This window comes from Pteronotus mesoamericanus, unplaced genomic scaffold, assembly GCF_021234165.1.
Source record: "Pteronotus mesoamericanus isolate MK-2021 breed Mesoamerican mustached bat unplaced genomic scaffold, CSHL_Meso_final contig_66, whole genome shotgun sequence".
Taxonomy (NCBI): Eukaryota; Metazoa; Chordata; class Mammalia; order Chiroptera; family Mormoopidae; genus Pteronotus; species Pteronotus mesoamericanus.
Genome location: NW_026555230.1, coordinates 1,755,119 through 1,827,207, shown reverse-complemented (window position 1 = coordinate 1,827,207; position 72,089 = coordinate 1,755,119). Strand labels below are relative to the sequence as shown.

The 72,089-nt window shown below is 39.7% G+C and overlaps 1 protein-coding gene across 4 annotated transcripts; it reads left to right on the top strand.

Moving 5' to 3' along the window:
- The first annotated feature begins 49,207 nt into the window (after window positions 1–49,207).
- VMA21 (vacuolar ATPase assembly factor VMA21) lies at window positions 49,208–57,277 on the top strand. 4 transcript variants are annotated; one of them, XM_054581799.1, is made up of 5 exons: window positions 49,303–49,481; window positions 50,433–50,480; window positions 50,929–50,991; window positions 52,720–52,829; window positions 53,401–57,277. In XM_054581799.1, exons 1-5 carry the CDS (start codon window positions 49,429–49,431, stop codon window positions 53,541–53,543), a joined length of 417 nt encoding a protein of 138 aa, XP_054437774.1. In that variant the 5' UTR covers window positions 49,303–49,428; the 3' UTR covers window positions 53,544–57,277. The 4 variants fall into 4 exon arrangements, with proteins under 4 accessions (XP_054437776.1, XP_054437774.1, XP_054437775.1 ...); XM_054581801.1 differs by lacking the exons at window positions 49,303–49,481; window positions 50,433–50,480 and adding an exon at window positions 49,208–49,241; XM_054581800.1 differs by lacking the exon at window positions 50,433–50,480.
- The last annotated feature ends 14,812 nt before the right edge of the window (window positions 57,278–72,089 follow it).

The window sequence follows — 72,089 nt, the reverse complement described above, 5'->3', positions numbered from 1 at the left end:
CACGGCACCAAGGCTCCTCTCCCACTATCGCTCCACTACTTTCCAGGTGATTACTCCATTATTTAGTTGCAATTCCAGTTTGATTTTGGGAGGAGGTCAGCGTGACTCCCTTTCACTCCTCCGCCATCTTTCCCGACCTGTTTATATATTCTTAATGGATTCTTCTATTGAGTATTATGACTTGTCTTTCTGGGTCTCTTTTTATGGCTTTTGTTTTGAAATCTATTTTGTCTGATATAAGTATTGTTACCCCTTCTTTTTTTCCCTGTCCATTTGTGTGGACTATTTTTTCCATCCATTTACTTTCAGTCTGAGAAGCCCTTTGTTCTGAGATGGGTCTCTTGTAACCATCATATGTGTGGGTCATGTTTTCTTATCCATTCAGCTATCCTATTTCTTTTGTTTGGGGCATTTAATCCATTTACATTTAAAGTTATTATTGATAGTAGTTATTCATTTTTTCATTTTGTATCTGTGTTCCTCTCTTTCTCACTCTTTTTCTTCATCTTCTTAAAGCAGTCCCTTTAGTATATCTTGTAGTGCTGGCTTGGTGGAGGTGTATTCTTTTATTTATTTATTTATTTTTTGTCTGGGAAACTCCTTACTTCACCTTCCATTTTAATTGAGAGCCTCTCTGGGTAGAGAAGTCTTGTCTGCAAACCCTTGCTTTTCCGTAGTTGGAATATTTCTTGCCATTCCTTTCTGGCTTGTAGTGTTTCTATTCAGAAGTCAGCTGCAAGCCATATCAGTGCTCCCTTGTATGTTCTTACCTGTTTCTTCCTTGCTGCCTTTAAGATTCTCTCTTTCTCTTTGATATTTGCCATTTCATTTTTAATATTTATTTGTTAATCCTTTCTCATGTACTTTTATTTTCAATTGCATTACAATTTTTAAATTTTTTCTTTTTTAAAATTTTTCACATACATTTGTCTCCATTTTCCAACCACCACTTCCCCCTGCCTAACCTACCCCCACCTCCCCCTCTGAATCCTACCCTGCTTTCGCTTCATTGACGTGTTCTTCACACCTATTACTTGATCTGACACTTCCCCTTCCCTGCCCCACTACTCCCCTCCCTCCCTCTTCCCATCGCCTTCGGTTTCTTCTTTCTTTCACTGTTGCTGTTCATATTTTCCTTGCCTGCTTACTTTTCTGATTATGTTCCAGTTACGGGTGAAATTATATGGTATTTGTTTTTCACCACCTAGCTTATTTCACTTAGCATAATGCTCTCCAGTACCATCCATGCTGTAGTGAAGGGTAGTAGCTCTTTCTTTGTGCTGCGTAGTATCCCATTGTGTGAATGTACCATAGTTTGATATTTGCCAGTTTAATGATGGTGTATCTTGGAGTGGGCTTCTCTGGGTTCCTCTTGAATGGGACCCTCTGTGCTTCCTGGACTTGTGTGATTTTTTCTTTCTTACAATTAGGGAAGTTTTCCAGCATTATTTTTTCAAACAGGCTCTCTATCCTTCATTCCTCTTCTTCTGGGATCGCTATTTTATGGATATTATTATGTTTCAGGTTGTCTTGCATTTCTCTGAATGCCTCTTCATTCTTTTTGAGTGTTTTTTTTTTTCAATTTCTTGCTCTTTCTGGGAGCTTTTTTCTATCTTGTCCTCCTGCTCACTGATTTGATCCTCTGCTTCATCAAGCCTGCTTTTGATTCCTTCTACTGTGTTCTTCAGTTCAGAAATTGTATTCTTCATTTCCTCTTGCCTCTTATTGATAGTTTCTATGTCTTTTTTCATGCTGATATAGTTTGCAATATTTCTCATAGTTTTCCTGTAGTTTTTTTGTAATTCTCTTTGAGCTCACCGAGCTTCCTTAGAACTGTTGTTTTTTACTCAATATCTGATAGTTTACTTGACTCTATTTCATTTAGTTCTCTTTGTGGGCATTCCTCCCTTCCCTTCGATTGGGGAAACAAAGTTTCTTTGTCTTCCCATTATTTGTGAGACTCCTTTTTTGCCTCTACTTCTTAAATTGATCTCTCTTGGCTTCCTGACTTTGTGGTGTGAACTTCTGTGGTAGGAGACCACTTTTTTTTCCTTTCTTTCTGAATCTGCCTCTGACGATGTCAGCTGTTGCCCCCATCTGACCTTAGGCAGTCTTTAAGAGACTTCCAGGAATCTACTGTCTGTGTCTGTCTCCCCCAGTTGTTAATCTAGTTACTCTGCCCTAAGCAGTCAGTGCTCGGCAGAGTCCATCCTATGGGTGGGGCTATTGGGCCCTTTCATGCTCCTGCCACTCAGGGGAGTAGTCTGTCTGAGCAAAAGGGCTACTTCCATATGGGAGAGGAGTCAGTACCAGTATCCCCCCAACTACTCCCTCATTTCTCTCCCCAATGCCTCCGTCTCCAGACTTTTCTCATGCGTCTCTAGACCACTCCTCATCCCCTTTAGCCAGGGATCTAGTATCTGTGATTGCCGCTGTGTACTCAGTACCTGGACCTGCACAACACCAGGCTGGGGCCGAGCTTCCTGGGAGCATGGCTATTGTATCCTGTCACGCTGCTGCCGCTCAGGGGAGTGGTCTGCCTAAGCCAGATGGAAGCTTCAGAATGGGGGTGAGTCAGCACCAGGACTCCGCTGGCCACTTTCTCAGTCCTCTCCCCAAAGCCTCCCTCCCCAGTCTCTCCTCAGGTGGCTCCAGCCCACTCTCCTCCTGCCTCTGCCAGAGCCCAGGTAAGTGGTTGCCACTACAAATTTTTGCTTTCGCCCTTTAAACGGCTCCTTGCATCTCCATCTGCCTGTCTCTGGAAGAGAGCACCACTAAGCTTTTTGCATCTGTCTGTTTGTGTGCTTTTTGGGCTTTGCTCCTGTAGGCTGGAGATCCCTGCTTATGGTTTAGACTCTGCTCTTCTCATGGAGGTCCAACTGGCCATTTAGATATCCCTCTGGTGCTGCTTCCTGTGGGTATGTAGCACACCTTCTTGAGCCTCTACTGCACTCCTTACCAGTTAGGTTGTACTAAAGCAGATTACTCTGTCCGAGGTTTTAAGGTTCCTCTCTCACTATTTTTCAGTTGTTTTCCAAGTGATTTCTCCACAGTTTAGTTGTAATTCCATATTGGTCCTGGGAGGAGATCAGTGTGACTTCCACTCACACCTCCACCATCTTTAATCTCCTGGAAAATACAATTTTTAAAAAATACCATTTACAGCCATGGCCAGATGGCTCAGTTGATTGGAACATTGTCCCATACACCAAAAGTTTGTGAGTTCAATCACTGGTGAGAGCACAAACCCATATTGCATGTTCAATACTCAGTTGGGGTGTAGGGGCACATATGGAAGACAACTGATTGATGTTTCTCACATAAACACATCTCTCTCTTTCTGTCTCCCTCTCTCTCAAATCACTAATTATACCCTTGGGTGAAGGTTTCAATTTTTAAAAAATACCATCTACAATGGCAATTAAACTCATATAAAATACTTAGGAATAATTTAACAAAAATGTGTCAGTACTCCATTTGAAACTATAAAACATTACAGAGAAAAATTAAAGATGGTCTAAGTAATTGTTGAGATATATCATGCCCATGGATCATAAGAAAATATTATTATGATATTATTTCTCCTCAAACTGATCTATAGGTCCAACACAATTTTAAACACAATCTCAACAGACATTTTTGTAGAATCTAACAAATTTATTCTAAAATATATATGGAAATACAAAGTAACTAGAATAGTCATGCAAATAAAGACTAAGAGAGTTTATTGTTCATTCTTTCATTTAACTTTCATTTATTGGCCACATACTGTATGCTAGCGTATTCTATACCTTAGACACAAAACATTAAGACAAAGACATAGACTTTTGCTTAAAAATCTACTAAAATATGAACTTCAGCAAGGACATTAAACTTAAAAAAAAGAGTGAAATTCAAGAAACAATGATGAGCCAAGAAACTGGTAAACATATTGGCATAAGTACAGATTATTGAAAATAACAGCAAATAAAAGCTAATTGTGTTGCATTCATATGTTGGATACTACATTGGGCAAGTCTGTAAGTAGAGAGGATTCAAGGATGGAAGCCTGCAAAAACAGTTCTTGTCTAGTAGAGAAGACAAGTAAACAGAGAAGTCTAATGGAGGTGCGTTAGTAGACCTCTATATAGGTATAGAAAACCCATAGGAGAAGAGGGTCTGTGCCACCTGGTAGAGGAGAATCAGGAAAGGTTTCCTGGAGAAGGTGATGCTTCAGTTCCCTTAAGGAACTACCTGTTATTTGGATACAAACTGGAGCATCAATTTGATGGTGGTGAGAGCAGGAAATAAAAGGCCATATTATAGAGAGTTTTCTGTGCCAGGACAAGGGATTTTGTCTTCAGTCTTTAGCTTGAGAATATTGCTTTGGCTGCCTGCTTTGTGAATTTGAGATAAGGGTGGTGATTATTATTTTATACTCTATAATTCAAAATAATAATAAGCATGGACACATTGCTCTACAGTTTACAAAACTCTTATGCACAATCTCTTAAAATCTTTACGGCAACCTCATGCGGAATAGAATCCTCATTTTCATGATAAAGAAACAGAAGTTCAGCAAAGTTAAAGGGTTTTGTTAAGGACATGGAAATTATAAGTAGATGGTTTTGCCCTAGACTCTGGCATTTTAGGCCCTCCTCCCACCCAGTGTATTGTACTGTCTCTGTATTAAGCCTCCCCCTCCAAAATAACACTCATTCCTGGAAAGCAACAGACTGAACTAGCAAGAATGTGTGAAGGTGTTTCTGTTTTGAATGTTCATAGCTGAAGATTTCATGAACTCTTTAGTAGATCTTTTTACTGTTACTGAAGTTAACAAAGTTCTCCCTCATGTTTAATCAAAATGAGGACTGTTTCAATAAAAGCTTCCTTCCTCTTATTTGATTTTTCATTAACAAAAGGAATACCTTGATCATGATCTTTCTTTTATCCAATTGCAGGAAAAAAATGGAACACAGATGCTCTCAAGTAGAAAATTTCTCTTGTTACCTCATTGACTTTTTCCCCCTCTAATCAGCACTTATTTTTTTTTTTTTTTTACTGACTTCCTAGGCACTCTTACTCTTTGCCATCTTTCTCTAAGTTTAGAGTTTGGCATGCTCTTTCTTGGAGCAATTTCTTCACATCAATCAATCATTGAATATTTCTGAAACACCTATACTTCGCTTAACACTTCACATTCCTAAAAGCAGCATTTGTCTTAATGTTATGTGGCAGAAGGTTTTAGAAAAGTGATAACGGAAATGCCACCAAACACTCTAGATCAATTCCAGGTAGTCAGAGTGGGTAAAAATCTCTCATCAATTTGGGAATCCTAAATTGGACAAAGTTGGATCCTAGATGTTACATAAATGGAGCAGCAAAGCACATTGAATTATTTTACTGCTGTATAATCAAGGATTCAGTCTCATCTACTTGTAAAATGGCACCCTTGTATTTTCTTACAAAGGTCAGGAGTATTTCTTCTTGCAAACAAATTGATCACTTCTCCCTCCTCCCACCCACACTAGTTTATTTTCTTACCCTCCATGTTTTGGAGAAGGATGAGCACCACCCTTCTTCTAATCCAAAACAAATCCTCAGATCACCATTTTTCCCTCCTTTCATTTGTTCCCTTTCCTCCCTCTCTGCTTTTCTTCCGTTTTACTTCCATCCTTACACTTTGCTTCCTTTGGTTCATTTATTCATACACAGTCATTAGGTGCTGTGCTGGAGATACTAGTGTCCCAGAAGTGGATGAGACAGAGCCCAAGCTCTTAGCTTGCCTTCAGTCTATGAGATAAACAGACAAGGAAATAGTGATGATATGATATGATATGGTAATGCTATGATCTTGGAAAACAGAAGGAACTGGTGAAGAGCATAGGAAGGGTAAAGGAGAGATGGGAGGTAAGGGTCCCCACAAGTCAGGATCCTCTGAGGAAGAACAAGTAGTACAGTCATCAACCACATTTTCTCTACTCCAATAAGCATTTCTTAGTGCCTCCCCTTTCCCACCACATAAAGAGCAAAGTGATAGCTTCTGTGGGAACTGCCAAGGTGAGCACGCAGATTTTTTTCCCTCCTGGGGCTCATAATCTATTCAGGGAGACCACCAGGGACACAAATATCTGGGATCCCCAAATACTGTGTGATGTGCCATGGGAACCCAAGGAAAGCAGAGGTTCATTCCTACTAGGGGGATATAGAAAGTTTGTAACCAATGAGATATTTTGGCTTCCTTGTTTGATATATTTAAAATACATTTTATTGATTATGCTGTTTCAGTTGTCCCAGGTTTCCCCCTTTGCCTTCTTCCCCCAATACCCCCCAGCAATCTACCCAACCAGCAATCTTCCTCTCAGTTCATGTCCATGGGTCTTTGGCATACAAGTTCTTTGGCTACTCCACTTCCTATACTGTTCTTAAGATCCCCCCGTTTATTCTGTACCTACCAATTTGTACTTCTTAATCCCTGCACCTTTTCTCCCATTCTCCAACCCCCCACAATTGGTAACCCTCCAATTGATCTCCATATCTATGTTTCTGGTTTTTAAAAAAGATTTTATTTGTTTATTCATTTTTAGACAGAGGAGACGGGAAGGAGAAAGAGAGGGAGATAAACATCAATGTGTGGTTGCCTCTAGTGCACCCCTCGGGGGATGTGTCCTAACTGGGAATTGAACCAGCGACCCTCTGCTCAGCAGGGCAACACTCAATCCACTAAGGCACACCAGCCAGGGCTATGATTCTGTTTTTGTCTGCTTGTTTGCTTTGAGTGATTTTTATATTCAATTGTTGATAATTGTGAATTTATTTCCATTTTCTTGTTCATGGTTTTGATCGTCTTTTTCTTTAATAAGTCCCTTTAACATTTCATATAATAAGGGCTTGGTGATGATGAACTCCTTTAGCTTTACCTTGTCTGAGAAGCACTTTATCTGACCTTCCATTCTAAATGATAGCTTTGCTGAATAGAGTAATCTAGGTTGTAGGTCCTTAATTTTCATCATTTTGAATACTTCTTGCCAGTCCTTTCTAATCTGCAAAGTTTCTTTTGAGTAATCAGCTGACAGTCTTCTGGGAACTCCTTTGTAGGTAACTATCTGCTTTTCTCTTGCTACTTTTAAGATTCTCTTTCCTTAATCTTTGGCATTTTAATTATGATGTGTCTTAGTATGGTCTTTATTGTATCCATCTCATTTGGGATTCTCTGTGCTTCCCGGACTTGTATGTCCATTTCCTTCACCAAATTAGGGAACTTTTCTTTTATTATTTTTTTCAACTAAGTTTTTAATTTCTTTCTCTTTCTCTTCTCCTTCCAACACCCCTATGATTTGAATGTTGGTACATTTTAAGTTGTTCCAGAGGCTCCTTAACCTATCCTTGATTTTGTGGATTCTTTTTTTCTTCTTGCTGTTCTGATTGAAATTTTTTCCTCTTTGTGTTCCAAATAATTGATTTGATTCTCAGCATCATCCACTCCACTGTTGATTCCTTGTAAATTTTTCATTATTTCTCTTAGTGTGACCTTTATTTCTGCCTGGCCCTATTTTTATGCTGTTGAAGTGCCCAATGAGTTCCTTGAGCATCCTAATAACCAAAGTTTTGAACTCTGTATCTTATAGATTGCTTATCTCCATTTTGTTTAGTTCTTTCTAAGAAAAGAGACAAGGGCCGCTGCCTGGACTCTGAAGTTTTGTCTGTGAGGAAGCTGTCCCCCAGCACTCACCCTGATGCCAGACACTTTAGTTTCTCCCTGTATGCCACTGGTGCCCTTCAACCTGCTGCCCTGGTGCTGGATCCCAGAGTGTCTGTGTAAGTCCTAAGTCCATGGTGGACGCTTTTAGAGGAGAACCTGAGAATCCCACAGTTTCTTATACCACCCCAACCCCCACAGGTTTTTACAGCCAGAAGTTATGGGGACTTATCTTCCTGGCACTGGAATCCTGGGCTGGGTGGTCTCGTGTGGAGCTGGGATCCCTCGCTCCCAAGATATCCCACCCAAATTTATCCACCACATGTTCATGTGGGACCACCCATTCAGCATCTCCACATCTCCTACCCTCCTCCCCATCTGAATGAATGTGGCTTCTTTAACTCCTTGCTTGTCATACTTCCATACAGCTTGATTTTCTGATGATTCTGGGTGATAGTTATTTTGTAGTTTAGTTGTAATTTTTGCTGTGGTTGTGCAAGGAAGTGAGCCGTGTTTATCTATGCCTCAATCTTGACCAGAAGTCCCTCTCTTTTGATATTGAAATACATTTTTTTCAAAATTGAGGAAAGACTTGAAAAAATATAAAGTGTATTCAATTTGAGAAAGCTTCTGCTAGTCACATTCATGCAACACTGTTCTTTATATCTTGCTGTTATCTACTCATTCCAGCCTACACAGAGAAGTCAGCCTATCTGTGATACTCAGGGAAGACTGAAAGCCACTTTTGTCATTGTCATCAATGTGTGGGGGTTGGGGGAGCCTGGGGGTGGTTCTCAGGTAGGTGAAGCCTTGTTACAGGAGCAGTCTTGACAATGGGACTTTTTTCTCTGTTAGTCCTTTGCAAATAGCACTTTTTTTTGTCATTGCCATATCCCTAACATATATCTCAGTGACAGATGCCTGTCTAGGTCAAATGCAATAATAAAATAATTAGTGTGGCAACAGAGAACTGGTATGATGAGAAGCCATATGGTATAGTTGTCAAGAGATCAGACTTCTAAGTGTCACAGATCTGGGCTCACATCCCAGCTTTATCCTTTGCTGGCTGTGTGACCTTGTAAGTTACTTGGCATCTCTGTGCCTCAGTTTCCTCATCCATAAAAAGAGAATATTAACATCTACCTTGGACAGTAGTTGGAAAACTCACTGAGATATGCATGCAAAATCCTCAGCAAAGGACTTAATACACAGTATATACCAACTATTGTTATCATTACTAGAAGTATCCAAGATCCAAGGTACAGCTGCTTGAGTTATTAGTAACTTGAATCTCACATTGTCCAGATCTTGTCAACAGACCTTTCATGCACGGTGACTACAAACTTTATGTGCCATATCCTCTTCTTCTTGGTCTACATACACTCTCTGGGAAAGCTCTCTCATCTATTCTCATGGTTTTCACTACCATCTGTATGCTGGTGATTCTCACATCTTTATTTTTAGTCCAGACCTCTCTCCTGAGAACCCAGATCCACATACTCAGATGTATTCTGGTCACCTTAACTTGTATGTTCCTTAAGTAACTCAAGTTCATATGCTCAAAACTGAACATTAATCAATACATTTTCAGTCACTAGGGTAAACCTTACATTTTACTAAGGGAGATTTAAAAGAGGAAATGACTTATGAACTGAACCTTCAAATAAGGATGTTATATAATTTAGACTTGCTGAAGGAAAGAGAATCTATTCAAGTAAAATACAAATGCATGTAAGCAGGAAAACTTCATGGTGTACTATGGAGAGCCAGGGTTACATATCTCCAAAACTTCTTTCTTAATGTTCTATTTCACTCTTCAGTAAATATGTTCAACATTGGGCTGCACTACCATCCCTCCTCTATGGTTTAATGGCATTGAGATGAATAGAAGACCTTATTCCTACTCAGAACCCTGAATGCTCCTGATCCTCATTAGGAACCATGGAATAACTGAATGGCTGTACAATACCATCCATGAACATCACTCAATAACCTTTGCTGCTGTGAGGATCCTATTTTGGGAAAAATAACATGAAAATTAGATTCTATTTCAGTGAACTTGATGTATAAAGTGAATAAAAGACAGCTTTGGTGGTAACCACAATTGTTTATCACTTGCCTAATAAGTATTAAAGTTGCCCTGTCTTTCACAGCATTGGGTATGGTCTCAGACATGATGATTAAACCAGTAATCCTAACAGCACATGCATAAACCAGTTGAAAATATTTTGAATTGTTTGAATTCAATCAAGTCATGTACTATTTTTCAAAGGGATGACTTGGGACAAACCTGAAGCTGATTTCTGGCCAGCTGTTTGATGAGACAGACTGCCCATGCTTTGGGGGGTACATTGCTGTTACATATACAGATAAGCTGCAGAGGCCAAGAAAGTCCATGGCATTTCCTCACAAGAGATGACTCCAATTTTTCCCCTGTGCCTTTCCATATCAATTAGTCCCAAAGGCTGGAGTTAGCTGGTTAGCAACTCCAGTGGGTGGCAAACCCAGGCTGGATAACCACGTGGTAGGAAACTTAGGAGAGGACACAAACATCTGATGATCTGAAGGGTGCAATCTTTCCTTTACCTAAGACTATACAATTACAGGGATGTATTTGTTTCTAACAATTACTAGCACACTTGTGAAAATCTTCTCTAAATAAGACCACCAGTACAATGATTATTAGTTCTGGTTTGTTTTTTACAAGTACAGACACAAATTAGACAAATGGGAGAATTCTTGTGTGGCTTAGGGCTTAAATCCATTGGAATCTCACTTGTGGGGTATTTTTTAATATTGTGTTCTTGTTTGCATCCTTTGTATTTGTCTAAAGATGGGAACAAGTTGGGGCCAGCTAGGCAGCTCATCTCCCAAGATCAGGAAATTAGAAAATTGGGTACTAGCTTTTGGATTAACTGTCCTTTGAGGCCCAGGCTCCCCAATCACTCATAAATTCCCTGGGAATGTTGCTGGCCTTCCACCAAGGAGTTCTTCCAGAGGGAAAGCCTAACTGCATGTTAGTGAAAATTGGAAAACTGCACCACAAGTTTTCTATCTGTAAATTGGGCATATCTCCTTCAGCTTTGTCACTCTGTGGTTCTATATTTGTAAATGTTTTGCAAAGCTTCAAGTTCTCAGCAACTGTATGGTTCTCCATGGTTAGATGTTTAACTATGCCTGCCTGTGTTTGTGTTCCAGCTGGTGCAGCAAATTGATTTGCTTATTTCCTTCAACCCTGCCTTCCTCCTTCCTTTCCTTCCTGGACCTTCCCCCTCCTCCTTCATTCCTTCCCTCTGCCCTTCTTTTCTTTTTCCTTTTAAAATTTCTTCCTTTCTCCCTTCCTCCTCTCCCTTCCTCCCCACTCTCTACTGCTCTTATTCTTAAGATCAGTATTTCCATTGCATATCAATAATTTGTTCTTTGTTTTAATTTCATGCATTCAGAGTGCAGTCCTCTAACACCCAAGATTGAAGAAATTATCTTAGAAATTCAATGACAATGTTTTTTCTTTAAGACAGTGCATGGGAGAGAGAGTCTTGAATTCTTCAAGCAATTTTGCCTAATTAATTGAGGGGTGGGTGAATGCAGACTATCATTCACTGGCATGACAATAAAAAACAAAGGGGAGGATTTCAAGATGGCGAAGAAGTAAGTGGAAGTCACACTGTCCTCCTCCCATGTCCAACCTGGAATTACAACTAAATTGTGGAGAAATCACCTGGAAAAAACAACTGAACAATAGCAAGAGAGAAGCCTTGCAAACTCGGAGACAGAAAAATCAGCTTTAGCGCGATCTAACTGATAAGAAGTGCGGTACAGACTCGAGAAGGTAGGTGGTGCACCCACAGGTGGCAGCACCGGAAGGATATTTAAACGGCCAGTTGGATCCCCATGAGAAGAGAAGGGTCAAAATCAAAATCGGGGATCTCTAGCCCACAACCCAGAGCCCAAAAAGTACACAGAAAACAGCCAGCTGCAAAAAGCTGCAGGGTTGCTCTCCACCAGAGACAGGAGGCTGGAGATGCAAAGAACTGTGTAAAGGACCAAGGCATAAATTTTTATTTGCAGCCACTTACACTGGTCTCCGGCAAAGGCTAGAGACCCTGAGGAGAGACTTGGGAAGGAGGCTTTGGGGAGAGAACTGAGAGAGTAGCCAGCAGGATATTGGTGCTGATTCATCCCCCATGCGGCAGTGGCCATTTTGCTCAGGCAGAGACAACACCCCCTGAACGGCATAAGTGTGAAAGGACCCAATAGCCCCACCCCCAACTGAAATTCCACCCTGCCCTGTGCTGTGTAAACTGCCTGCTGAGTGCAGAGTGGCAGCCATAGACAGTAGATCCCTGGCTAAAGCGGGCACAGAGAGGTCTGGCGAAACTTGAGGAGAGATTGGGGATAGAGGGTTTGGGGAGAGAACAGAGAGAGTAGCCCGCCGGATCCCAGAGTGGACTCCTCCCCCATATGCAGCAGTGTGAGAGGACCCAATAACCGCGCCCCCAGGAGGGATTCCACCCCTCCCTGAGCTGTCTAAGACGGCCTGCTGAGTGCAGAGTGAATAAATTAACAGCTGAAGGAGACAGCCACAAACAGTAGATTCCTGGAAGTCTCCAACAGTCTGCCTAAGATCAGACAAGGACAACATCTGACATCATCAGAGGCAGATCCAGAAAGTAAAAACAGCAGTCTCTAACCATAGAAGTTCACACCACAAAGTCAGGAAATCAAGACAGATCAACTTAAGAAGAAGAAGCAAAAGAAAAGAGTCTCTATCAAATAATGGGAAGACAAAGAAATACGCCCCACTTGAAGGGAAATGAGGAATCCCCACAAAAAGTACTAAATGAAATAGAGGCAAGTAAATGATCAGATATAGAGTTCAAAACAATGGTTCTAAGAAAGCTCAGTGAGCTCAGTGAGCTCAGAGAGAATTACCAAACTACAGGGAAACTATGTGGAACTTACTGCAAACTATATCAGCATGAAAAAGGACATACAAACTATCAATAAGAGACAAGAGGAAATGAAGAATACCATTTCTGAATTGAAGAACACAGTAGAAGGAATCAAAAGCAGGCTAGGTTCACTGAGGACCGAAGCAGTGAGCTGGAGTACAAGGTAGAAAAAAGCTGCCAGAAAGAGCAAGAAAATAAAAAAGGACTAAAAAACAATGAAGAGGCATTTAGAGAAATGCAGGACAACTTGAAACATAATAATATCCGTATATTAGGGATACCAGAATTAGAAGAGGTTGAGGAAGGGCTAGAGAACCTGTTTGAAAAAGTAATGATGGAAAATGTCCCCAGTTGGTGGAGAGAAAAAGTCACACAAGTGCAGGCCGCAGAGAGGGTCCCATTCAAGAGAAATCTAATGAGGCCCACTCCAAGACACATCATCATTGAAATGGCAAATATCAAAGACAAACAGAATCCAAAAAGGCAACAAGGGAGAAAGAGGTAGTAACAGTTAAGGGAGCCCCGATATGGCTAGCATCTGACTTCTCAACCGAAACCCTGCAAGCCAAAAGGGACTGGCAAGAAATATTCCAAGTACTGAAAAGCAAAGGCCTGCAAACAAGACTGCTCTACCCAGCAAGGCTCTCAATTAAAATGGAAGGTGAAATAAGGAGTTTCCCAGACGAAAGAATGCTAAAAGAATACACCTCCACCAAACCAGCACTGCAAAATATACTAAAGGGACTGCTTTAATATGAAGAAAAAGTTTCTATGAATACTCAGTTCCTTTTAGAGTTGTCAATACTTGATATTACCAATATTTTAATACTCATTAATCTGATTATGACAATGATGTTATTTTAATTGTTCCTTTACTATTTGTTGAAACTAAACCTGTTCTAGTATATTTCTTGCCTATTTCTATTATTTAAAAAAATCTTTAAATGACTTTTTGGTATTCTTTATCCATTATTGATTAAAATGTTGTAGAACATTTTTCCCTAAAAACAAAAAGAGCAAACATTTTAGATGTGTTGCAAATACTTTTCTATTCTATTCCTTGTCTTTAACTTTTTTACATGTATATTACTATATAGTTAAATGTTTAATATAGTCTTATTGTCAATGTTTACTTTATAGCTCCTGGGTTGAATATTTTACTTCAGGTCATGAGAAATATTAGTTCTATTTTCTTCTAAAACTCCTTAGATTCTACATATTGGTTTTTAACTCACCTGAATAGTTCTTGTATAATGAGTGAAATAGAGTTCTATATTTGTTTTATTTCAAGTAATAGTGGTTCATGGACTTTATTTGTTGAATAAACCTTATATTACCCATTATTTGAAATATCAACTTAATCATACATATATTAATCAGATATATTTGTCTCTAGAATGTTCATTATATTTCATTAATCTACTTGATCATTTCTGTGCTGCTGTCATGTTGATTTAATTGCTGAGACTTTATAATGGTTTTAATTTTTTTTAATATTTTATAATTGACATTTAGAACAATAAATAAAATCAATCTCCATTTCAGAAGGAAAGAAAGAGAGATGGAACTCCTATCTTTTGTGACAACATGAATGGAACTGGATAATATTAAGCTAAGTGAAATAAGCCAGTTGATGAAAGACAATTACCATATGATCTCACCTATAAGTGGACTCTATTCAACAAAATAAACTAATGAACAAAATAAACCATAGGCATGTAGACATGGAGCAGACTGAAAGTGAACAGAGGGAATGGGGAAAGAGGACAATGGTGGAAAGAAGAGGAAGAGACTAGACAAAGAACATGTATGAATGACCCATGGACATTGACAATGGAGTGGGAATTGACTGTGGGAGCTGGGAGTGTGGGTGGGATGGGTGTAGGGTGGTAAAGGGGTAAAAATTGAGACAACTGTAATAGAATAAACATGATTTATAAATTTAAAAATGAAAGCAAAAAATTAAACCAACAAGATATTAAAATTTAAAAGAAAGAAAATGGAGACAACTATAATTGAAGAACAATTTAAAAAATAAAAAGAAGCACAAACATGATCTTGTCTCCCCTCTACCTTAAACTCTTCTGTGTCCTTTCTGTCACTCTGAGAATAAAATCTAAATTCCTCACCAAGGGCTACAACAATAGGCACAACCTGGCCCTGTAGACCTCCCCAGACATACACCATTGATCCTGTGTTCACCAGCCCCCTTGGACTTAACTTGTTCTGCCCCTCCATTGTGCTTTTTTACAGGTTAAAATTCCTTTCTTCCATTTCTTTTCTTGCCTCCAAGTTATCCTTCAATGCTCAGTTCATCTGTCACCTATTCTAGAAGGCCTTTTTCAATGACTTTGTTGAATATGTAGCTCTCCTCTCTGCTTCCACAACTTCTTGTGCTTCTCTGGTCACAGAACTCATCATCTACCTGCATGAAAATTTTCTAGTCCATAACCAATCCTCCCCACTAGGCTGTGACCTACTAGATGGCAGGGACTATGTCAGCTGGAGATGGCCTTGAGGTATTTTCAACAGAGCAGTGACATGCTTAAATCTCTGTTTTAGATGTAGATTTTGGGCTTATATGTGGAAGAAGGACTAGAGGGTGTCAAAGTGAGAGAGAACAGAACAATTGGCAGGCTGTGGCCACCACATAAGTAAGGAGAGATGAAAGATTATTGGGGAAATGGCACTGGGGACAGAGAGGAAGAGAAAAATAATTCCAGGTTCACTTTAAAATCCAGGTGGACAATACTTGGTATTGACTGGATATGGTAGCTCATCGAGATGAAGGAACAGAGGTTGATTCCACATTTCCAGTTTGATCAACTGAAATAGAGGAAGAAAAGGAGTTCATTTTTAAGGAGGAAAATGTGTTCCATTTGATCAAGTTGGGTTTGAGGTGCTTGTCGAACCTCCCAGTAATGATGGCAGCTATTATCTTTAGACCTATTATGTATGTTCTGTGCCTTCCACAAAGAATAATAATAAAATTCACAATAATAACAATAATAATTAATCAGTGTTTCCTAAGGCCTCTTGTGGCTCCAAGAACCATACCTACCCATTACAGCCACTGTCTCAGAAAATCCTGTTCTCTCTATGTGTTCTGGACTTCTCCAGTTGGTTGTCTAACAGGTACCTCAAATTTAACCTGGCTAAAACCCACGTCCTCATGCCCAAGCACCTTAGTATGGAGAGGTAGTGTGGCATGGCAGTTAAGAACACTGACCCTAGAATAGATTGCTTGACTTTGTGTCCCATCTCTGCTAAATTACTGCATGAGCTTGACAAAAATTCATGTCTTAATTTATTATCTGTGAAATGGGAATGAGAATAATGGTCCCTAGATCATAGGATTGTTAGGAGGATTATATCTGTTACTATACATACATAGAGCACTTAAGGTTTAATAGAAGAAGTAATATAACTTTTCCAATAGTGGCCCCAATTCCATTCCTCCCCAGGTATTCTTTGGCCAAATTAAAGCCAGAACCTAGATCCTATCCTCCATTCTTCTCCTTTCCTTGCTCTATAAATTCCATCCATCAATAAGTCCGAGGGCTACCTTCCAAGTATTTCTCAAATCCCAGAGGAGCTGCCTTGTCTCCTGCCTGGAAGACTGCAACAGCCCCCTAGCAGCTCTTAACTCATCTACTCCTTTGCTTCCCAACACAATCTCTGCTGCAGTTCATGCAGCAGAACTTTTCAAAGCACTTTTCAATGCAAGCACTAATCTGCTTTGTTACCTGCTGTGAACCCTTTGGCACCCACCATGTCAGGCTCCAGCCTTCTCTTCCATAAGTTATTAGGCACACTGTGTAACCTATGGATAAACACATTCTCTAAAAAGTCCTCACAATATGCTCTATCTTCCCATCTAGAAAGCTCTTCCCTGGATCTCAGTTTAATGAAATTGCAGCACAATGTTTTTACATCCTCACATTTGGCAATATTTGATAGTTGTTCTTCAGAGAGGGACAGAAACTTGCTCAAGTTCTCACAGAGGGTTTTTCTATTTCTTAAACCAACATTTCTTGAGCTGCATACCAAGCCTTGTCCTTAGACATTTAGAAGGCAGAAATGATTTTGCCTGGAGCTGCCTTCCCTAAAGGAGACCCTAACTGTGAAAGACCTTGTAAAGTAACTCAAAAGTGGAAAGATCTAGGTATTGCCATGAGCATCTCATTGAGCACCTGCTGGTATCCCTGCCAACCCCACAATTTTCCAGCTTCTGTCCGTCTCCCATCTTACCTGGTCCTCAAGGTCAGCACACAAGCAAACTGGCCAGAGAACTATCAGTACTATTGTCACTGGGGTGATTTATAGAGTCATGGCCATTAAGCTGTCATAATGGCCTTGCCCCTGAGTCCTCAGCATTTTGAAGAAGCAGCATGTGGTTCTGTACCAAGGACAGCAGTGAAGCAGTGGTCTCTTCCTGTATCCTTTCACCCAGGCTGTTAGAGTCCCAGGGTGCCCAGAGAATCCTGGAGCGTCTTCCTCCAGTGTGTGCCTTCTAAACAGCACAGATTGACTCCACAGTGCCACCCAGAGGCCTCCAGTGCCAGCTGGCAGAGTTTTGTCTCTAAATGGAGGTTTGCAAGGCAGTGGCTGGTACTTTGGAGGCCTGGAAGTGTGCTGGATCTGAGTTAAATTTGGAGAAGTTCATTTCTGGGTGTATGGCTATGTATTCACTCCCCTTAGAGCCTGTTCACTGTAGCTGCCTCCTCGCCCTCTTTTCAATTATGGCCACTGTGATACAAAAAGTTCTGGAGATACCCAAAGGTGACGCTATACCACTAGTCTTGACCAAGTTATAGAAACAGGAAAGCAAGTCCTGCCACACACCCATGTGAAAAATACGTTCAGTATATGTGATAAAGATAGCATTCACAATAGACAGAGGTGCAGAAACTGCCGGGGTCAGTGTTAGGACAGTTAGCTAGTCATTTCAAAGACATTTAACCTCTATTTCACATCACACATTGAAATAACATCCAAATAGATTGAAAAGTTTAATATCACGTTAGAAGAAAGTATTGGTAAATATTTATATAGTCTTGGAGTGGACAACTATTCTAAACATAACACCATACACAGACACTATAAAAGAAAAAAAATTGATACATTTAATTCAAAGTTTAAAAACTTTTGTGCCTTAAAAGAATCATGAAGTTAAAAACCAAAGTAACATACTTAGGAAAATGACATATATGAAACACGGTGATTACTATCTTTAATATATTAAAAACTTTTACAAATCAATAAAAAAAGACAAACATCCCAGTCAGAATATTGAAAAAATACATGAACAAGCAACTCATCAAAAGACAAACAGGTGACCGAGAAACATTAAGAAATACCCAGCATATACAAAGATGCAAGGAAAATAAGACCAGCAACACTGAAAGGAAAAGAAATCAACAGAGACAAGAGGGAAGGAGGGGGGGGCGGGGTAAAGGAAGGGAAGGGGAAAGTCAAGGAACATATAGGAAAGACTCATGGACAAAACCAAAAGGGAAGAGCTGAGGGAGGGAAGGAGGGAGGGGGCAAGGGAAAGTGGTGGGGAGAGGCAGAGACAAATGTATTTGAAAAATAAATTAAAATAAAATTTTTAAAAAAATGACTGAAAAAAAAAAAAAAGAAATACCCAGCCCTAGTAACAGTCAAAGGAAGGGTCATTAAAACAACACAGAGGTGACATTTTTTAACTACCAAATGAACAAAAATTTCAGAATGGAACTAACCCGTGGAGGGAATGGATGATGTGGAGACCAGGCTGGCCAACATACTGCTGAGGGAAGGAGCAATGAATGGTAAGGTGTTTCTGGAAGGCAATTTGATGTCATAGATTAAAATCCTTAGCAAACATTGTATACTCTGGTACCCAGCAATTTAATTCTTAGTAATTTATCCTTGAGATATAATATTGAATGTGTACAAAGATTTCACTGTTAACAGGGATGTTGACAGCAGCCTTTTCAAAAAAATAGAGACGTTAAAAGGAAACTAAATAGGTATGCAGTCATTAAAAATATGAGAAATGTATTTTCCTTGACTTGGAAAGATGTTCATACTATATTATTAGGTGAGAAAAGCAGGTTTAATGGAAAAAATATGCATAATACAATCATGTTATAAAAATAATATATACATTACATATTTAAAAAATAGATTGTACTTCACAACAAAATATTCACAGTGATTGCCTCAAGGCAGGGAAGGAAGAATAAGGATTATACATGAGGGGTTTTCTTTTTTGGCTTATTGATATTCCCTTTTTATTTCAATGTAAAAATATTCATACTAGCTCTTTTGTTGCATTGATTTATTTATTTTTACTTTCTTAGATTTTTAAAAGATTACAAGAGTAGTACAGGCTAGTAGAAATTCAAACCAGACAGAAGTATATAGATGCTTTTCCTCTCACCACTCCATTCCCAAAGAAGATTGCTGTGGACAGGTTGGTATATATTTTTCCAGACATGTGTATGTGTGTATAAACATATATGTATATTTTAATACAAATGAGATCATACTTTCTACACTGTGCTATAACTTGCTTTTTTCACTAAACAATATGTTGTACACATCATTCCATGTCAACACATATAGATTTACCTTATGCCTAAATATAAACATGCTAAATATATGATTTTCAACAGCTGTATATTATTACCACATACAGATAAAACCAAATCTTTTTTTTTCTGATTGCTCTACAATGAGTATGTATTACTTGTGTAATGAAAATATCATAAAATGTTTTGAAAAAATAGGAAAAAAAGAAAAGATGGAAGGGAGGGAGGATGGGAGACAATTTTGTTTGTTAACTTTAACTTTCATGTGGATTTGGGGTTTCTTCTACTTAGGAGATATCTTTTGTTCTAGAGAGCTTTTGGGGTTGGTGAGGTCCAGAAGAGACACTGAATTACTCCATGATTAAAGAAAAGAGGTCTAAGGATTTTTGGTGGGATTTTTGGTAGGCTTGTCCAGTCCAAAGCTCCATGCTTGGAGCGGAGGCCAGCATCAGAGCAGAATTTCTAGCTGGAACTCCAGTGACATTGATAGAAGAAAACAACAATAAAAATGCAAATAAATTCAATCATAACAACAATTATGGCAGCAAAACAAGTCACCTTTGAATCTCTTGCATAGAAGCAGGAAAACCCTCCCCTCCTGCTTATCGCCCTCCCTCACCCACACCCAAACGACCTGTCTCTGGGTATGACCACCAACAGCTTACTGTAAATAAGACAGTTTGCTTGCCTTCTTCTACACAGGAGGAAAAGGAGACTCAGAGAAGAGAAGGGCCAATGCCAAGGCCAGCAAGAAGTAGTGACAGAGATAAGCTTACAACCCAGAAAATCTGATCATGATTCACTAATACCTTTCCTTCTCTCCCTTTTTTCTTTTTTCTTTTTGTATCTCCAAAGAATATTTTGAGGACAAACCTTACTTTTCTATCATAAACATATATGTACTAATTATGTGAAATGTGGACAGTAAACATAAAAGTAGAAGTAAGAAAAAAACAATTCCACCACCTTTCTGTGGCAGAATGTTCCAAGAATCTCTCTGTAGCTCCTGTCCATTACCTGTATTCTGGTCATTTTTCAATTTTGGGTGCACTTCTTATTTCCAAGCAAGCCCATGTATGTGTAGATATGTTTTTCTCTCTGTTCTGTACAGGCAGGAGCACCCTGAAATTTGTGCACTTCAGCATCTTTTTTTTTAATTTACTTTTTATTTTTCAATTACAGTTTACATTTAGTATTATCTTCTATTAGTTTCAGGTGTACAGCATAATGGTTAGACAATCATATACTTCATAAAGTATTCCCCCTGATGTTTCCAGAACCCACCTGGAACCATACATAGTCATTACAGTATTATTAATTAGATTTCCTATGCTGTACTTTATATCCCCATTGCTATTTTGCAACCACCAATCTGTACTTCTTTTATTTATTTTTTTTAATTTTTTTATTGTTCAAACACATTGTCTCCATTTTCCCTCCACTACTTTCCCCGGCCCCACCCCCCCAATCCTTCCCCACTTTGGCTTTGTCATGGGTCCTTTATACATGTTCCTTAATTTGACAATCTGTACTTCTTAATCCCTTCACCTTTTCATCCAGTCCCCCAACCCTACCTCCCCTCTGGCAACCATCAGTCTGTTGTTCTCTGTATCTATGAGTCTTTTTCTGTTTTGTTTATTAGTTTATATTGTTCTTTAGATTTCACATATAAGTGAAATCATATGTTATTTGTCTTTCTCTGATTTACTTATTTCATTTAACGTAATACCCTTTAGGTCCATCCATGCTGTTGCAAATAGTAAGCTTTTGTTCTTTTCTATGGCTGAGTAATATTCCATTGTATATATGCATGACAGCTTTTTTATCTACTCATCCATAGATAGGCACTTGAATTGCTTCCATAGCTTGTCTATTGTGAATAACACTGCAATTAACATAGGAGAATCTATATTCTTTGAATTTGTGTTTTGAGTTTCTTTGGATGTATACCCAGACTGGAATCACTGTGTCATAAGATAGTTCCATTTTTAATTTTTGAGGAACCTCCATAATGTTTTCCATAGTGGCTGCATCAATCTCCATTCCCACCAACATGCACTTCACCATCTTTAAGCCAGTGTTCATCTTGTGTCCTATCCACTGTAGCCAGATTTCATCTTGGGGACAGCACACTGTGTTATCAAGACATTTGTGTTTCAGCTTTGTCCCTAAGTGTAACATTTAATCACTGGGCATTATAGCTTTATCATTTAAGTTCTGCTTAGATTTGGGCCTTGGTACTATAACTATGAACTCCATAAGGGAAAGTCTCCACATGGAGGGGTTATAGCTGCAGCTGGACAGATTTCTACTTCAGGACCTTCAGGGAAGGAAGAGCTCTGCACCATTGTCAGTGTGCCTCTGGAGTCTCCTGAAGTTGCACCTGGGTGGAGGTAGAGACCCCTGGAGTAGTTTACCTTTACTGGAGAAGAGCAAGGGTGGGCATGGCAAGACCAAATCAAGAAAGTCAAGAATGGACTTTGGGCATTTGGAAAGACTGTAAGAGCAGGCCTTCATTATGTGCAAAGCACTTCTGTAAGGCTATTACATGCACTAAGTCATTTCTCATAGCCACACTGTAAAGTACATACCATTTTACAGATGGGGGCAGCTAGTGAGAATGCCACAGTCTGCCTCTAGTAGCCATGGGTTATGGTTGGTGGAGGGAGTTGGAGTACACAGGAAGAACGGTATTTGTCCATTGATGCACTCATTCGAGTTGCATTGATGAATGTCTACTATGTAGGTCACTGTGCCATTTGCTGGGGGAATGTGATGGGTGGGAAGGGGGCCACAAAAATTGTTGATATACTGACCCTGTCCTCCAGAATTATGTAGAGTGAACAGGGATATAAACAATTAAGCTGACTCTGAGGCCAGATACAAAATACCATGGGAATTAAAAGAAAGAAGAGGTCTCAGCTACCTGAGGGAATCAGAGGCCACTATGAGAAGTATAATGTTTGGCCTCAGGCAAGACTGGATTCCAATCTAGGCTCAGCTCTAACCCACTGCATGACCATGAACAAGTGGCTCAACCTCTTGGAGCTTTAGTTTCCTCAAGTGTGAAAAGCAGACCCTCCTGGTACATCTGTGAGGAAGATTAAATGAGTTGTTGCAAAGGGCTCATCCCAATATCTGAATATCACGAGCATTTTTGCAGTGGTTGTCGGTCTTCTTATCATCATGATTCTAATTAATTTTAGTTAGGAAAACTTATGTCTGGGTTACCAAGAACAAGCCTTTTTATGCTGTTTCCCCAGTGTAATTATCAATAATTCCTCTTTCCATGCCCAAAAGTATCCTGGTTTGGATGATAAATTGTATGTTCACTGTAATTACAACAAGCAGACTAGGTCTTGAACTGTGTTCATTGTTTCTTTGCTGCCTGCTGTCTTTGTCCACTCAGAGAATGAAGGCCATGTGCTGCTAATTGAGTCCTAGATTGAGCATGAATAAGGACAATGCAAGTTCTTCCCTTAACTTGCAGTGTGTCCTCGGGCAGGTTGCTTCCTGTGTCAGGCCTCTGTCTTTTCCATCTGTAAATGGCAGAAGTGGATTAGGTGATCTCTAAAGACCCTTCTGGCTCAGACCTTTTATACTTCAACATTATTCCATGCCTAGGTATATGGCAGATGCCCTCATGCATGCCCCAAACATTTAATGGACACCTCTCATAGACAGGCTTTGTAGGACACAGATGTGTCTACATCTGCAAGGTGTGGTGGATGTCTAGGAGAGACTTCCATATGGCAACTCTTGGGGGCTGATCTCCAGGTGTCTCCCAGGACAGCAACTTGTCCCTTTGACAGTGGCTAAGAGCATGGAATCTGGAGTCAGATATTCCACCACTGATGGCTTCTCCACTCTGAGCCCTGGGGCTTCCTCATAAGGTTGTCCTTATTGTCAAATCAAGTATTACTGGGCTCCCAGTAGGCAGGTCAAGCATTCCCCTCTCCTTGATTAAGGTAACTCAGATTCATTGGGTGGTTTATGGCTGTGAAGCACCCAGAACAGTCTCTGCTCAGTGTAAGTGTTCTAAGTGTTTGTTAAATAAAATATCTAAATTGTTATATCAAACAGGTGCCATCACTCAATGTGCCTGAGGTTTGAGACAACAAGTTCCATAAAAACGTGAGCAACATTCTGTTTCTTTGCTTTCTGCCAAGTCAAAATTTCATACAGACATTTAATTTAAAACACTAGGAAGCTTGTTGAAACAGTTGCAGACGACTGGTAGCAGCCAAAAGTGATGGCTTAGAGACAGGCTCTGTGCCTGTGATGGCCCCACCCAGAAAATAAATAGCCCGAAAACAGTTCATGTTTCTCCATGTGCCATCACTTCTATTGTGCAAAGGTGCCCAGGGCTGTCTGTCTTCCTCTGGAAGCACAGATTGATGGAAAAGTGCTACCCAACAAATCTGTACCATGTTATATGTCATTCAGGTAGTCCCTGAGAGTATGGTGGCTTCCTGTTGTTTTTTTGTTTGTTTGTTTTTAGAGAGATGGAAAGGGAGGGAGAAAGAGAAGGAGAAAAACATTGATGTGAGAGACAAACATTGATTGGTTGCCTCTCACACACATGAACAAGGACCAAACTCATAACCCAGGCATGTGCCGTGACCAGGAATCAAATTGGTGAGTTTTTGTTTCAAGGGATGACTCCCAAGCAACTAAGCCACACAGGTCAGGATTGCCTTCCTGTTTTATAACAGCATAGACACTTTACTCAGATGGGAAAGATGCCAGGCATAATTCACAGTTAAAGTTACAGCCACTTTGGGAAATTGAGGCCCAGAAATAAAGCTTATACCGTAGGCCTCAGGATTTCATCAACGGAAAATGTCTTCAAAGGAATCTGTCCATAGTAATTTTTTAAGGAGATGTCAGTGAAACTGCAGAACACAAAGGACAAAACAAACACCAGTGCAGAGACAACTTAATTAAATTAGAGGAAGTGTACAGAGTGCCACACTCTGGTTAAGTAGTTGCATTGTCTGCTTCTGCTGCATTTTGTTCTTCCTGACTTTGTATTTAGTGCCCAACACTTCCACACCTTTGCCTTAGTTCATTCTTCTGGCAGCCTTGGGAGAGGGCAGTGCAATCCTTTGGAAAAGGCATCAGCTTTAACTGTGGGGCACTAGGAGGGAATTAGTATCCACATTGCAGATGTGGATTAGAGCCTCTGTCTCTGACCAGATGGATTCCTGGTGGGAGAGAAGGTGGTGCAGGAAAGGAAGACCCCCTACCCAGGATAATTTCATGGGCAAAGAGATTTAGGATAGAAATAAAGGCTGAATACAACAAAGCTCTGGTTTTGAAAAAATATACCCTCTTTCAATTAAGAAAGAGAAAGCCAATTGAAGATCATTGAAAATCCATGTAACGAGGTGTTAGAGCGCTTCAGAACCACTTTAAGTGCTCTAGGAGAGATTATACAGAAAAGAACATTCTTTGAGTACAACACTGAGGTAGTTTTTATAGAAAAATATTCACAGAGCCTTTCATAGACTAATTACCCCTCCTTTATGAAATTATTTCCCTTCCATTATCTCATTCTATCATCACAGCAGCCCATTAGGGAAGAAAGGCAGAGGTGATTGTCCTCATTTGGGAGATGAGCAGATTGAAACTGTTACTGCCAAAGCAACAGCCAGAGAAGAATGTGGCAGGGCTGGGCCTGGAACCCAGAGCTTGCATCTCCAGAACACTAGGTTTTCTGCCTGACCCAGGAGTGTGCTGTTAGCCACCATATTCAGGTGTGAGATGAGAAATCCATGTTTGGTTTCTGATAGGAAACTTTGGGATCAAGGTGCTGGGAACCAGCTGTGGGTGGTGGGAAAAAGAGGGTACTCTGCCCTAGTTCAAGGCCCCCACTCCCATCAATTGTGCCTCTACCACAGGTATGTTAGCACTTTACCACCAGCAAAAGTGCATATCACTTTCATATCAATTCCAGGGATAGGGAGGCTCTGTTCTTCTGCTCATTTCCAACATGAGAATGCAGAGGCACAGAGAGGTTCAGTATCTTGCTCAAGATCACAAGTAAGTCTAAGATGATTTTAACCCAAGGGAGACTGATTCCAGAGTGTCCTCTTTGTTCCATTTCCTGCTGGTTAGGCTATTTTTGTTCTGATGAATCTACAGAGGAAAAGCTAACTGCTTCTATTTTCAGTCCTGTCATTTGAGATGGGCCATTGTTTCCACCCACCCACTGGCTGTTGAGAAATTGCTTCTTGAGGCACTTTAGTCATCTGTTCTGCCCCAAACCTGTCTCCCCTAATATCCTAGGCAGGGTATTCTGCTTTTGCCCAGGGAAACTTGAAGACAGGATTGTTGTATGAATAGACTTTAATCACCCTTTTTCTCAGTGCACTTCATAGAGTGCTTGATTCCCTCATAAATAACATAAGAAAGTGGAGTTACCTTTTCTTTTTCTTTCCTTCTTTCTTTCCTTCTTTCTTTCTTTCTTTCTTTCTTTCTTTCTTTCTTTCTTTCTTTCTTTCTTTCTTTCTTTCTTTCTTTCTTTCTTTCTTTCTTTCTTTCTTTCTTTCTTTCTTTCTTTCTTCCTTTCTTCTCTCTCTCCCTTCCGTCCTCCTCCCTCCCTCCCTTCTTTCTTTCTTTCTTTCTTTCTTTCTTTCTTTCTTTCTTTCTTTCTTTCTTTCTTTCTTTCTTTCTCTTTCTTTCTTCCTCTTTCTTTCTTTCCTTCTTTCTTTCTCTTTCTTCTTCCTCTTCCTCTTCTCCTTTCTTTTCCATTTTTTTTTTTGCCTGGGAAGAACCCAGAAGGGAGGAGGGCTGAGCTGCAACCCTGAAGACTGGTCTTGCCCCTTACCACCTTCCTGCTGGGTTCCTACTACCCAGAGGCTTTGAACTCTCCCCCTAGTTTTCACTTCCCAGGAGTCAGTAATACTATCAGAGGCTTCACTGGTGCTCTAGAAAAGTACAGTAGTCTTCCTGGTATGGGAATGTGCAACCTGGTTCTGTCCTTACATGTTCGGGTTAAGGAGGGCTCAGAGCCAGTCACAGACCAGGCCCCTCCCACTTCCTGCCTAGGTAGTCCTCCCAGACAGAACCTCCTGCAAAACCCATGCAGGACCAGGGCAACAGAAAGACAAAAGCATGAGGAGAGAGAAGAAGCCTCTTAAATGACTTTTTTCCCTGGCTGGTGTGGCTTAGTGGGTTGAGTGCCAGCCTGCAAACCAAAGGGTTGGCAGTTCAATTCCCAGTCAGGACATATGCCTGGCTTGCAGTCCAGGTCCCCAATGGGGAGCACATGAGAGGCTACCACACACTGATGTTTCTCTCCCTCTCTTTCTCCTTCCCTTCCCCTCTCTCTAAAAATAAATAAATAAAATCTTTAAAAAATGACTTTTTCTGCTTATAAGAGTAACCTATACTATACAGATTCCAAATAAGTTGTAAAATCACAGGAAAGGGTAAAATATTAAATAAAAATCAGCCTTAACCCTCCCAACCAGTGTGAACCCTTGTTAATATATGTGTACACACACACACACACACACACACACACACACACATGTGCATGTGTAATGTAATGGGAGTTTTACAAACTTGGGATTACATTCACTATCCAATATGGATCTTGATTTTTTAAAAACTAATACTTGCTGAGAATTCATCAATATTATTCACTAGCCTTCAAAAACATGGATTAAAACAGCTCCATTATGTAAATGTGCCAAATTAATATAACTATTCCCATATTATTAAACATTTAAGTTGTTTTCAATTTCTCACCATTATAATACCACTGTACTGAATATCCCTGAACATACTAATAAATGATATTTATTTTGCTAAAGAAAATAAGTGGGTCCAGTGTCACCATATAGGTGTGCTGAGCAAAGGCGCTTCTAGCTGGCAAAGTAGGTCCTTACATCAATCTCACTCTCCATTCTGAAGGCAAAGTATCCTGCCACGGGATTGCATTCACCTGAAAGAATGGACACCTTTTTTTGTTGCACAAGTGCCCTGTCTGTTTGTTAAGCCCTGGATGTCTGCCTGGAAAAGACAGTTTATCTGCAAAGTAGGGACACCTTCTTCAGATTTTCCCCAAGAATCATACAGGTTAGCAGCCCTAAAAGGATTATCTCCTTAATGCTCATAACAACTCTATGAGGAAGGTACTATTACACCCATTTTGCTCATGAAGAAAGTGAGGTATGCTAGTCTGATGACTTCCTTAGAACAAATGTCTAGAAAGAAAACTGATAGATATGGCCAAGTATTCTGCATTTCATTTATACTCCATCATCAGTAGAGGAGAGAGGTATTTCCCTTCCTGTGTCACACTGTGAAGAACAATCTTTGAAATATTTGCCAAATTTATAGGGGAAAATATCTCATTTTAATCTCTTTCTTTACAAGTGAAGTTGGATTCTTTTTTAATGTTTACTATTCATTTACATTACTTCTTGTGTGATTATTCCATTCAAGTATTTTATCCACTTTCTTCCTGGTACGTCAGTATTTTTATTGTTGACTGTTGATAATATTTTATGCTAAGGGTAGTGTGCCTTAGTCTATAATGCTTATTGCAAATGTTTACTACCAACTGTATCTGTCAGGTTAGATTCATCCGTGGATATTTTATATTACTATTGTGAATGAGAGCTTTTTCTCTACTATGTGTTCAAACAAATTATTGTCAGATTATAAGCAAACTTTGGATTTTTGTATATGTAATCTGTGCTCAGCCATTTTATTGAACCCTTTAATTAGTGCCAATAATTTTCCAATTTTTAAAGCTCTTCGTAATTTCCAAGAATCAAAAATTTAAAGTAACTAGGAATAAATTTAATAAGAGATATGCAAGGGATATAGAGAAGGCCTAAATAAAGAAATACACTACATTTATAAATTGGAAATCTCAACAATGTAAGGATGACCATTCTCTTCCAAAATAATCTGCAGATTCACTGCATTTCTAATAAAAATCCCAACACATGTTTTGCATGGTACTTGGCAAATGGATTCAAAACTTTAGATGAGACAACAAATGACCAAGAAAAACTGAAGCATTTCTGAAGGACAATGAGTTGAGGGGGCCAGAGAGTAGCAGATATCAGAGCTGTCTTTGTAGATCATGGGGAGGGAGAGAGGGAGATGACTATTTGCAAAATGGTTACAAAACAACCGATTATGTATGTTGAAAAAATGAAATTGGATCCCTACCTCTCACCAAACACAAAAAAAAATTTCATGTGAATTAAAGACTTAAGTGTGGGTCTCCAGGCCCAGGCAAGATGGAGTAAAAATGCACTCCATCCTATTCTTCCTACAAATTACAATGGAAAACCCAGAACAAAATATGTAGTTGTCAGAAGACAGAGGGAGAAAAGAGGACTGAAGAGGGACCTCCGGACTTAAAGGGTGACATAGCAGGGAGTTCTCTGGATGTTTGTTTGTTTTGCCTCATAGTGCTAGGACAGTCCACAACCCAGCAATGCAGACAAAAGCAAGGGCTCATGGACAAAGCCAAAGTGACGGATTGAGGGAGGGAGAGGGGGGAAGGGGCAGGGGAAAGTGGTGGGGGGAAAGGCAGAGACAAATGTATTTGGAAAAGTAAATAAATTAATTTTAAAATAAAAGAAGTCTACCAAAAGCCCATTCTTTCTGGACAGCTCTCTCTAGGATTGGGAAGAAAGTAGTTCTCTCAGGCAGAACCATTTTGATAAAACCAGTTTTACACCAGGTGAACACAACAAAGAAAGCCATGCCTCCTCCTCACATGGATAGGGTGGGAGGTGAAGCTCTATTGACCATCCCACCCTATTCAAATAAGCAGGTGTCCTCTACCTACCCATGAGGCCACACTTTGTGCAAAAATAAACTCCAAATGAATTATAATTCTAAATGTAAAACATAAAACTATACAACTTTTAGAAGAAAACATAGAAGAAAATCTTTTTGCCTTAGGATTCTTAGACACAACACCAAAAATACCATTAAAAATTGATAAATTGGACTTAAAGTTTTAAATGTTGGTTCTCCAAAAGACACTATTAAGAGAATAAGAACACAGACTAGGAGAAAATATTTGCAAATCACAAATCTGACAAAAGACTTTTATCCAGAATATACTGGGTTGGGCAAAAATTCTGTTTAGTTTTTTTCTGTAAAACAAAAAAACACATTTTTTTCATTTTTGCCAATAACTTTATTGATTTGAATATTTTGAGTATGTCAGCTATCTCTCACTATTGGCTTCTAGTGGGTAGAGACCAGGGGTGCTGCTAAACATCTTCCAATGCATAAGACAGCTCCACAGCAAAGAATTGCTTGATTGGTCAAAATATCAATAGTACCAAGAAACTTTGCAAACCACTTTTTACATGTTTGATTAGTCGCAGCACCTTCTCCATACACTGCACAAATCTTTGTGTGTTTCAGTTGCATTTTTACCTTTCTTGAAATAATAAAGCTTAATATGCTGAAAAAGTTGTGTTTTTTCCATCTTCAATATTAAAATGGCTACACAAAAGTTCACCAATTTTGATGTTTTTTTAAAATGCACGCTGATATGACAGCTGTCACAATACAATCTAGCAAAGTGGTTTTGAATGAAATTAAAGACAACTAAGGGCTACTAGAGCCATCTTATGGAAAAAAAAAACAAGTGAACTTTTTGGGCAACCCAATAAAAACATCTCCCTAAACTCAGCAATATGAAAGCATACAATTCAATTGGGCAAAGAGATTTAAATTGACATTTCACCAAAGAGGAAGTAGACACATGAAAAGATGTTCACTATCATTAGTCATTAGGAAAATACAAATCAAAACCACAATAAGACATCAGCACACACTCACTAGGAAAGCTAAAATAAAAAATAATACAAAGTAAAGTAAAATGTAATAACACTAAATACTGAAGATGTAGAGAAACTAGGTTGCTCATACATTGATGGTAAGAATGTAAAATGGCATAGTCACTGTGGAAAACATTTTGGCAGTTTCTTATTAATTTATACACACACATACCACAGGACCCAGCAAACTCACTTCTGTATATTTTTCCCAGAGAAATTAAGCCTTATGTTCACATATAAGCTTGTGTGTTAATGTTCACAGCAGCTTTATTTGTAATATTCAAAAGCTGGAAACCAACCAAAATGTCACTCTGTGGGTGAATAGATAAATAAAATGTGGTACATCCATATAATGGAAAATTACTCAGCAATAAAAAGTAACAAACTACTGATACATATACCAACTTGGGTGGATCTACAAAAAGAACCTGTCTTAAAAGGTGACATTCTGTGATTCCATTTATATAACATTCTCAAAATGACAAAATTACAGCAATGGAGAGCATATCAATGGTTGCTGGGGTTTAATGGTGAGGGGAAGGTAGTTCAAGAGAGTATACCAATTGTTATGGTGGTTAAACAAATCTATACCTGGGGTCCAATTTCAGAGAAGTGTACACCAAAATAAAAAAGCCTGCATGTAAAAAGTGGTAAACTCTGAATAAGAGTTGTAGTTTAGTTAATAGTATCATACCAATGTCAGTTTCCCAGTTTTGATCATTGTGCTATGGTTAGGTAACTGTTATTATTTGGAGAAGTTGAGTGAAGAACTCAACTGAAAAACCCTCTGTATTTTCCCCCCAAATTTTTATATGTCTAAAATTACTTTGTTATTAAAAAAATACCCACAAAAGTAAAAGGCAAAGCTATAGGTGTTTAGAGCGTAGTACAAGACCAGAACTTTATAACCTTGGAGTAAGAAAAAAATATTTTTTCCCTAGAAAATAATTTTATTTTTAGAATCAACATACATTTTATGCATTTGCCAATCAGATTCTGAGATCCTTCTGACCTGGTTGCTAGATGACCTATAAGAATTCAACATGCTTAATTGAAATGGTAAATACTGAAAAATAAAATAGAATACTTGTATAGCAAAACTGGGCAAAAAATAAAATTAAGAAATACATTTTCAAGAACTATTAATCAGTACTACGATTGTAAATATATGCATAAAAATTCATTTAAACTCCCCCCAAAAGAATTGTCTAGTCTATATGCAAATACCCCAGATTAAGAAAATCTCAATTCTAGAATTAGAAAAGGCAGATTTCTAATAGGGAATATTTGTTTGGAATGACATAAGTCCTTTAAGATGACTCCAGATATTTTAACTATACTCAATGATAATTTTTCTCTCTTTTTACTTTTTTATTTTTTGCTTTCCTTTAATATTCTCTCCCTGGGACAGCATATGGTACGGTGCCTTTTTAATAAAGTTAATACATAAAAATGTAATACAAATTTTAACAGGCAATTAAGAACCAAAATTTGTTGGATACACAAATTTAAAATGCCCAGTGAAACAAAAGAAAGTATTATTTTTACATAAATATGAAATATTTGTTTTCATGGACGTTATGTTTGCTTATTTTCCTAATGGACTTAAAGTCTTTCCAATATCTCCCAGTTAACCCCAACCTCTGTCAAATTACCATGCTTTGAAGTTTTGCCTCAGATTCTGGTCAAAGCTATCAAAAAATATATCACATAAAGTACCATCAAACATAGGGTTTTTTTAAGTAACGGCAAAGAGGAATAAAATATTTCTTAGAATTTTACCTTGAAACTTGTTGGGATCATTGTATTCAACTCAGGTAAATTTTTACATCTCAGCAATATTAATGAACAAATTATTGCAGTGACCTAAGTCAACACTATTTGAAACGAGGACTAAAACTCTGTAAGAAAAGATTTCATAAACAAGATACAAATAAACACAAACCATAAGAGAAAAGGCAGAAAATTTTAAACATGCTATGATAAAGAACTTCTGTTTATGAAAATAACCTCATATGTTATCTCCTGAGACAACATATGGCATGGTACCTTTTTAATAAGATTAATAAAACAAGAAAAAATTATGAGTCTATTATTTACGCATACATAAACATGTTCTAAAAATTTAAAAAAATAATTAAATAAAAAACAAAATTTTGAATGTTCAAAATTTTGAACAATGATCAGTAGAGCAAAATTGTTAAGGAGCAAAATGCCTGGGTCCAAATTCTGACATTGTCACCAAATGCTGGCATAACCTTGGCAAGTAACCTCTCTGTGTTTCAGAGGCCTTGTGTGTAGAACATAGCTAACTCACAAGGTTACAGTTAGGCTGAAATGAATTAATACATATATAGTGTATAAACAATACCTGGAATGTAGTGAGAACCACATACGTGTTAGCTACTATTATTTTGAGGAAATGAATGCAGAGTGATTAATAGGTGATAAAGTCATAGGAGAATTTAAGTAATCACCAATGCCATAGTTTTTGAATTGGCAGTTGGTTTACAATATTCGTTTTATTATTAGAATTACACAAGATATTCTAGTGAAAGTGGTAAAAAATATTAAGAGAGTGAAAAGAGAAGCCATACACTATAGAAGATATAGGTTGCATAACATACATAGCCAAATAATTCAAGTCTGGAATAGATAAAGAAAGGTAGTCAACAAACTAACAAGGAAAAAACAAATAACCCAATAATAATAATAAGTGGGCAAATAACACTACTATTTATTTTATGGGGGAGGAAGCCAAATAGTCCACACACATATGAAAAGATGCTCAAACTCAATAAATGTACATTACAGTCACAGCAAAATACCCACATTCTATTAGTTGCTTAGGGCTCCCATAACAAAATCCCACAGACTGTGTGACTTTAACAACAGAGATTTGTTGTTTCACAGTCATGGAGGCTAGAAGTCCAAGATCAATGTTCTGTCTTTCCTGAGGCCTCTCCTTGTCTTGCAGATGACTGTCTTCTCACTATGTCCTTATATAGTTGCCTTCAGTTTGTGTGTGTCTGTATCCTAATCTTCTCTTCTTATAAGGACACTGGTCATACTGATTTAGGGCCCACCCCAACAACCTCATTTTACATTAATTATTTCTTTAAATAACCTATATCTGAACAAACTGAACTAACAAGCAAAACAGAGACAGGCTCATAGGTGGAGAGCAGATGACAAGGAAAAAAGGAAAAAGGACCCATGGACATGGACAACAGTGTGGTGATTGCTGTGGGAAGGGGGTTTAAGAGGACTAAATGATAATGTAAAAAATATAATAAAGATTAAATAAAACATAGAAACAAACAAATAAATAAATAAAAATAAAAACAAAACAAAATTTTTTTTTCCAAAAGAAATATGTACTTAGAATGAAGAACATTTCCTTTGAGGAAAAGGCTTTAAAGATAATAATCTTAATTAAATGGTCTTTCATATTCAGAAAAGAACAAAATTATAAATGTACATACAACTTTCTCAACCATATGTTATTTTAATGATATTAGTATGTCTCTAGAGGTAATAGTAAAGCTTATTCCTAATTAGGTAGTATTTTATTAAACTGAATGAAATCTCATGTTAGTCTGAATACCATTTAGAAGAATTAAATAACATTCATAGTCTTAGATAAAGGAAGCTCTGCTTCTTCCATGGAAATTATTAGTGTTCATTAAAAACCAGTTTTAAGATGAAGGAAACAATGAGTCTCCTTGCTAAATGAAGACAATTTTCCCAAGATTTTGCCAAGCATGAATATATTATTGCTGATTCTGCTTATAGCCAAAATAGCTATTTTAAGCAAAAATTAGAATAAACTTTGTAAAAATCTAAGGAAAAAAAAAGAACCTGTCTTCAAATATGATCACATTCTGAGGTACTGTGGTTTAAGACTTTGACATATGGATTTAAAGGGAACACAATAGAGTCCAGAACATACCACCATCAGAATGGCAGTGCTTATCTCCAAGAGAAACCTATGCATATATGCACCTGGAGATATTCACATGTACAAGAATATTCATAACCATATTTTGCTTATAGCAAATGTTCACTACCAGTAAGAAGCATTAATAAGTTATAGTAGATAATAACAATGAGATCATATATAGCAGAGAAGATAAATTAAATATAGTTACAATGCAACAATATATAATAGATCAGTGATTTTCAACCTTTCTCATCTCATGACACACATAAACTAATTACTAAAATTCTGTGACACACCAAAGAATATATTTTTGCCAATCTAACAAAACATAGGTATAATTTTGATTTATTTGCACTGGACAGCTATGGTTGTGTTGGCTGTTGTCATTTTTTTGTTTGACAATCTAAGGTAAAAGAGGTCAGTGCCCCTGACTAAACAGTCAGGTATTATATGTTTTAAAGATTCTTGCAGCACACCAGCTGAAAATCACTGATATAGATGCATCTTAAAGGTATCACTTTAGGGGGAAAAAAAGTAAGACACAATAATAAATGCAGTACAATACAAAGTTCAAAAGCAAACAAAACTAAGCAATATGTTGTATATATATGCACACACATGTACACATGTGTATATGTTTATATATCTGGAAAGAAATACATAAAAATATTAATAGTGGTCATCCATGAGTGTCAGGTATCTAATTCATTCATTTCTTCCTCAATCTACAGTCTTAGGAAAGACACTTTCCCTCTTTGACTGCAATTTCTGCATTGGTGAAGTGACAGAACTTCACTAGCATATTCCCGCCTCAAGGCCTTTGTACAATACTTGCTATTCCCTCAATGTTCCCTTTGTCTGGGGCATGGCTTGGCCCACAGTGTCTTTCAAATTTGGCTCAAATGTTACCACCTGAGAAGCCTTCTCTGTCTATCACAACCAAAAAGGTTCCCATCATTCTTGGTCCCCTTACTCTGCTTTATTTCTTCCTTATGGCAGTTATTACTGCCCAAAAATGGTTTTATGTATGTATTATGTTATTGTCTATTTTTCCCACTAGAATATGAGCTCTAAGAAAATAACTTGGGTCTGTTTTCTTCACTGCTTTTCGCAAGCACCGAGAACACTTAGTAGGTGCTCAGTAAATATTTATTGAATAAATGGTTGAATACATGTTTCAGCGTGATTCATCTGGAATTTGTCACCTCCTCAAAATGTTCATGATCTTGAGGAACTTACAATCCAGTTACAGAGACAGAATCCAAAAGTGGAACCTCTACCACCTGAATCACCACAAGCAGCATTGGAACATAATGAAGGGGTGGTATTGAGTCAGTAAGTGAAGAAGGGACTTGAGATTGGCAATGACTTGTGAGGATAGCTTTTGAGTGATTGGGGTTGCAGGGGTGCAGATTGGGAAGATTGTCACAAGAAACCCTGCCCTCAGGATACACCATGATCTTAGAAATTCAGAAAAAATTCTGTCTGAATGCACCACATAAAAACCTTCTGTACCTTATGCATCATTAAAAATTCAGGGCTCCTAGTCTGTTCCACAAGGCTTCTCAAGTAAGTGGAGGCCCAGCTTAGGAAAAACGTGATGCAGGTCCATGGAGTGACAAGACTATGCCAAGCTTATGGCTTCAGGACCTCATTGATTAATATCTGAAGAACTTTGGCTCTCCCAGATGCTTCTGTGCCAGCTGCAAGGGTCGCATTTGCTCCACGGAGGTTCAGCAGCTGCCAGACAAGTGTTTACACTGCTGCACTCACCAAGGCCCTAGGTTCTTGCCAGCTTCTGCACCTTCTCTAAATCAACAACAAACAGCTTCTCACTTTCAAGATGGCACCTGGTCTCTGAGAGTTTTCTCTTGAAGAATCTCCTCCTGTCCCTGAAAGATGCTCCTGAGCACAAGCAACCTTGGGGTGTTTGGGTTGTGCTGGAAGAAAGACTGAATGGCCAGCCCCAGGCTGTAGGTTCATGCTGATGCAGTCAGCATAGAGGTCTCTCCATGAGGCTCACAATCACCATCACAGCTAAAATCTCAGGCTCCACCTGTCTATTCCAACTTTCCTTCCCTGTTCTCTGTCTCCCCATATCAGTTTTCACCTCCTAGCATGCATTCCTTTGCTGTTAATTGTTCATCTCCTTCCACTAGAATTTAAGCTCAGTAAGGGCAAAGATTTAACTTGTTTTGTTCCCTGATGTATATATTCACAGTGCCTAAAATAATTGCCAGTGCGGATATAGAACTTATTTGCCAAGCACTGTTTTAAGTACTTGGTATCAATTGAATCATTTATGTCCTACAAGGACTTATAAGTACTATTACAATACCCAAGAAACTGAGGCACAGGCAATTTAAGTAAATTATCCAAAGTCACACAGCTAACAAGTGACATAATTGGGATTTGAACAGAGGTTTACAGTTAACCACTAGGGTATACCACCAACAAAATTGTGCCTTGCACACAGTAGGCTCTCCAAAAGTAAATAAATAATTGAATCAATGTGTAGAACTGTGAAGTGTTCTCCCTCATGTAGGGAATCTTGTCTGCTATTCCACCACCACTGCCACCACCACCCAACTATGTCTCTCCCCAGGAGGTCCTCATGACAATAAAAACCTATGTGTTTTCTCAGCAGTCCTCCCTGCCTTCCTTCCTTCCTTATTTTTTCCTTTCCTTTATTTCTTCTTTCTCCCTCCCTTCTTTACTTGCTTTTTTCTTGCCTTCAATTCTCCCTCCTCTACTCTTCCATTCCTTCCTACTCTCCTTTCTTCTGGGCAATTTTGAAGAGGAGATATTGCTTTATGAAGGGGGTACAGCTAAACAGCAAGCCCCCATCTTTAGTCATTCTTCCTCTGGGCATTTGACTGAGCCACAAATGCTGAGTACCTGTAAAATCATGGTCTAGAGGAGCCACAAATACATATGAAACAACTTCTCTGAGCTCAATAAATGAACAATGGGAGGGGAGGTCTGGGTAATGGAAAGAAACACTATACATCACCACTGACACAAAGCAAGATGAGATGAGTGGTAAAGAAGGAGAAAATTAGGCTCATGAGGATGAAGATCTAGGGGTTGGGCGTTTCAACTGCTTCATGGAGGAGGTTGTATTTTAGCTGAACTATTAAGTATGGACAAGCTTCCAAAGAATATCAATGAGATTCTTAGGGTATAGTCCCAACCCTAAGAATCCCAAAACACCAATTCAAAAGAACCTATGCACCCCAATGTTCATAGAAGCACAATTGACAATAGCCAAGTGTTGGAAGCAACCTAAATGCCCATCAGTAGATGACTGGATCAAAAAACTATGGTACATTTACACAATGGAATACTACACAGCAGAAAGAAAAAAAGAACTACTAAACTTCGCGACAGCATGGACGGAACTAGAGAGCATTATGCTAAGCAAAATAAGCCAGGGGGCGAAAGACAAATACCATATGATCTCATCTATAAGCTGAACCTAACGAACAATACAAAGATGCAAGGAAAATAAGACCAACAACACTGAAAGGAACAGAAATGAACAGAAACAAGAGGGATGGAGGGAGGGGGTGACAGGGGAAAAGGAAGGGAATGGGAGGGTCGGGGAATGTGGAGCAAGGTCTCATGGACAAAACCAAAGGGGAAGGATTGAGGGAGGGAGGGAGGAGGGGGCAGGGGAAGGTGGTGGGGGGAAGGCAGAGACAAATGTATTTGAAAAAATAAAGAAAATAAATTTAAAAAAAAGAATATCAATGAGAAAGCAATCCAAGGAAAGGGAAAATCAGGGAGCCAGAAAGGCTGTTGCAATTGTAAATTTGGGACAGGGCATATCCAGAAGGGATGCTCCACATGCAGGATGAAGACCAGGCTTTGTGGGCCCTGCTTGTCATCCAGGGAAGGGGTTCCCAGGGTCTTCCCCAAGTGGCAGACCTTTGGGAACTTTTCAGTATTCACTGGCATCCTCCTCTGCAAAGGTGATGTCTTTCTTTTAGCTTCCACATTACACCTGAGGGAGGTATCGGAGGGTGTTCTGTCATGTCCTATCACAAGGACCCACAGTGTAATCTTGCCCAACTGGTCCTCCCTCCTTTCTTCTTTTACTCTCCTTTTCGTGCTTTCTCCCTTTCTGACCACACAGTCTAATTTCCAGCTCTTGACTATATGCAGCTTTCTTACCTCCAGCCACTCCTGTACCTAATCTTGGCCCAGCTGCCTAGCCTAAGTTGTAGCAAAGACTGATTTCTCTCCCCACTCTGTCATTTCTTCACTTGGCCCACTGTCAAGCAGGCAGGCAGCAAGGGTCTGGTAGGTCCCTACCACGTGACACGCTTTGAGCCAGGGAATGCACTCCCTTCCCCTCACTCCCTCAGTTGGTACCTGAGGTTAGCCATCTTGGAAATGAAAGGGTTAAATTCTGTACTCTTGAAAGTTCCTTCCAGCTGTAACAGTCTAGAACAGTGACAGAATGCCCTCCTTCTGAAGCTCTGAGTTCTGTAGGGAATGATTACCATAAAAATGTTTCCAGGTTGGTGCACTGGCTTCTGTCAGGGCCTCACAGTTTTACAACTGCTTTGCAGTCTTAAGTGATATTTACACACAAAAATGTTTTACTGTGGGACACCATTATTACCCTAGTGTCAGGGGCCAAAAATAATATCCCATTACAGGCCTTCACTGTTATATGAAGAAAGAGTCATTCACTCATTCAGCTAAGCCCAACTGTGTACACAAACCTGTACTAAGTGCTACAAAAAATAAAAATACGCCTGATCTCACAGCCTGGAGGATACAGCTCAGAGGATACAAATAGTTCGATTTGGGAAGGAGTGAACTAGTCATCAAAGGGCACTCCACTCTCCACCTCCACCTCAGGTGAAGAGCCCACCAAGGGGGCAAGGGACCTTACTCCAACAGCTCTTATAGTCTAACAGATAGAATGCCACTCTTTAAAATGGAAAGAGCAAATTCCCCAAGGCTTCTGCCCTTGGACACTAGTTCTTTAGCTAGTTCTTTGCTTTGTACTCACTACTAATTTCACCTCCCCTTCAAACATCTGAAGATATAGCTCTTATCATTCTTTTCTTCCTCAGGGTACATAGCCTGTTCCTGCAGCCACTCTTCAGGTGACACCTGTGTGCGGGGCTTGCTGTCCACCATAATCTCTCTGCTCCAATGTCTTTGAAGTAGCTTTCTGTGTTTCATCCTGGAAATCTTTTCTCCTGCAACAGATCACAAAGATGCCAGAGGAACAAAGATGACCCCAAGGATTGTGTTGGAATTGTAAAGCTGAAAGAGACATCTTGACCCTTAGAATTTATGCTCTCTCAGACAGTTCTCCAACTGCCACCTGTGTTTAATTATTCCAGAAAGGCCATTAGAAATCCTTCTAGTTTCAGCCACATCCTGTTCTGACATTGACAGTTGGGGAAGTGAAGAGGCTTGCTCAAAAACACACAGGAGTTCTGGACAGAGTCATATCTGGTCCCCAGATCTTTTCCTTTCCAGTCTAGTTCTATTTCCCCCATGTCACATCATGACTTTGCAGTTTACCAAGTGACTACTATACCCACTTGGACATCAGATTCTCATAACAAACCATTTCCAGATGAGTTAAACAAATACCTGCAAAGGGACACTAACCTGTGGTCACCAAGTGTTGGCAAAGTTAATAGTACCAGGGAGGAGATAGTTAGACTGATCACTGCCACTGACAGGCTACTTATGGAGGCTAGAAAAACAAATCACCTGTCTTGGAGGCACTGAGTTCCTTGTTTCTGGAGGAAGAATAGATGCTAGGTGACCATTTGGCAGTTCTAGGAAAGATTTCTTCTGTAACAATGTGAGCCTCTACTGCCCCACTTATTCCCAGGACAACATTTGCTCTAACTTGTCTGGTGGGACTCACATCATTTTTGACAGGAAAGGTAGGGAATGATGGCTGCCTTAACAAGGCCCTCAGACATGTGGAAAGCCAGATACCAGTGCCATGTGTTCAAATGAAGCACAAGGCACCAAAGTGAATGTGATACTCCCATCATAAAGTGGGTGGCAGGTGGCTGCCAGGCTGCCTTCTTGGCATAGAACTTTCCAGCACAGAATTTTTAACTACTATTCTTCTGCAGTCACATCTCAGCCTGACGTGGAATCAGAGGACTGAATACAGAACTTTGGCAAATCATGATTTCCAAAAGAGCACCTATTTTGTGGCACAAACTTTGGCATCTTGGTTGACAAAGGCCTTGGACAGCCTGTCTGGACATCTTCCCTAGGAAGCTCGCTCCTTTATCACCAACCTTTTGCCTTCCTCAGGCCTGAAGTACCAGCCTGCCCATCACAAGTGGGTGCTGGACATAGTTCCTTACAGAAACAATCTAGATTCCCTAGGGCTTTACACAATGAGGTGCTGGGAGCCTGGATAGTGGGAGGCAAGGTGAGGAGGAATGTAGCTTGGCCCTTAGGTATTTTAAGTGCACTGGGTCAGCTCTGTACCCCCAAGGACTCTTAGGGGAATAACTTTGGAAACAGATCTTGTAAGTCCTTATTCTTTTGGTTTTAGTAGTCTCACAGCAGAATTTAGAGAGCACAGAAGCAGAAGAGAGTAGGGTGTGGTAAGCCAGAGAGGTGGCCCTGGGAGGATTCTCAGTGCAGCGCTGACTGAGGGCACATGTTCAAAACCCTGTGCTGTGGCAATACAGAGATGGAAAAGCCCACAGACATGCCCTCCTCTACCCCACTAACATGCAGTCTAGTGGGGGACACTAGAAGTCCCCACAGCATATAATAGGATATAGAAAAAAATCACAAAATTTCATGTAGGCCAGGAGTGCCACAGGAGATAGTGAAAGGAGGGATAGCATTTGGGAGGTAACAAAAATGTAGACAATGGTACTTCAGGTGGGGACACGGCACAAGCTGATTCATTACTGACATGTTTTGGATGTCCTACAAAGTTGTCCAAAGTGTTTGTGTGAGGGAAGGAGGAATTTGAAGGTTCCTTCTGTGGATTTGAAAATCTAGGGAAGGAGAGAGTACACTGGAAAGGTGGGTATAGTGGGACCACTTGGGGCTTTGTCTGGCATCAAGCACTCTTAAGTATGTGTGCGCACATGCATGTTCACACACACATGCACACAATTCTTGGCCTTTAGCAAATATAATAGAAAATTCTATTTAAAATAAGACACTTAATTCTCCCTGTTGAAAAATAAGAGAAGAAACTCCTTCCTTTTCTTTTAGAATTTCTTTCTTTGTACTTTTCAAATGTATATAAATCTTTTTCATGGCTAAGTAAGTCTCTTGCCAGTCTCACAACTCAGCAAAGTTCTCTCAAGGGCCTGGGAGCCAAATCCTTGAAATGTAATCTTTAAGGCAGATAACTCCTTATGTCCCAAATACTTGGGAGGAAACAGGCCTATCTTAGGCCACCACTTGACTCCAAATTGTTAAACCTACTAAATGTAATGGCTTGTATCCACTTAGTTATATGAGATTTCTGTTTTTGCAATCATTTCAGCTGGATGCCTATGATGAGCAGCACCTTGTGGTTTCATGCCTATTCAATGATAAAATGGTTTTATTTCTCTTCTAACTTTGTGGAGAGGTCTCCTGGGCTAGGACATTTCATTTCTAACTGTGCTCCCTTAGTGATGTACACAAACATATATGCACAGACACCCACACTCATGCAGTTACACACAGTGGAGTGCACACCCCTGCTCTGCCACTACTAGAAAGCAGTGGATCTCTTCTTCCCAAGGGCAAGGACAGGAGGAGCAGCCTGAGACCTTCACATAGGAAGGCCAAGGCCATGCATGCTTGTGTGCTTTCTTCATCTGTCTTTTCTATGATGCCCAAACCACCAGTCCCTCTGTGTCTTGCTTTTCCTGAGTTTCAGTTACCCAGTACTGCTGCATTTTTCCTTTCTCTGATGTTTCTAATTATTTTAACCCAATCATGGAAAAAGAAGAAGAATGGAGAAAAGGAAAAAACAAAAACCAACACACACACACACACACACACACACACACACACACACACACACACACACACCCAATGCTCTTTTACGTTGCATGCTGCTAGAACTTTGGGTTTTCTCTTGAATTTATCTGACTCGCTCACTCATTCATGAATTATGTATTAATATTATTTAAAGAATATTGGTAATGCAGCTCAGGCTGGCCATGCTACCTTCCTTAAGTTGGGGACACCCAGGGACTCAGATTTCACCTGGTGCTCAGACCTCAGGGGCCCCAGCCCGACAGGCACATATCCCACCACGCCCACTTGGCTCTTGGGAAGACCCCTTGGAAACTCAGCTCCAAGGTGGTGAGCTGTGTTTTAAAACCTCAGTGATGGGCCATGTTTTCTTTAAATTATATTTTATTGATTATGCTATTACAGTTGTCCCAGTTTTCCCCCTTTGCTCCCCTCTACCCAGCAGGCCCCTATTCCCTCAGACAATTCCCACACCATTGTTCATATCCATGGGTCAAGCATATAAGTTCTGTGGCTACTCCATTTCCTATACTGTACTTTACACCCACATAGCTATTCTGTAACTACCTATTTGTACTTCCTAATACCTTCACCTCTTCACCCATTCCCCCTCACTCCCCTACTGTCTGACAGCCATCAAAATGTTCTCCATATCCATGAATCTCTCTGTTTTTCTTGTTTGCTTGTTTGTTTTTTTAGATTCAATTGTTGATAGATATGTATTTATTACCATTTTATTGTTCCTAGTTTGGATCTTCTTCTTTTTCTTAAATAAGTCCTTTTAACATTTCATATAATAATGGTTTGGTGGTGGTGAAATCCTTTGGTTTTTTCTTTGTCTGGGAAGCTCTTTACCCACCCTTTGATACTAGATGATAGCTTTGCCTGGTAGAGTAGTCTTGGCTGTAGGTCCCTGTTTTTCATGACTTTGAATATTTCTTGCCAATTCCTTCTAGCCTGCAAAGATTTTTTTTGAGGGATCAGCGGATAGTCTCATGGGAACTGCCCCATAAGTAACTAACTTCTTTTCTCTTGTTGCTTTTAAGATTCTCTCTTTATCTTTAACTTTTGGCATTTTAATTATGATGTGTGTGGGAGTGGGCCTCTTTGCGTCCATCTTGTTTGGGATTCTCTGTGCTTTCTGGGCTTGTACGTTTATTTCCTTCACCAAATTAGGGAACTTTTCTTTCCTTATTTTTTGAAATAGATTTCCAATGTTTTACTCCTCTTCTCCTTCTGGCACCCTTATGATATGTTGGAATGCTTGAAGTTGTCCCAGAGGCTGCTTACACTGTCCTTGATTTTTTGGATTCTTTTTTCTTCTTGTTGTTCTGCGTAGTTGTTTTTTGCTTCCTATTGTTTCAAATCATTGATTTGATTCTCAGCTTCATCCACTCTACTGTTGTTTACCTGTAAATTGTTCTTTATTTCAATTAGTGAATCCTTCATTGCTGAATGGATATTTTTTATGCTGTGAGGTCCTCACTAAGTTCCTTGAGCACCTTTATACCAGTGTTTTGACCTCTGCATCTGATAGATTGTTTATCTTCCATTGGTTTAGTTCTTTTTCTGGAGTTTTGACCTGTTCTTTCATTTGGACCATCTTTCTTTTTCTCCTCATTTTGGGAGCCTCCCTGTGTTTGTTTTTATGTATTAGGTACAGCTGCTATGACTCCATTTCTTGATAGCATGGCCTAATATAGCAAGTGTCCTGAAGTTTAGTGACACAGCCTCCCCTATCACCCAAGCTGGGTACTTGAGGTGCACCCTTTGTGTGGACTGAATACATCCTCCTCTTATAATTGAGCCTTGATTGCTGTTGGCAGGTCAATGGGAGAGGTTTACCGAGGCCAATCCTGTACAAGGACAGGCTGTCACCACTGACCACCAACCTCTGCCTTTTGTGGAGGATCAGCTGTGCAGGGGCTGGGTGGTGGTGCTCCAATGTGGTCTGTAGCTGTCCACTGGGTGTGCAGGCTCTGGGGTTTCCTGGGTAGTCCAGGCCAAGGTCAGCCCACACCTGTTTTTTGCCAAGGGCCACCCTGCCTGGGCTATAAAGCAATCTGAGATGGCTGCTGATTGTGTTAGACTTAGAAGTGCCCAGGCAAAGCCAACCTGTGAATCTAGGATGGCTGCTGCTAGTGCTGGCCCTGGGGCCACTTTGCAAGAGGTTTGGGGGCTGAGGGCTGACTGAGGCCAACTGTTGTTTGTTTAAGAGGATTTAGGAAGTTGTAAAGCATGAGACAGCACCAGCCATTCATATGGAAATATCTCTGTTAACAGCTTGGGTGAGCTCATGAATAGGGTGGAAGAGAGCCTCAGGGGATCTCCAGGGCAGGGCAAATAGTGTTAGCCAGGTTGATGTAGTCTCAGATATGGCACCCACCTGTTGGCTCTGTGGTTCTGTGGTCTGTGCAAGGAGGGTTCAGAAAATGAACAACGGCCTCTGCCTGCTTTTCTGTTTGGAAGAAAGCTGTCCCCCAGCTCTTATCTTGATGCCAGACAATTCAGTTCCTTCCTGTATGCCACTGGTGCCTTTCAAGCTGCTACCCCACTCCCGGTGCTGGAGCTCAGAGGGTATGAATCTGAGTAGGTGGGTCTGTGTGTGGGTTCTTTAAGAGGAACTGCTTGGGACTCCAGAAGTTTCTTGCACTGACTCAATCCTCACTGTTTTTTTGCAGCCAGAAGTTATGGGGACTTATCTTCATGTCACTGGGAACCTGGGCCAGGGGGCCTGGTGTGCAACCAGGACTCCTCACTCCTGAGATATCCTTCCCAAACTTTTATCCACCACACATGTGGATGGGACCAGCCTGTTCCACATCTCTGCCTCTCCTACCAGTCTGGATGGGTATGGTTTCTTTAAGTCCATAGTAGTCAGACTTCCATTCAACTTTATTTCTGATGGTTCTGAGTGATGGTTGTTCTATAATATAGTTGTAATTTTGATATGGTTGTGTGAGGAGGCAAGCCGCGTTTACCTATGCCACCATCTTGACTGGAAGTCCAGTAGGCCTTGTGTTTGAACATTGGGGCCTGGTGGAACCCTTGTCTCACTCTCTGGGAGCTGGCACTCTATTCTTCATTCAACCAACTGGTTGCAAGACTTCTCTGATCCCAGCCCTTGATGAGCGAAATATGTTTATCTTGGAGTGTGGCTTTGTTACATAGGTCTTTCAGGGCTCCTTGTCTAGTAAAACTTCCCATAGCACAGCCTGTAGTGGCAAGCTCATCTGGAAAGCACTTGGACCTAGGTCATTCACCTTGGTCTTGGCAATTTATACCCTGCTGCACATCATGGGCCAAGTTTTCTCTGACAGTAAGAAATGCCGTGATGTGCCAGGGGATTCAACACTTTAGGCTGACCCTTCATCATGCTGAGCAGGTGGTGGGGCCTGGTTTAGTGCTCCCCAGTGCCTACTTTTGCATGGGCTCTGCTTAGTACATCACAGGTATTAACTCCTATGCTCCAGATTTTGGGGGGCCTAGTGAGTGGAAATAATCCTCTGCCATGGACTCCAAGCATTCTATGACTCCACTAGCAAGTCGTTGCACTAGTTCTAAGATGCTAGCTTTGCTCTCCTGCAGATGGAGCTGGGAAAGGTAGCCTGATGTAAATTTTAGGAGACCGGTTGAGAGTGAGGAGATAACAGATCCTGTGAGGTCTTCATTCAACTTCCAAATTTTCCTTGGCCTCATTCTTCCCACCTATGAAATGGTGATGATATATAAATTGTAAGGACTGGGAATAGGCTCTGTAAAAAAGGACTGGACACATTTTTTAGGGGGGGGAGGCAATGGTGGTGGCCAGAGGCAGATGGAGGTGAGATCATCAAAAGACATGGGTAGGATTCAAGGAAAAGTTCTCTCCTTGAGTAAAACATGCATTTCACTTTCCAGGGTGTCCTGATGGAAAAGGGTTTTACTAAAATAACCCCAGCCAAACTCCTTAGTTATTTTTTTTTTCTAGAAGCAGAATTAAGTTTTTTCTCCAGAGGACATATTTTACTTATTTGTATTTTTAGGGGGGAAAAAACACACCACACCCCACATTATAAAGAAGCCAGTGTTTCTATCTCTCTTGTTCTTAAGCATGAGTTTTATTGAGTGTATAGTGAAACTTATTTCTATTTACTCACAACTTAAATTTTAATATGCCAAGTTGTGCAAACATCAGCTTTAGAAAGTACCAGTTGGTGTTTTAAGCATGGCTGTTTCCATCCCACCCCACTGTCAGCCACCCAATGGAGGATTGTGGTCGGGGGGGGGTGTCAGGTTTTTGTGAGTCAGTAAAGCAAATTGAGGGTGTTGCCAAACTGACTTTGGGTGTTCACATTCCATATCATTGGGTTTATGGAGCTGAGGTTTAAAACAATACGGTGAAGAAAACACTAGACTGGGAGTTAAGAACACTAAATTTTCTAATCCTATCACTGATCCAGTGATTTGGAAGCAAGTCACTTCCCATCCTTAGATTTTAGTTTTCTCAACTAAAATGAAAAGACCAGACTGAAGTTCTTTCCATCTGAGAATCATTTTCTGATTTGCAAAGGAATAAGGGAGGCACTACTTGCAGTTGCCTGACGTGCCATTTCATTCCCATGGCAACGGCTCTGTTTGGGCTTCACTGGCCTCTAGATATTTAGCAGCTGCTGCAGGTAGGAAGTTTCAGGACTTTGTAGAGGGGCCAAAGTTCTGGTTAATTTCTTTCTTTCTCTTACAGTTTCTGAGTTTATTTCAATCTCTACCTCGGTGAGCTCACAGTAAATGTGGGTAGAATGTAGAATTCAGCAGGAAAAAAGAGGTATGAGAGCTTTAGTTTATTTTTAAAAAAACACTAATATATAAATGAGATTAGGTAGGCATTTTGTCCTATGTCAAATCTCATTTATGAATGGTTCTTGTCTGAGTTATTGCGCAACTTGTTACATAGGCTGTTAATGTGAGAGTATAAAACTGGTGACCGGGTAGGCAGAAAATAAGCTATAGACCCCACTAGGTATATGTATGACTTCTGAAAAGTCCCTTCCCTCTCCAGGACACAGTTTACTCATCTGTACAAGGAGGAGTTTAGACTACTGTTATGGGCTGAATTGTGTCCCTCCCCCCAATTCCCATGTTGAACTTCTAACCCACAATACCTCAGAATGTGACCTTATTTAGAAATAAGGTTGTTGTAAATGTAATTAGATAAGATGATGTCATGTTGGAGTAAGGTAAGCTTCTAATCCAATATGACTGGTATCTTATGAAATGGAGAAATATGGATACAGGAAGAAAGCCATGGAACAAGAAATGCAGAGATCAGGGAGATGCTTCTACTAATCAATGTTCACCAAAGAATGCCAACAAACCGCCAGAAGCTAGGTGAAAGGCACTGAAGAGATTCTCCCTTACCATCCTCAGAAGGAATGAACTCTGCCAACACCTTGATCTCAGACTTCTAGCCTCCAGAATTTGTCTGACAATACATTTCTGTCATTTAAGCTATTCAGTTTACAGTAGTTTTTTTAAGGTAGAAAGCTAATACAACTACATCAGCGGTTCCCAACCTTGCTCTATAAATAATTATTTTGCTGTTTTTCTCCTTGTGAACCCAATTCATTTATCTAACAAATATTTATTTAGTGCCCACTGTATATCAGGCCCTTATTCTAAGCATCAGAGATACACAAGTCACAAAGCAAAGATCCCTCCTCTTGTGTTCATTCTATATTTTAATATCTTTAGTCAGCCAAGTATACAATGGTTTAGTAATAATATGTATATTTTCTCATGCAATAACTCAGATTAACTCATCAATGTGATATAATCACGTGCCAGAAACTAAAGAAAGGTAATGTCTTAAGTGGCTGTTGATTTCTTATAGTAAGTAACATCCAATATATCCAATAAATACATTCATTAGGTTTTTAAAAAAATATTGAAAAGTGTTCTCAGAACCTCCATTATTATATCTATGGTCCCTAAGGGTTCATTACAGAGTGATTAGCTAGAGCAGGGGTCAGAAACTTTTGCTGTCAAGGGCCAGATAGTGAACATTTTAGGTTTTGTGTACCATAGTCTCTGTTACAACTACCCAACACTGTCGCTGTTGGAGTGAGAAAGCAGCCGTAGACAATACAAACAAATGAGTATGACTGAGTTCCAATAAAATTTTATTTATGGACAGTGAAATTTGAACTTCATATAATTTTGACATGTGACAATATATTATTTTTCTTTCAATTAAAAAACATTTTAAATGGAAAAAAATCCTTAACTCATGAGCTATAGAAGAACAGGTGGTACGCAGGCTGGCTGCTCATATTTGGCAACTGGCCAGTTTGCCAACCCCAGAGCTAAAGTCTCTCTTATTCTGCTCTAGTTGTAGCATTAGGTGGTTTCTATCCCCCTAAGGGTCTAGATGAGGCCCAGAGAGTTTGAACTCAAAGGCATACTACCTGCTGCCCACTCCAGAGTTCTTAATAAGGCTCTAAGCTGCTGGCTTAGTCATGATTTCAGATGTGGTTGACGTCTGTGTCCATGTGTTGCAAAAAATAGATGTGTGGTCAGTGGCTCTTTCCAGGAGTTGACCATGTAAGGGCTGTCTTCTTATTAGCAGCCAGTGATAGCCTAATTTTGTCAAGCCTGACCCTATGCTTACGCACCCTTTTATACCTCTCCTGTGTTGCGCAGGCCCAGGAGGACCACTTGTCCCTTACTATTTGAATCCCTGTTGTGTCACTGGCGGCTTTCGGAGCAGCTGCAAAAGGATTTTAACTTTAAGTGGTATTTGGGGTCACCGGGGTGGAGTCTGGAACAGTTACTCTCAGCAAGGGGTCTTTCAGCCCTGACATTCTCTAGCTTTACGGGCTCTGGTGAGTGTTAAACTAACTCCTTCCAGCTTACCGCGGCTGGACTTTCACTGTGGGTAATAATTAATGAGGCATTTGCTCAAGGGCTGGGGAATAATGTGCAGTGCTTTTTTTCTGTTGTCGTCGGAAACTGCTTGGTTGCCTAGCACCACAGTGGCCTGCCTGATCGTCCTTTCCGCTCAGCTGCTCCCGTCTCCTCCCAACTGCAGCTTTGCGACAGGGGCTGAGACCCGGACGGGAGGAGTTCGCTTGCTCTCAGGGGCCGGCGGCAACAGTGCCGCCTGCCCCGAAGAAACATGCTGCGAGGCAAGTCCCGGCTCAACGTGGAGTGGCTGGGCTACTCGCCCGGGTTGCTCCTTGACCACAGGCCGCCCCCAGCAGGGCGCATGCCGCGGAGCCCCGGCCGGTAAGCCACGTGAGCGCCTGCGCCCGCCGCAACGAGCGTCACTGCTGTGCGCCGCGCCTGCGTGCTGCGTCCGGCCGCTCGCCGGCACTTCCGAGGAGGCTTTCCAGAACCAGTCGCTCGCCGAGCCAATTGAGGGTGGCTGCGGAGCGCAGTCCGCCTGCGAGGACCTGTGGCAGGTGGCCAAGCAATGGAGCGCCTTGATAAAGCGGCGCTGAACGCGCTGCAGACGTCTGACGTCAGGTAGTCCAGAGCCGGCTCGGGCCGGGCAGTGTCCCCGACCACGAGGCGGGCCGGCCCGGGCCTGGATCTGGGCGAGTCGAACGGGCAGACCTGCGGTGGGTGTGAGGCCCGGCTGCGTGGTAGGGGAGCGGGAGAGCAGGTCAGGGCCTGCAGCGTCTGCATGCCTGGCTCCGGCCCTTCGCTCGGAAACAGTGGACCCGGGGTCACGGGAGGATAGGCCGGCGGGCCGACAGCTCATGCTGCTTTATTAGTACTTTCTCTCGCTGTCGTCTATATTGCGATTTTGCTGTCCACAGTCTTTTTCCCAACTGCAGGGTCAGCTCCCCGAGGACAGGAGCTTGGCCTTCTCCATCTTCGTGTCTCATACAGGGCCTGCACCATCGGGGCTTAATAAGTGTTACATGAACGAATGAATGAATGAAAGGGAGAAGGGGCTGTCTCTGGTGTGAGACTGCTTCCCTTGGGGAGTCAATAGGATGGGGGCTGGTGGCTGAGCAGAAGGAACCAGAGGGAGCAGGTGGTTCTGCCCGAATAGGTCAGCCAACCTCGGTAAGCAGGAAGTTGGGAAGGAATTTAGCTACCACTCAGTGATGACCTACTGTGTGCCCGACTCAATTTAGGCACTTAATTACAAACGTTGTCAGAATTAAGAAAGGCTTGGTTTCCTGATTTTAAGGAAGATGAAGTTGACTCAGGGTAAGTGACTTGCCCAATACCACAGGCCACACAATTAGTAAGTGTTGAAGCTGGCATTTCACCAAGCCCACTAACTACAAATCCCATGATCTTTGGAGCTTGTTTTCTTTTTCCCCTCTCACAGTGTCAGTGTAGGTGTTTTTTTTAAATTACTGTTTACTATCAAGGATACCAACAGGTATTTTCATTAAGTATACTTAAAATACAGTCTAGCCCTCCTAGACTGATTTTCATGTTTCCTAATGGAATTTGCAGTGAAATCTACTTGGAAGAGAAGTCTTGCTTGCCAGGAAAGGGGATGCGGTAAGCTCTATTATCTGCTCAGTGTTCGCTGCAGAAGTTTATATGAAGGGGGTAAACTCTAAGTGGTTTTAAGAGTGGGACACAATAAGGTTCATCCTGAACTATTTCTTTTGTGTGAGACCAACTTTAATTCTGGACTTTCACATTGTTCTTCTTTTCTAACAAGTCTCAGTAACACCCAATCAAAGACACATCTTTTTTTAGTATCAATTTTGCATATGTTTTGTATTTTAAAGACTATTAGTAATATGTGTATAAATAATTTATTTAAAATATCAAAATACTTATATGGGGTATGTGCTCAAAATTTAAGGATGGATTGCACAGTCAAAAAAGTATGTAGACACTTGGAATAAATGTGAGATGTTCCCTCCCTTTAGGGGCTGACAGAAACCTTCCTGCTAATTGTATAAACAGTTATGAGAATTGCTTTGCCTGGGTTTTCTAGGGATACAGAGCGATGTGCAGCACTATCTAGGAAGCAAGCTGTCATGAAGTACTGTACTAAGAGGTATGAACAAAGTGTGATTGGATCCTAGAGCAATGACACTTACTGGAGTGTAATCAGGAAAGGTGCCTGGAAGAGAGGGCTATTTTAGGGCAACTTTGAGGGCTAGGATGTCTCTTTCCTAAAGAAACAGATAAAAACTGGAGCCTCTAGCTGAGAATTGCCAGAAAGAGAATTAAATTCGAGTGTTGACTATGAGCATAAAGTTAGAAGAAGTGTGTTAAATAGTCTGAGAATGGTTAGATTTATAAGGAAAAAAGTAACTTTAATGATTAAAGCTATAAGGTTCATTTTTTAAATAATGTATCAGGTTGAGTGTATGAGGTGTGTGTGTGTTCAGGGTTGCTGGAAGATTACTACAGCTTCACTTTCAGTAGTGTTGTTCATTTGTAAGAATGCATATGACAAATGCTGACACTAAAAAGTCAGTAAAAGATCCCTGGTCAGTTGGTTGAGCGTTGTCCATCCTGCAAACTGAAAGGTCGCCAGTTTGATTCCCTGTCAGGGCACATGCATGGGTTGTGGGTGACCAAGCGTCTCCTGTCAGGCGTGCAGGAGACAACCAGTTGATGTTTCCCTCCCTCTCTTTCTCTCTCCCTTTCCCTCTCTCTAGAATCAATTTAAAAAGAGAAAGAAAGTCAGTAAAAGTATCAGGGCTTGGCAAAATTTTTCTGTAAAGGGCCAGATAGTAATCTTCTAGGTTTTGAGGGCCATATGGTCTACTACTCAGCTGTGCCTTTGAAGTTTCAAAGCGGTCTTAGATGATACATAAACAAATGGGTGTAGCTGTGTCTCAATTAAACTTTATTTACAGAAATAGGTGGTGGGCCCTCAGGCCTTATTTTGCAGACCCCTGAAATACATAATGCAGTGTAATTTGCCCTGTTCATTTGTCACATGAATATTTTCTGAATAATTGTCAGAATTCTTTTTAGTATTTCCATATATTGATGTACATCATTTGCAAAATCATTTTTCTATTAGTGGACGTTTTTATGTTACCCAGTTTCGTTTGTGCTATCATACTAATCTTTATGTTAATATTTTAAGTAGCAGTTTATTGGACTTATTTTTCTTTATGTATATAATTTTCAAAGCTTGGTTACATTCTTAAGAGTAGTTTCATTGTATTCTGAACCAAAAGTTTTTCCATTGGAATATTTCCTTGGTTTTAAAATAGCTTGTGAACAAATAGAATTCAGTGAAGAGAAAGTGTTTTGATATCAAACACTTAATGCATCCATGCTACACAAAGGCCATCTAAATTGTACTATAGCTATCTCATTACAAAGAAATTGAGTAAATTTCCTTCAGCTGCATCCGGACTGTTTTAGACTGCTTTTCCTCTGGAAATTCTCATATCTTGTTTGTACTGTGTTCAGCTAGTCATTAGTTGTTTTCTGTGTATCTTCTCCCTTCCTACCTCCATTGTAAAATCTGTAATTGCAGTGTACATTTGCACTTTGGAGATTACAAAGTACTTTCACATTTTGACACTTTTTCTCACATTGGATATGAATGACAGCCTCTTGGAGGTGAGCCTGCAGCTAGATCTCCAGTATCTTTCAATTTTGAGTCCCTGACTCTGCTCTTCTTTCTCTGACCCCTGCTTCCAAGGCAGGAGCAAGGTTTTCAGAGTTTTCTCTGTGGATATTTATAGTGTTTATACATACAAGAAGGGTTGGAAGTGTTGTGCAGGTTCTGATTTTCTCTTTGTTTACTTTATTCCAGAAATGAAAGTTCATTAGCATCTACCCTGAAGACTCTCCTGTTCTTCACAGCTTTAATGATCACTGTACCCATTGGGTTATATTTCACCACCAAATCTTATGTGTTTGAAGGTAATCCTATTTTTATAGACATATTACTATATTTCATATACTGTGCTTTTATGACATCTTTATAGATGTAAACTGGATATTCTTAAATTTGCTTCTTTTGTCTGATTTGCTTTTCAAATATCACATTGCTCATAATGAGTCTTCATGAAATGAATGTTTTTATTACTCATAGTTACCACAGCCTCACATATTTGTTTATAGTTTTCTGTGAAATAGCTTGCAGACAGATCCTTCTAATATCTCTTTGAGTGTTGATTGACAAGGGAGAAGGATTTGGGGGAATGTGCATTGGGTGGCAGACATTGGAAGGAAGAGGAAATAAAGGCCCCTTTTTTGTGTTAGAGTCCTTAGATGAAGTGATAATTGAAAGTTCTCATTCAAAATAAAGTTTCGCATGTATAGAAGGAATGTATTCAAATCTTTAAATGAATATTTGCTTTATCACCACCCAACATGTTACTTTTTAATTCCCTGACTAATTAAATAAATATATAGCTAATAAAAATTATTATTCTTTGTTTTTTACTTTGATAGATTTTGGAATAAAATGAAAACATTTTTCTCTTGATAGGTGCCTTTGGGATGTCCAATAGGGACAGCTATTTTTATGCTGCTATTGTTGCAGTGGTTGCTGTCCATGTGGTACTGGCTCTCTTTGTCTATGTGGCCTGGAATGAAGGTTCACGACAGTGGCGTGAAGGCAAACAGGATTAAAGTGAACATCTCCTTTTGATAGCATTAAATTGATTTTTTTTAAATGGCAAATGTGTCCAGGATACTGATGATTTCAATAAAGTCGAAAGAACATGTTAAAATCTACCTTAAGGAGTCACATTTGACTAGTGTAAATTTTGATCCTTTTAATACAGTGGTTTGCATCATCAATTTTAACTGTATGAGCCTCACATTTGCAAATGAGAATCTGGAATTAAACTGGTTACAAAGAAGTATGTTTAATTACACATTATTCTGGGAAGAATTTGGTTATTTTACAACAAAAATATTCTATAGAATTTCGTCTTTTAGTTGGTTTGAGTTTTTCTTTTCTGGCTATATTAATAGGCACACAGAGAAACAAATTGAAACTTTATTTTTTGCTGGAGTGCTTTCCTTAACTGTTATGAAAGTACCAGGTTGTTGGATTTTGCGTTGTAAATTCCTATGGAAAATTGCTTAAATTATGGATGCTGGAATTATTTTGAATGTCACTGAGAAATTTCAAATAAAGTGTAATCCCTAGTCAGAAGGAATCTTTCATTACATTATTTCATGGGAAAACTAGGTTGAATTCCACTTATTTTACATGAACTGGTTAATTGAAGGATCTCAATAGCAAAGCAGAGCGAGCTTCCTAGACCCTGGCCTCCTTCCTAAAGGCCCCTTGAAGGCCAGCCTGTGCTTTCAGACCAGTTCTTTAATAATCTGCTTTGCTCTTGTTCAACAATAAAGTTATGCTTTAATTACCAAGTTTGTGTAAATTCCCTTTAAATTTGTTTTTCCTACTGTTTTTATAATGTATATGACAGGAATTTACATTTTAAATGTTTATTTTTGCAAACTTAGGGACTGTGAACGATCTTGAAAATAGAAATAGTTTTTATCATCCAGAAAGTATTCTTAGTATTTCTAGTCTAGTCTTTTTAATCTGACATGTTGTTATTCCCCAGATATGTGTAATTAGATAATCCTTAAGGCCCTTTATGATAGAAAAAGACATTGTGTTTTTATTTTAGTATCTTTAGTATTTGTTCTTTCTAGCCACTTGGTACTACTTGTAGGCAATCTAAAAACACACCTGGAAAAATGCATATTTAAACAGGAAGAAAATTTTAAATTCCCTATAATTTTGCCACCTGGAGATAACCTCTATTTTGGTTTATAGCCTCTGTGCATTTCTTAATGCTAGTTCAGCATTCACTAGAAGTTTGAATTAAGTTTAAATCCAGTCAACTTTTCCTGACAGGTATTTGCATTTTTTCACAGGAGCAATTCGTGGCCATTCTCTTTAAAAAACAAAAAAACAAAACAAAACAAAAAAACCCCAACACATTGTACCTTTATTCTTTTAAGTAGGTATCTCATTGTTTAAGTTTCCTGTTATCGCTAATTCCTGTTTGCCATTACCAATGTGTTCACCCCTATTTTTAATATTGTAGAATTGGATGGATTGAATTCTTGTTTAGTTCAATGTTGTCTCTAGTTTAAAAGTCTTCTTTAAGCAGTTATTCTAAATGTAAAATGTTTTCTTAAAAACAAAAGACTACAGTTTTGGTATAAAATTGTATACATTTAAAAATGAAATTATTAAATCTGGGATACTGGGCAGTTGATTTCTAGAGGGGCCCTTCTTAGATGCCCTTTTGTACTTAGAATTGTTGTCCACCTAATTTCCTTTTCTATAATGCCAAGGTTTTTCTTGTCCTTTTGGGATGTTATGCTACTTGTAAAATATTAATGTCCAATGTTGGATTATTTTGTTTGATTTCCAACATTTGCTGAGTAGATAATGATAGAGATATTTTTCTGCAAGTATTTAAACCAGGGATTCATGCAAAAGCAGTTGTAACTTTCTCTTGGAAAAAGTACTAAGTGTTTGAAATTTAGAACTAGACACTAGGGTTGAGATTTAGGATTATTACAATATAGACTTTTCAAACCAGTTCATAATTTCCTGGGGTTTCAACTGTAAACTCATTAGTTTGCTGCTGTTGAAATAACATGGTATTTGACATATAAATTTATCTTTCACTGGTTTTCTGTTGCACCGTGTACATACTTCAGGATGTATAGAAAGAAAAGCTACAATTGAGCCCTTGTACATGTTTTAAGGTAGGACTATGTTCACTGTTGTTTGAAAACTAATGTTAAGAATAACCTCAATTAGGAAGTGTAACTTGAAATATCAGTACAAACTACTGATTTAACCCCATTTACTGTAACATATTACCTTCCTCACCTTACCTCCCAGTTTGCTCCCCAGAATATAATCTCTTTTCCCCATTGTGCTGAAAACTGAAAAATTTGCTGTAGAATGCTTCTGATGTCATTAGTTCTTCAAATGGATACCATTTTACATGTAGCAGCAAAGTTCAGTTTTGAGTTGTTACTGAAGAAATTTAAACCTTTAATTCCAAAAAAACCCCAAAATCTGTGTTTCCTGGGAATCTGACTGAAATACATTGTAATAATTAGACTATTTTTATCATAAAAATCTCACCAGCTTTGCCGGAAGAGGCAACTGATTGACTTTTTTGGTATTCATTTTCCATTTTCACATAAATTTTATGTATACATCTAGAGTACATAAGAATACCAGTAAAAACAGTTAAAATAAGGTGTGTTCAAGGAAAAATGAGAGCTGAAGGTGCATGAAACAGGATTGAAATCCTGTTTTAACTGTATGTAGTGAGTATTTCTTGCCTCCAGACAAGTTTATGTTTATTGTTTCATGCTCAAATGAAGTTGTAGACTGTTGTTAGGCCCCTTTCATAAATGGTTCAACTATGGTACCAACTTTGTCACTTGTCTTAGGTCAGCAGCAGGTTTCTCTGCTGTCAAGAACTCTGTGTTTTCTACCAGAGTAGTACAACTTTATCATTCAGACTTGACTCATTTTTGCAAGAGCTGGACTGAAGCAGCCTATTAATAACTTGACATGATTTTTATTTCTTTTTTGCAGGGGGAAAGGGTCACCTGAGAAAATAAATTATTTTTAGGGACTTTAGGCACCTAAAGATAAATATTACATGTAATCTATGAATAGCTTAATCCTTTATATATTTATTAAAATAGCCTGGAATTCCTCAATTTACTATCACTCCTGGCCATGCTTTCCTTGCCTGTTTTTCTTGCTACATGTACTTGAAAGTAATATCTACATTTCTTTTAAGATGTTCTACAAGTCATATTTGTCAGTTACACAGACTAGTCTTCCTTTTTCTCAGGTTCAGTGAAATGTCACTGAACAGTAATAATAGCAATAGCTAACAACATCTGCACAGCACCTTACAGTTTGCAAAGAATGTTCACATATTCTCATTTGAGTTATGCTTCGTCAGTCTTTTACCTGATGTCTCTTGACATCAATGCTTAAAAGTGTTAGAATCTCTAAATCACTGGAGTCATTGAATATGCTGTAGTTTTGAATAGTACCCTAACCAGGGGAAGGCTTTAGATGCACTACGGTGAAAGCTGTGTATAGTCATCGAAATGGGGAGCTTGAATTCTTTAGCCACTTGAATCAGATTTTCTTTTGTTAAGTGATGCTTTTTAACCATTATCTGGGTGGATTTTATATTCATTATGTTCTAGCCTGTAATTTGTATCAATTTACCATCTGTTGTCATTAAAAAGGTGTCTGTAATGCCCCTTTGATGTGTCCTGAGTCAATTAATAATAACTCTATTAAAACTCTTTGTTTTTTAACATTTGTTTGCCTCTCTGTTTATACTGTATAGAATATGTACAGAACTGTTAAGGGTACGCTTTTATGCAGTAAATGTAGTCCAGAGATGCTCAAACTGGTGGGGGGCTATGAGGGGTACTTAGGAAGGGCCGGTTAGACTTCACCTCCAATGGGCCATCAGAATTTCTGTGGGACTGGGGAAAAGAAAGCAGCTCCTTGTCCTGTGGCATTTAAGAAAATTCATTCAGGAGTGAATGGCCTTCAAATACGACTCAGTACCTGGTGATGTCCAGCATGCCACCCCTCACGCCAGTGCTCTTGTCCTCTGTCCTCTAGCCACCTGTTGATTGTACTCATTCCAGTTCCTTTCTGTACTTCTGAGGGGTCCAGCTAGTTCTTACTAATAAACCCTATCCACTTCCAAAAAAATTTTGAGATTTTAGTATCAAAATATACAGATTATATACAATTGTATTTATGTTAAAGATAGATTATAAAATGTCCATGAACTCAATATATAGGTAATTACATTGCAGAAACTGCCCAGACGTACTGAATCATAACCTCTGGGGGCAGGGACCAGAAATACCACCCAGCCTGGGTCGCTTACATTTGTAATAGGCTATAATCTGATGCAGCCAAGTTGAGAACTGCTGCTAGAGATCAAGCATTGCGTACATAGATTTTTAATGCTGGACTTGAAGATATTTGTATAAAGCAGGCCTGAAACAGCAGGCACTTTATTTTTTTATTTTAATTTATTTTTTCAAATACATTTGTCTCTGCCTACCCCCCACCAAGCAGGCACTTTATTGGGCAAAGAAAAAGAAATCCTGTATAATGCTATAAGGAAGCTTCAGTTTAAAATCAGGAGACCTTTACTAGATGCCTGACTATCCATATTGACTTTGCTTCACTGTTAATGAATTTCGTTAAATGAAAACTAGTACAGGGGACGGCCCACTTAGAAGTAGCTTAGCCATGCCAAGAAATGGCCATGCTGCCCCTGTGATGCCTTCCCTGTATTTGGAATCCTCACTGCAGCAGTCCTTGGAGAGGGAAAACCTAACACAGTTTCAGTGAATCTGGTTTCCAAAGTAAAGGAAGTAATGGAGCAAACTGGAAATGGTTTCCTAGACATACGTGCTTTTTTTTAAGAGTATGACCTCTGCCTCCAAATATTTTCCCTCTCACTGCTTACATCTTCACACTTCATCTCACATACACCCTGCTGTTTTGCCCATTAAAGGTGCATTTAGGTTGACCCTTTTAGAAAATAGAAGATTCTGGTGGAGAACAGTTGCTCATACCCTGGTGGCTCAGTTGATGTGAGGTGGCCTACCTTTTGCTACAGCATAGTTGGAACTGGAGAGCATTATGTTAAGTGAAATAAGCTAGTCAGTGAAAGACAAATGGCATACAATCTCACCTATCAGTGGAACCTAATCCACAAAAGAAACTAATGAGCAAAATAGAACCAGAGACATGAAACATGGAACAGACTGACAGCTGCCAGAGGAAAAGGGGGAGGAGGGAATTGTGGAAAGAAGGGGGAGGAATCAGTCAAGGAGCATGCACAAATGACCTACGGACATGGACAATGGTGTGAGAACTGACTGTGGGAACGGGGTGGGCAGGGTGGAGGAAGGCAAAGGGGAAAAAAAATTGGGACAGCTGTAATAGGATAACAAAAACATAGTCACAAAGATGTAAAGTACAGCGTAGTCAATATAGTCAATAATATTGTAATTACTATGTATGGTGCCTGGTAGATACTAGACCTATTGGGGGGAATCACTTTGTAAGGTATGTAAACATTTAATCACTATGTTGTACACCTGACACTAATGTAATACCGTGTGTCAAGTGTAATGAAAAATAAACTTTAAGAAAACTTGAAATTTAAAAATATTCGCAATAGAAAATGAAATTGTTTGGGGGGCTGTGAAAATGAAATCTGTTTACATTTATTTTCATCCTCACCTGAGGACATTTTTATTGATTTTAGAGAGAAAAGGTGAGAGAGCGAAACATCCATCAGTTACCTCCCATATGCACCCTGACCAGGGATCAAACCCACTATCTTTTTGATCCAACCAAGTGAACCACCCAGCCTGGGTTGCTCACATTTTTATGTTCCCTTTCTTTCCTAAAACTTGGATGTACAACAGACTTAATGCAACACACCTTTTTTCCCCTCGTATTTCTGCTGCTTCTAGCTAGAGACATAGTCCTCACCCTCTACCCTTGGCTTACTCCTCCCTCCAAACCTACCTAGAACCAAGTAGAATTAAGATTAAACATTGAGCGGGAAAGGAATAGAAAAATCAGTAAAATGGAACAAGCAGAAATTAAACCAGTCCGTCCAGCTTGACTTGGCAAAAGGGTCTGGTAAGGATTTCCAGCTGTGGTAAACATAATTTGAAGATATCCCCGAGTCCCACTGCCTGGTATACAAGCCTTTTGTGTTCCCCACCCCTTGGATATGGATGGAACCTGTGAAAATGATGGGAGAGTAGCTTCCCTGATTTGGTTACTGTGTTGGTGTGTTTGAGCTGCCATAACAAAATAACACACACAAAACCACATAGCTGAAACAACAGGAAACTTCTTTTTCATGGTTGTGGAGGCTGGAAGTCTAAGATCCAGATATTGGCAAGGTTGATTTCTCCTGAGGCCTCTCTCCTTGACTTTTCAGATGGCCGTCTTCTCACTGTGTCCTCACATGGTCATCCTTCTGTGTGCATCTATGTGTCCTAACCTCCTTTTCTTAAAACATCACCAGTCATATTGAATTAGAGCCCACCCTAATGACCACGCTTTTGTGTGTGTGTTTTTGTTTTATTTTTTTAAATTTTATTGTTCAAGTATAGTTGTCTCCATTTTACCACCACCACTTTCCTCTACCCCACCAACCCCTACCTCCCACCCTCAATCCTTCCCCTCTTTGCCTTTGTCCACGGGTCCTTTATCCATGTTCCTTGACCACCCTTCCCCTTCTTTCCCCTGTTATCCCCCTCCCTCTTCCCCTCTGGTTACTGTCAGTTTGTTCTTTATTTCAGTGTCTCTGGTTCTATTTTGCTTGCTTGTTTGTTTTGTTGATTAGGTTCCACTAATAGATGAGATCATATGGTATTTGTCTTTCACCACTTGGCTTTTTTTGATTTAGCAGAATGCTCTACAGTTCCATCCATGCTGTGGTGAAAGGTAGGAGTGTTACTGAACAAATGGACCCCTGGGGAAGAGGGGTGCCCAGATGCTATTACCGAAACAACAACCACCCCGCTTCCCTGGGGTACCTCGGGTGTAGGTCCTTTGTCCCCCGCCCTTGGAATTATGGCTCTGAATGGCAGAGTTGGGTGAAAAGGAAAGGAACTATCTATTCAAAAGTTATACAGGTTTGATTAATGGCTAAGTGTCGCCCTTAAACCTCAAAATCCCTTTAAAACAATCACCAGCCACACAGTCCTGCCTTCCCCCCTTTGCCCAGTTAGGCCAGTCGGGCCTGTCCGGGGTACCATCCTTCAGAAGGAAAAGAACTGAAGTCCGGGGCTCGGCTAGGCAGGTCTCTCGCGGTTCTCAGCACCATCCGCTGTGTCGCCCCGATCTCCAGCTCTTAATCCATAACCATGTGGCACCTTCTGGCCCACTAGCAAGAGTCCTTTCTCCCCTCTTTCTTCCCACGTGGTCTTCACACTGTTCCCCAGAGCCTATGTCTCTCTCTCTCTCCCACAAGCCCCTGTCTCTCCTTCCTCTCCCAGTTACATTCTGCATTAAGTCTTTCAAACCTTCCTGATTAGCCTTGGTGATATGCAAAATAACCCTCTTTGCATATGAGGAATGAAGCTATCCTGTTACTGACATGCAAAGTGACTCTCAATGGCGGCCCACCCTGGGGTGGGGAGAATATATTTTTTCTGGACACCCCAATCTCTGGACCCCATCACAAGTACCCCCTGGAGGGGCCTGGCTATGCCCCATTACAGGAGCTCATTCTTTCTTTCTGCTATGCAGTGTTCTATTGTGTAAATGTACCACAGTTTTTTGATCCACTCATTTATTGATGGGCACTTAGGTTGCTTCCAGAACGTGGCTATTGTAAATTGTGCTGCTATGAACATTGGGGTGCATAGGTTCTTTTAAATTGCTGTTTTGGGATTCTTAGGTTATAATTCCAGCAATAGAATTGCTGAGTCAAAAGGCAATTCCATTTTTAGCTTTTTGAGAAAATTCCAAACTTTTCCACAGTGGCTGCACCAGTCTGCATTCCCACCAACAGTGTACTAGGGTTCCCTTTTCCCCACAACCTTGCCAGCACCCATTGTTCGTTGATTTGTTTATGATGGCCATTCTGACTGGTGTGAGGTGGTATCTCATTGTGGTTTTAATTGCATCTCTCTGATGGCTGATGATGCTAAACATCATATGTCTCTGGGCCCTGTGTATGTCCTGCTTGGAGAAGTTTCTGTTCAGGTCCTTTGCCCATTTTTTAACTGGATTGTTTGTCCTAGAGTGGAGTCGTGTGAGTTCTTTATATATTTTGGAGATCAAACCCCTGTCTGAGGTATCATTGGCAAATGTATTTTCCCATATGGTTGGTTTGCTTTTCATTTTGCTGATGATTTCTTTACCCGTGCAGAAGCTTCTTATTTTGATGTAGTCCCATTTATTTATTCTTTCCTTTATGTCCCCTGCTCTAAGGGCCATATCGGTGAAAATATTGCTGCGTGGGACATCTGAGAGTTTCCTTTATATGTTCTCCTCAAGGACGTTTATGGTGTTGTGACTTATATTTAAGTCTTTTATCCATCTTGAGTTTATTTTTGTGCATGGTATAAGTTGGTGGTCAATATTCAATTTCTTGCATATAGCTGTCCAGATCTCCCAACACCATTTGTTGAAGAGGCTATTTTTACTCCATTTTATGCTTCTGCTCCATTTGTTGAATATCAATTGACCATAGAGACATGGATTTATTTCTGGGCTCTCTATTCTGTTCCATTGATATATGTGTCTGTTCTTATGCCAGTACCAGAGTGTTTTGATTACAGTGGCCTTGTAACATAGTTTGATGTCAGGTATTGTGATCCCTCCTACTTTTCCCTTCTTTCTCAAAATTGCTGAGGCTATTCAGGATCACTTATGGTTCCATATAAATTTTTGAAATGTTTGTTCTGTATCTGTGAAATATGTCATTGGTATTTTAATAGGGATTGCGTTGAGTCTATAAATTGCTTTGGGTAATATGGACATTTTGATGATGTTAATTCTTCGGAACATAGTATGTACTTTCAGTATATGTAAATGAGAAACCTACAGCCAACATACTCAACAGGCAAAAACTAAAAGCTTTCCCACTAAGAGCAGGAACAAGACAAGGATTTCCACTGTCACCACTTTTATTCAACGTAGTATTGGAATTCCCAGTCATAGTGTTCAGACAAGAAAAAGAAATAAAAGGCATCCAAATTCGAAAGGAAGTAAAACTGTCATTGTTTGCAGATGACATGATAGTGTACATAGAAAACCCTCTAGATTCCAAAAAAAAAAAAAAAACTATTTGACCTAATAAGTGAATTTGGCAAAACTGCAAGATACCAAGTAAATATTCAGAAATCGAAGGCATTTTTGTATACAACAACAAGATACCAGAAAGAGAAATTAAGAAAAAATATATCCCTTTTACTATAGCAACAGGAAAAAATAAAGTACCTAGGAATAAACCTAACCAAGGAGGTAAAAGACCTGTACTCAGAAAACTACACAATAATGAAGAAATTAAGGAAGAGACAAATGCAGTGTGTTTTACAAGTTTAATTTGTAGTAATGCCATAATATCAGGTGATATTTTTATGTTGTTATGTTCTTATCTGTTTCAGTTAGCTTTGATTTTACTAATAATAGTTTCCTCACTCTGATAACTTTATGATTATCTCCAATCTGAGAAGTTTAGCATAGCATAGGGTGGCTGTTTCAGGAGGCCCCCTCTAACCAGAAACAACAGATGTTTTGTCACATTTTACTCAAGTAGCAAGCTTCCTGAGCCCAGATCACATGTTAAAATGCATGTAATTATTTTAACAAAATAAGCATTGGTATGTTAAATATTTCATTATTTTCATTATGAATATGCAATGTGGTTTTGGGAGCTTAATGAGATCTCTCTGTACTACATAACATCATCTTCAGGATAAAGTCATTATCTTTCATGTTCTGAAGGATGTTTAGTGTATTTTCTGAGAATCTAACAGACTGTCTGTTGTAAACTGGTCCAATGGACTGTGCTGAACTTCCTATTCCAAAATCTGTGACTTGTATAAGGTACTAAATGAAAACCACAGTACATTTAAAAATTCTTTAATAGATTTTACTTTTTTAATGGAATTTTTAGTTCACAGAAAAATTGAGTGTAAAATATAATGAGTTCCCATATAAACCCTTAATCCTCCTTCCAGCCTTCCCTACTATCAACATCCTCCACCAGAGTGGTAAATTTGATATAATCAATGAACCAAGATTGATACATTATCATTACCCAATCTATAGTTTACATTAGGGTTCACTCAGGATGGTGTACATTCTGTGGGTTTGGACAAATGTATAATGACATGTATCCACCATTACAGTACTGTACAGAATAGTTTCACTGCCCTAAAACTCTTCAGTGCTCTACCTATCATCCCTTCTCCTGAACTCTGACAACTACTGATCTTTTTACTGTCTCATGGTTTTGCTTTTTTTCAGAATGTCATATTGTTGGAAACATACAGTATGTAGCTGTTTCAGGTTAGCTTCTTTCACTTAGTAATATGCATTTAGGGTTCTTCATATCTTTTCATGGCTTCAGAGCTCATTTCTTTTTAGCTCCCAATAAGATTCCATTCTCTGGGTGCATCACAGTTGGTTTATCCATTCCCTTACTGGAGAGCATCTTGGTTGCTTCCAGATTTTGGAAATTATGGACAAAGCTGCTATAAACATCTGTGTGTACATTTTTGTGTGAACATAGTTTTCTACTCCTTTGGTTAAATAAAAGGAGAGTGATTGCTGGATCTTATGGTAAGAGTATGTTTGCTTTTGTAAGAAACTGCCAAACTGTCTTCCAAAACTGCTGTACCATTTTGCATTCCCAACAGCAATGAAATGGAATTCTTGTTGTTCCACATCCTCAACTGTATTTGATGTTGTTAGTGCTCCAGATTCTAGCCATTCTAATAGTTATGCTGTGGTATCTCATAGTTTTTATTTACAGTTCCCTAATGGCATAAAAGCTTGAGCTTTTTGTGTGTTTATTTGCCATTTGTATATCTTCTTTGATGAGGTATTAAAGCACATTTTATAACAAATATTTTAATAAAATTTAAAAACCTGAGAAACATTTCAAATATTTTTAAAATTCATCTTGTTAACTTCACTACTATTTTCCATTACCAGTAATAAGAAACATTTTTGTAAAATCTAAAGTATACAACCTAAATAAATAAATCAAGAATGCCCAATTTTGGGGAAGGACATTAGTCAAGGAGAAAGAAGATCTGGAATCTGGTCCTTTCTGGATACCAAATGTGTCATCTTAGAAAAGTTACTCCCCTTTCTGAATCTCAGTGTCTTCTGTAAAGTAAGGGGAATGGCTAAAATGATTTCTAAAGTCCTTGCAACTCTGGCTTTCTTTGATTTTGTATTTTATGTCAGTCACTAGAGTGGCCTCTGTCAACATACAGATATCTGAGCCCTTTGATTGCCTCATGGTAAATTTAATATTGTCATCTTGAAAATTTTCCACATTTCATTTCTCCTCTGAAATTAAAAACTGTGATTGAGGCTGAATGAAACCTAGCAACCAACTCTCATCAAATATTTCATTGAATATGATAAACATAGAATATATCACAGGAGAGTAAATACAGCAAAAATGGTAACCACAGTTCAGCATTAATTTCATTTGGTGACTCACCCACTCTGTCATCCAAACATGGCATTGATCTAAATTGTGGCCTTTTCTTCTATCTCATATAATTTAAATAATGCCAGTAAAAGGGCACTGATTCACTACTGAAGCAGATTATTCTTGAGAAAATTAGCAGAGCTTTGTCATGGAAATCTTGGTCAAAGTGTTTTTTATTAACTTCACCTGGTAAGCAAGCTCATCCTTTCCCTAGCTAGCCAGGGACCTTTTTTAATATTTTCTGTGGATTCAATCTAGCCCAACCATATTATTTTGTTGATTCTCTCCCCTTCTAGCAGTACTTCAGGCTTTGAATGCACAGAGGAATTTTCCACCAAATCAGTTATTTGTCATTGCCTAAGGGGCTTTTAGGGGGCTTGCTTTGTGCTCTGGAATAGTTTCCATACTAATAGTTTATGGACACAAATCCCTCTATGGATATATGAGTATATTAATTGTGTCTACATTTGTAAAAGTGGATACTTAGAATGACAGGAGTGTTGAAATTATAGTTTTATAGTAACCAGAGGAGTACATCAGGGGGAAGAAAAATCTAGGAGATTGAATATTAAGAATAAGACCCAGTAATTAGACATAATGTGCTTATTATTTCAACATAGCCTGGTGTGATTAAAATATGCCATGACAATATTTAATATGACTAATAATTGTCATTTGTGTTTAATGTAATCCACACTTTTCTAGCCTACCAAATTCCAGACAGCACTGGGTATAACTGCTTATATTCCTTTTGTAATATACTAACATAAAATTACGTGTGCTTGAAAATTTGACAAATACCTCACACTGCTGCACAGCAGACATCTCACAATCATCTAGTGTCAATCTTCATTGCACATTTGAGGCCCAGAAAGGGAAAGTAGCTTGCTGAAGGTCAAACAGCATATTGTGGAAAAGCCAAGTGGCATTTCCATCTCCACCTCCCAGGGTAGCCTCCTTCAGTATCACACAGTTCCTGGGGATAATGTTGAGTGTTCAAGAGAGTGTTAAATGCTATTCTGTGCCACCTATTTAAGAAGTATATAGTATACTTGAAAAGAACAAACAGGATACTATGTGAAATAAGGGGCAAGATTGCAGAGGAGTGAATGGAAGTCATAGTGACCTCCTCCCAGGACCAATCTGGAATTAAAACCAAACTGTGGAGAAATCCCCCAGAACAAATAACTGAACAATAGCAAGAGAGGAGCCTTATAACCTCGGACAGACAGAAGAATCAGCTTCAGCACGAACTGACTGGTAAGGAGTGCGGTAGAGACTTGAGAAGGTGGGAGGGGTGCCCTTGGGCAGCAGCACCAGAGGGATATTTAAATGACCAGTTGGATACCCCTAAGAAGAGTGGGGTCTAAACCATAGCAGGGGATCTCCAGCCTATAGCACCGGAGCCCAAAAAATACACAGATAAAAGCCAACTGCAAAAAGCAGTAGAGTTGTTCCCTGCCAGAGACAGGTGGCTGGGGATGCAAAGAGCTGTTTAAAGGGCCAACATACAAATTTTTATTTGCAGCCACTAACCCTGGACTCTGGCAAAGATGGGAACAGAGTGTGCTAGAGATGCCTGAGAAGAGACTGAGGAAGTAGGCTTTGGGGAGAGAACTGAGGGAGTAGCCAGCAGGATCCCAGTGCTGAGTCTTCCCCCGTACGGCAGCAGACATCCTGCTCAGGCAGACCACTCTCTTGTGCTGCAGCAGTGTGAGAGGAAACAATAGCCCCTCCCCCAGGAGGGACTCGGCCTTGACACTGTGGTGTTTCAGCCTGACTGCTGAGTACAGAGTGGCAGCCACAGATAGTAGACCCCCGGCAGAGGGTAGGGCAGAGTAGACTAGAGATGCTTGAGGAGAGACTGCAGACAGAGGCCTTGGGGAGAGAACGGAGAGAATAGTCACTGGGATACCAGTGCTGAGACATCTCCCATCTGGTAGCAGCCACTGTGCTCAGGCAGATGACTCTAATTTGAGCAGCCTGAAGGGAAACAATAGCCCCAGCCCCAGGAGGGATTTTGCCCTGCTCTGTGGTGCCTAAGCCTGACTGCTCAGTGCAGAGTGACGAGATTAACAGCTGAAGGAGACAGCCACAGACAGTAGATTCCTGAAAGTCTCGAACCAACTGCCTAAGGTAGATGGGGTCAACATCTGACATCAGCAGGGACAAATCCAGAAGGTAAAAAAGAGCAATAAATACTAGAAGCTACCAAGGTGAAATTCACTGTCCTCTTCTCCATGATTTGCAATATATTCTTTGATACATAGCTCTCTAATGTTCATTTCTCATCCATCAAGTTTGTGCATATTAAGTCATTAGATTTTATTTTATTTTCATTTTTTAAAAAGATTTCATTTCTCTTTAGAGATGGGGAAGGGAGGGACAAAGAGAGGGAAAGAACCTTCTATGTGCAAGAGAAACATCAATGGATTGCCTCCTGCACACCACCAACCGGGGACCTGGCCCATAATCCACGCTTAAAATCATTAGATATTATACTAAGCATATTTCTCTCCTTTCTTATAATAGTTTTAATCTCTTTAAGCCTTATTAATACTGCTTCATTTGCTGTTGATAGTGAGATTGCAGGGAGAAGTTATTTGTGCAGATGTGGGTTTGTTTCCTGGGCTTTGCGGTTTTGTTCGAACAGCACCTGCACAAAAACACACGAGGTGTGGTGGGCAGAGTGACCCTCAGTCAGCAAGCTGGACAGAAGGACCCAGCAAAAAATGACCAAACAATAAAAACCCAATAACTTCAAGAGAGCCAACATAAATGGCATAAAAGGCATCAAAAGAACATCAGGTTCAGGAGATCAAGGAGACTGCAACCACTGAATCTCACAAGTCTCCTACCATAGAAGCTCACACCACAAAGTCAGGAAGACAAGACAGATCAATTTAACAAGCAGAAGCAAAAAAGAGTCTCACAAATAATGGGAAGACAATTAAACAACCCACAATCAAAAGAAAAGGAAGACTCCCCAGAAAGAGTACTAAATGAAATAGAGGCAAGTAAACTATCAGATGTTGGGTTCAAAACAATGGCTATAAGGAAGCTCAATGAGCTCAGTGAGCTCAGAGAGAATTACAAAAAAATTGCAGGGAAACTACAAGGAAATTACTGCAAAGTATATCAGCATGAAAAAGGACATAGAAACTATCAACAATTGGCAAGAGGAAATGAAGAATACAATTTCTGAATTGAAGAACACAGTAGAAAGAATCAAAAGCAGGCTAGATGAAGCAGAGGATCAAATCAGCGAGCTGGAGGGCAAGGTAGAAAAAAGCTCCTAGAAAGAGCAAGAAAATGAAAAAAACACTGAAAAAGAATGAAGAGGTGTTTAAGGAAATGCAGGACAACCGGAAATGTAATAATATCTGTATAATATGGATACCAGTAGGAGAAGACAACGAGCAAGGAATAGAAAACCTGTTTGAAAAAGTAATGATGGAAAACTTCCCTAATTTGAGGAGTGAAAAAGTCACACAAGTCCAGGAGCACAGTGGATCCCATTCAAGAGGAACGCAAAGAGGTCCACTACAAGACACATCGTAATTAAAATGGCAAACAAGTATCAAAGACAAAGGGAGAATCTTAAGGGCAGCAAGGGAGAAACAGGTGGTAACATGCAAGGGGACCCCAATAAGGCTAGCAGCTCACTTCTCAACAGAAACTCTACAAGACAGAAGGGAATGGCAAAAACTATCTCAAGTAATGAAAAGCAAAGCCCTGCATTCAAGACTATTCTACCCTGCAAGGCTCTCAATTAAAATGCAAGGTGAAATAAGGAGATTCCCAGACAAAAAAAAAAAAAAAAAAAAAAAAGCTAAAAGAATACATGTCCACCAAACCAGCACTGCAAGATATGCTAAAGAGACTGCTTGAAGAAGATGAAGAAAAAGAGTGAGAGAGAGAGGAACACAGGTACAAAAGGATAAAATGAATAAGTACCTATCAATAGTAACTTTAAGTTTAAATGGATTAAATGCTCCAATCAAAACATAGGGTAGCTGAATAGATAGGAAAACATGACCCACACATATGCTGCTTACAAGAGACCCACCTCAGAACAAAGGACCTACACACACTGAAAGTAAAGGGATGAAAAAAACTATTCCAAGCAAATGGACAGAAAAAAAAAGGCGGGGAAGCAATACTTATATCAAACAAAATAGAATCCAAAACAAAGTCCATAAAAAGAGACCCAGAAGGACACTTCATAATACTCAAAGGATGAATCTATCAAGAAGATATACACATTGTAAAGCTATATGCAGCCAACATAGGAGCACCCAAATATATAAGGAAAATCTTGGAGAACTTCAAGAAAGATATAGTCAGACTTCTGGCCAAGATGGAGGTGTAGGTAGATACACTTTGCGTCTTCGCACAACCAAAAGAATGACAACAACATATTTAAAAACAAAAAATAACCAGAACTTCCATAAAATCGAACTGTATTGAAGTACAACAACCAAGGAGTTAAAGAAGAAACATTAATCTAGATCAGTAGATGGGGCAAGACAGGCAGTTGAGGAGGAAATGGGAAGCTTAGGTGGAGAGCCCGCCTGGCAAGGAAGTGGCTGGGGGACCCGGCAAGCGAGGCAGCGGCTAGCACACTGGGTGGTCCCACATTTGTGTGCAGATAAACCACAGGAACACCAGGGGGGTGAGACAGACCACACAATGCAGCGTTCCAGTGTAGAGAAAGAAAGCCTCAAAGCCTCAAAGGTTCTGGAGGTAAAAACCTGTGGGGCTGGCGGCAGCAGGAGAAACTCCCCACCTCACAGGAGAGTCTGTTGGAGAGACACAAGGGATCCTAGAACATACACAAACCCACCTACCTGAGAATCAGCAGTAGAAGCACCTAATTTGCTTGTGTGTAGCGAGGGAAGTAACTGAAAGCTGACGGAGAGCCAAGCAAGTGGCATTGTTCCCTCTCAGACTCGTCCCCCATAGACAGTTTATCCACTGGGGTTGACCTACCCTGGTGAATACCTAAGGCTCTGCCCCTCCCAATGTAACAGGCATGTGGAGACTAAGAAATATGGCACAAATGAAATAATAGATCAAAACTCCAGAAATAGAGCTAAGCAATGAAAGGGTAGCCAACATATCAGATGCAAAGTTCAAAACACTGGTAATCTGGATGCTCACTGAATTGGTTAAGTATGGTGAAAAAAGGAGGAAAAAGTTAAGGCTATGCAAAGTGAAATAAAGAAAAATACACAGGGAACCAGGAGTAGAGGGAAGGGAAACGGAACTCAAATCAACAATTGGGAGTAGAAGGAAGAGTTAAACATTCAATCAGAACAGAATGAAGAAACAAGAATTCAAAAAAATGAGGAGAGGCTTAGGAACATCTGGGACAACTTTAAACGACCCAACATCTGAATCATAGGGATACCAGAAGGAGAAGAGGAAGAGCAAGAAATTGAAAACTTATTTGATGAAATAATAAAGGAGAGCTTCTCCAGTCTGGCCAAGGAAAGAGACTTCCATGAGATCCAGGAAGCTCAGAGATTCCCAAAGAATTTGGACCCAAGGAACCACATACCGAGGCACATCATGTTACCCAAGATTAAAGATAAGGAGAGAACCTTAAAAGCAGCAAGAGAAAAGGAGACAGTTACCTACAAAGAGTTCCCATAAGACTATCAGCTGATTTCTGAAAAGAAACCTTGCAGGCAAGACGGGGCTGGCAAGAAATTTTCAAAGTTATGAAAAGCAAGGACCTACATTCAAGATGACTGTATCCAGCAAAGCTATCATTTAAAATGGAAGGGCAGAAAAAGTGCTTCCGAGATAAGGTAAAGTTAAAGGAGTTCATCACACCAAGCCCTTATTATATGAAATATTAAAAGGACTTATCTAAGAAAAAGAAGATCAAAAAGTATGAACAGTAAAACAGAAGGGAAGAGGAGGGGGTAGAGTTGGGGGAAAGGTACAGGGACTAAACAACATAAATAGTAGGTACAAAATAGGCAGGGGGAGGTTAAGAATAGTATAGGAAATGGAGAAGCCAAAGAAATTATATGTATAACCCATGGACATCAACTAAAGGAAGGGGGGAATGCATAGGAGTAGGGTGGTGCAGGGTGGAGGGGAATAAAGGGGAGAGGAAAATGGGAAAACTGTAATAGCATAATCAATAAAATATGTATTAAAAAAAGAAAGATATAGACAGCAACACACTGATAGTAGGGGACATTAACACCTCACTGTCAACAATGGGTAGGTCTTCCAAAAAATATATCAATGATGATATTGTGGAACTGAACAACGCATTAGATCAAATGGACTTAACTGACATGTATACGACCTTTCGTCCCAAAGAAGAAAAATACACATTCTTTTCAAATGTACATGGAACATTTTCAAAGATGGACCACTTATAGGACACTAAACAAGCCTCAACAAATTCAGAAAACCTGAAATCATAACAAGCATTTTCTTGGACCACAAGTGCTTGAAACTAGACATGAACCTAAAGGGAAAAGCTCAAAAACATTCAAACTCATGGAGACTGAATATCATGCTATTAAACAATGAATGGGTCGATAATGAGATCAAAGAAGAAATCGAGAAGTTTCTGGAAACAAATGACAATGAACACACAACAGTTCAAAACTTATGGGACACAGTGAAGGCAGTCCTGAGACAGAAGTTCACAGCAGTAAAGGCCTGCCTAAATAAGAAAGAAATATTTCAAATAAAAAACTTAACCCTACACCTATAAGAACTGGATAAACAACAACAAACAAAGGTGAGAGAAGTAGAAGGAAGGCAATAATCAAGATCAGAGCAGAATTGAATGACATAGAGACTAAAAGAACAATTCAAAGGATCAGCCAATCCAGGAGTTGGTTCTTTGAAAAGATAAACAAAATTGACAAGATTTAAA

Coding starts and splice junctions, on each gene's coding strand:
- VMA21 (XM_054581799.1), top strand. CDS start 49,429: ATGGAGCGCCTTGATAAAGCGGCGCTGAACGCGCTGCAGACGTCTGAC. Junction 50,992..52,719: donor ATGAAGTACTGTACTAAGAG/GTATGAACAAAG, acceptor ACTTTATTCCAG/AAATGAAAGTTCATTAGCAT. Junction 52,830..53,400: donor CAAATCTTATGTGTTTGAAG/GTAATCCTATTT, acceptor TTCTCTTGATAG/GTGCCTTTGGGATGTCCAAT.